Below are 70,084 nucleotides of genomic sequence, written 5' to 3'. Positions count from 1 at the left end.
GCGTAAGTTAGCCACCATATATGCTTTTGCCGCTGCAGCTCCACCTCTTTGCACCTCTTTGTCCTACAAGCTTAAATAGTCTTGATCTCGCGGGTGTGAGATTGCTGAGTCCCCGTGACTCACAGATACTTCCAAAACAGTTGCAGGTGCCGACGATGCCAGTGCAGACGATGGCGTCGATCTCAAGTGGGAGTTCGACGAGGAACGTGGTCGTTACTATGTGTCTTTTCCTGATGATCAGTAGTGGAGCCCAGTTGGGACGATCGGGGATCTAGCATTTGGGGTTGTCTTATTTTCATCTGGATTTTGACCGTAGTCAGTCTATATGATTGTATTTTGGATGATGTATGATGATATTTATGTATTGTGTGAAGTGGCGATTGTAAGCCAACTCTTTATCCCATTCTTGTTCATTACATGGGATTGTGTGAAGATGACCCTTCTTGCGACAAAACCACTATGCGGTTATGCCTCTAAGTCGTGCCTCGACACGTGGGAGATATAGCCGCATCGTGGGCGTTACAATAAGCCCTTTATGTGACGTCGCGCAAACGTCCGACTGTGGCGTGTACTCGTTTCTTACTTTAAATATAAGCCCTTTATGTGATGTTGCTCAGACGTCCGACTGCGGCATGTACTGTCTATTATTTTCTGTTAAAAGCCCTTTATGTGGTGTCGCCCCGACGCCCGACTGTGGCATTATTGTTCCGCATTTTCCGCTCGAGGAGTCTTTCAGACACTCGTTTGGCACCCGCATTAATATTCCGCATTTTCCGCTCGAGGAGTCTTTCAGACACTCGTTTGGCACCAGTACTACTATTCTGCAGTTTCCGCTCGAGGCGTCATTCTGACCCTCGCTTGGCACCCAGTATTTATTACCGTTATGTCTAATCGCACCAGTTAACTTGTTCATATGCTTCATGTTTACATTTGTTATATCTTATGTCCGAACTGTCTTGCGAGTACTTTCATAGTACTCACCTGGCTTGTTGATTTGGCCAGATGTTGACGAAGGCGATCTCTTGGATGAAGAGTTTGATAGCGCGTCCGATGCCTAGAGGAGTCCCAGTCAGTCCTGTGCGATCCCGGATATTGGTCACTTGTATTGTATACGCTTCCGCCACCCGCAATAAGTCTTCTCGAGCCTCACTCCGACGCTCGAAGAGCTGTAGTCTTCTGGAATCATATCACTCACTTCGCGGTGATATTTCCACCACCGTTATTATCGTGAGTTAGTAGTTGCCACCCCATCCGCCGTTTTGTTTTAGCGGCGCGCATGTAATAAATTGTTGGGCAGAGTCTGCTCAACCTTGTATTATATTTAGTACTCCTGGTATTTTCCTTCTGTGACCAAGATATTGTCTACCAGTGAGAAGGAATTCTTCCTCGCTGGTCCGTAAAAGGGATTGGTCTCTCAATAATTATTTTATTGAAAAACCGGTCGTGACATCGCACCACTTCACGGCGGTGGACCAGCCTCTTCTTCGGAGGAAGCGGCCCTGGTTTGTCGCGGGGAGTCTTTCCTTTCTCCGCAGCGGAAAACCTTCGGACCGGCGCCATTGGTGTCACTATTGGCGATGGAGTAAAGGGGGAGAAGCAAGCACAACGGGAAGAGATGGGCGACGGGGGCTCTGCCGCTCTCCCCATTTATGGCAGGAGAAGGACAACCAGCGCCCCCCACGATCACAGGTAATAATGGTTTTTCCTTGCATGCAGCAGGGACTCGTCAAGTCGGGCAGTTGCCGAGGCAGTGTGGGAAGCGGAGACGCCCACGTCCAATCAACTGCCACGCGTCGACCAAGGCCGCAGGTTGTTGGGGCCCGCAGCGCTCCGCACTTGCCCTTTGGCTTCGCCTCGAAGCCAAGTCCGAGCGCGCCTTGAGCCCGGGGGCTACTGTTGGCGTTCTGGGAACAGGGGTCCCCAGACTTACCTGCCTACGGCCCACGGCGTGGCTCCGCGAGCGGGCCCGTACGGCCCATCTTCACCAACAAGCATTTGAGACCCTCGCGAGGGGCCAAGCCTCGCGAGGCGGACAACACAAGACCTCCTCAGGAGCGGCCTCACCAGGCTGGCTCGCGAGGGGCGGAGAGATCAAGGCAAGGCAAACCTCACAAGGTTCCAATGACGTGAGCCATGACGATCGAGACCAGGCAGGCGCCAGCGCGCACAGTGTCCTTGTTTCCTTTTTGGTGCTAAGGAGGCAAGCACAGGCGAGGAGTACCGATGCGTCAAGCAAAGGTTTCCATATCGGTGCAACGAGGCCAAGACCAGCAGGACGGCAAGACGGAGGTCACCATGGAGCGCAAGGTGGTGTCACCACCAGAGCCTTTGGCAGGCGAAGACTGCTTTTGTCAAGATAGCTTGTACTAGTTGTCCCCTTTCAAATTGGCCGTTGTTGGCTCCCTTCCCGCTCAACATTTGGGAAGAGGACCAGGGCCTCTATAAATAGGGCTAGCCACCATAGTAGGAGGCATCTCATCTTGGACTGAATCCAGTTCATCCTCACACCCACCAAGCACAAGAGCACCTCACCTTAGGAGGCTACTCTTCCCCTTGTATTGTTCATCCTCAGCCCGAGAGCAATCCACCACACCACACTGGAGTAGGATATTACACCACAACGGTGGCCCAAACCAGTATAAATCTTGTGTCTCTTGTGTTGCGAGTTCGTCGAGCTAAGCTTAGAGATCCCGGTGAGGCTGAGGGCGTGATTCGGTAGGGGGAGATCTTCGTGCGCACCCCAGTGTTCGAACCTTGAGGGTTTTGCCGGAAGCCGAGATCCGACACCGCTGTCCCGCGAACTCACGCCGAGGGCTCCTCGCGAGAACTTGTGGTGTGGGCGGTGATGCCTCCGTGCTCCTGGATCCGATTCCCGCAGTTCTTGTCTGAAGAGATGCCACCAAGGGGGGCACTTGAGCTATGGCTGCAGCATGCCGGGTGCAACGCCCCGGTGACGGGAGCGGAGGTTGAGGTCATCTCCTCGGGAAAGATCTCCATGACCCGCGGATGGGGTGAGGTCGCCCGCGCTTGCCGCACGGAGGGCGCCCTCGCCATCCACTTCGAATACGACGGTGCTTCCACGATGTTCTTCAAGGTCTTCGACGAGTAAGGTCACCGCCTGGAGTGTTGCCCTGGAGGAGGCCGTCGGGACAGTGCAGCGGCAAGAGCCGGGCCCGCCACTGGCCTCGCCGGCAGTTCCTCTGACAGCAGCGATGGTGCTTGGGAGTCCAGCGACTCTCCCGAGCCCTACGCGACTCCGGACACGAGCCACGACAGCTACGTGCCCCCGAGCTCTCGCCGTCCCCGGAGCACGGCAGCGGCGTCCGCCCGTCGCCGCTGTTGACCTAGATGGGGTTAGCGTCGGCCTCCCGTGGCCCACTGTTGATGACTCCGGAGACGAGCCACGACATCTACGTGCCCCCGAGCTCATGCCGTCCCCGGAGCGCGGCAGCGGCGTCCGCCCGTCGCCGTTGTTGACCTAGATGGGGTTGGCGTCGGCCTCCCGTGGCCCACTATTGATGATGGCGTCGGCGGCGTCGCCCGAAGATACAACTTTTGATGGCCTTTTCCTTTTGTTCCCTGCGAGGAATCGAGATGAACCCCATGGGGGTGTGTAAAGAATTTGTAGCACCTTTTGTGTTAATATCACCCTTATTATGGAATCCTATGATTGCGTGTCTTGCGGGGGCTTGGTCCCCCCTTTCCAACCTTGCGGCAGCTTGGCGCTCTATGCTGACAGGTCCCAGTCCCCTGGCAGGCTTCAGCCATCGCTGGTATGCCAGGTCGCGATGTCGTGGTCAAGGCCAGGAGGTGAGCGGCCCGAGGTCCGGTGAGAGCTCCTGAGGCGCGATGCTCAAAAGGTCCCATTTAGCGTGCAAGCAACTCCCTGAAGGTAGGAAAGGTAGGTGGTGTTGCCGTAGCAAGGCCGCTAGGCTAGAAATTATGTGTCTCAGCGCCGGGCTCGCTCGAATGCATGACTTATCTTTAGTGCTCCTGGGTCGAGTCGTTGTGCCGCGCCCAGCTTGCGCGTTGGTGGTTGTTGTGCTATCAAGTCAGGCTCATGTTAGATCCTTCCTCCTCTCTTGCTCTCCTGAGCGCCCTGCGTTCTCGGGTCCCGACCCTCGAGCAATGCTCAGCCGCCGTTGGTATGCCAGGTCACGATGCCGTGGTCAAGGCCAGGGGGTGAGGGCTGGAGAGTCAGTAAGGGCTTATGAGGCGCAATGCTCAGGAGCCCCCCTTTCACACGCAACCGAATTGCATGAGAGAAGGAACGAGCTGACGGGGCCGCCAGTAGCCGGTGCTCTGGAGATTCCTGCGAGTCAGTCGGAGAGGAACACAGCCAGTAATCGCGTTGGTCACCCAGCCGCTGATTGTTCCGCATGGAGGTGAAGGCACTGAGGATCTGGTGAGGTGACGTGCGCGGAGCGGGCCGCGAGCCAGAGCTCAATCTCTCAGGTTTATCAGCGTTGCAGGGACGGACCCGAGCACAAGCGTCGTGCTGATATGTGGAGCTCTCGTCGCAGGGCAAACAGGAGATCGGTTAGCAACGCGGGGTGCTACGAGGTGTAGTCAGGCAAGTGATAATCGTAGGGAACTCATGCAAGAAGACAAGCTAATCCAGATAGATATAAGAACGATACATGCCACAGGGACGGACCCATGCGGCCTGGGGATGATGCAGCCCGAGGGGTGGCCCCAACAGAGTAATCTAGAGATGCAAAAAGATACACATTTCAGGGACAGGCCCGCGCGACTTGGGGATAATGCTGCCCGAGGGGCGCCCCCAACTGAATGAACTGGAAAGGGTCACCTGATGCCGTAGCTGGAGCAGTGTTGGAGTAGCTGAAGAGGCGTGCCGAAGGGTTGTTCCTCATGAGCCGCCAGGGTCCTGAGCCTCATGAGGCTCCGCAAGCCCAGGTGGCTCCTGAAGAACCGCCGCGATCTCCTCCAGGACAGCGTGATGCATGTCCTCCTGAGCCGCCAGAATGCTCCGCAGGTGGCGCTGGAAGGTGACAGCCGCGTTCGGCAAGCCAAACGGCATGCGAATGTAGCTATGAGGTGGACCCTCGCATCGTCCAACACGCGAAGGCCAGAAACGTCCCTGAGATGCGGCCCTATTGAGCCCCGGAATGTCGACGCAGACGCACAGCCCGCCGTCCTCGCCAGGATGGGGAGCTGCGCCGGTTGGTGGGCGGCGGTCGCCGCGTATGGTCCTTGCCTCTTCAAGCTCCTGGATCGCCTGGGTGATGAACTCCTGAGCACTAGGTGCTCCACGCCTCGTGCCCTCTAGAGGGAAACGTGCAGCGAAGCACGCCTCCACGTGGTGCCCGAGCACCTCCCTCGTGATGTTGGCTAGGTCTGAGGCCCTCCAGAAGAGAGCCCCCGAGCCCAGCCTGAGGAGGGTGCCGGGCGCGCCTTCCTATGCGAGGGAGGGAGGCGCCCGCAGATCCTGAGGTGGTACCGCTAGAAACGTCGCTCTCCTGAGGCCCTGGGTGGAGTAGCTGCTTCTTCTTCTTGGGGATGGCCTCAGGAGGGTGCAGGGTGCCTTCGTTGTCGGGGTCTTCAGCCACCGCAGCTTGGTAAGCGCGCTCGAGGGAGCACACTGCATCTCTTTCTTTGCAGGGGACCGTGATGATGCTGCCGCTCCCTGGCATCTTGAGGATGTTGTAGCCGTGGTGGGTCACTGCCATAAACTTGGCCAAGGCTGGATACCCAAGGATGGCGTTGTACGGCAGGCGGATGTGGGCGACATCAAAGTCGATTAGCTCGGTGCGGTAGTTGTTATGCTGGCCGGAGGTGACAGGGAGGCGGACCTGCCATATCAGGGTGGTGGAGCCGTCGGTCACTCCTGAAAAGGGCTTGGTGGGCTGCAGCTGATCGTATGGCACTTGGAGGCTGTCGAACGTCTCATCGGACAGGACGTTGAGCCCTGCGCCACCATCGATGAGGGTCTTGGTGACTTTAACGTTGCTGATGATGGGTGAGAAGAGCAAAGGGAGGGCGCCGGCAGTCGCCGCGCACTTGAGTTGGTCTCACGATCTGAAGGTGTTGGCGCACTTGGACCACCTGAGCGGGCAAGTGGCCTCGAGCCTAGGAAGGGCCGCATTCACCTCACGAGAAAACTGCTTGAAGATACGCTGAGAGGTTGGGTCTTGAGTGCCACCCAAGATGCAGGCGATGGCACGAGGCTCTTGGAAGCCCCCAACCCCCTCGTCCTGATGATCGTCGTCGTTCCTCCTTGGTGGCGGCGGCAGCGGAGGGAGGCCGGAGTTGCCCTGAGGATGGTCCTCACGAGGCTGGTCCCTCCAGGCACCCTCACGAGGCTGGTCCTGCCAGTTTCCTCACGAGGTCGGTCACGCCATTCCTGGCGGGGTCCGTGGTCGTCCCAGTGTCCCCCACTTCGTCCTCCTCCTCGGCCGTTGCCCCGGTCGTTGTGCTCGGGCGTCGACCGAAGCGTCCATCACGAATGGCCCTGAGCTCTTGGCAGTCGTTGGTGTTGTGGTTGTGTACGTTGTGGAAGACACAGAATGGACGGTTGCTCTTGGACGACTCGGGGTGGTCCCGGCCGCATTTTGTATCTGGCTCAGCCGCGAGCACGGCTACTCCCTTGCACTTCACGTCCTTGGCCTTGTCTTTCTTGTCCTCTTGGTCGGCAGCTGGTAGCTTGAGGAGGGAAAGGTGCCCTTCCTCAGCTCTTGCGCACTTGGTCGCCATGTTGAACATCTCCAGGGCCGTGCATAGCTCCTCGTGGATGGCGAGCTCCTCCTTCATCTTGACGTCACCGACGCCATCAGAGAACGCAAAGATGATGGCCCGTCCGTCACCTTGGGGATCTTGAGGCGAACGTTGTTGAAGCGCTGGATGTACTTCTGCAGAGTTTCTCCTGGCTACTGCTTGATGCGCCGCAGGTCGCCCGCGGCCGGCCGGCGGTCGTGAGTGCCCTAGAAGTTGGCGATGAAGCGCTCGCGCATCTCACCCCAGGAGGAGATCGATCCCGCAGGCAAGTTCGGGAGCCACGAGCGCGCGCCATCTTTGAGGGCCATGGGAAACTAGTTCGCCATGACTTTTTCGTCGCCGTTGGCCGCCTCGATGCTCAGCTCATAGAGCTGCAGGAACTCCGTGGGGTCGAGGGTGCCGTCGTAGCGCGAAGGCAGGTCTGGCTTGAACTTGCCAGGCCAGACGACGCTGCGCAGCTCCGGAGTGAAGGCACAGCAGCCCGCCGTGGTCACCAGAGCCCGTCGGGGAGGTAGAGCCTGATCCTGGTATCCACGCGCCGCTGCCGCAGGCGGCGCGCAGTCTTGGCACTGTGGTGCGGGGAGTGCAGGGATGTTTTCTTGCGGCCGAGGGACTTCTTGGCAGCTTCCTTCTTCATGCGTGGGCGCCCAGCATGGCGGGTCACGCCGCGGGGCCGCGCGTCTTGGTGCGAGGGCGCCGTCTTGATGCGGAGGTGGTGGAGGCGCTCCATGAGCCACGTCGCCCGCAGTTGGAGGAGGGCGAGGCAGCGAGAGAGATGGTACGAGAGAGCCCCCAGCAGCGCTGACGAGCTCGGCGATGCGGTCCAGCCAGTCCTCGTAGAGGTCGTCGACCGGGCGGTAACGCAGGAGCTCGCGCGCCATGAGTAGCGTGGCCTGCGCGTCCGTGGGCGCACGACGAGCGTGAGACGACGAGCCGGCCGGAGTCAGCGATGGGGTAGTGGTCCATCCATCTCGCCGCATGGAAGGGTGCAGCGACGAAGCCTGCTGCTCGTTTCCCGCCGGGCTGGTGGCAGCGTTGGCGGCGGGTGACAGAGAGCGGCGGGAAGGTCCACCGACGGGCGCCGTTTGAGTGACGCGTGCAGCAAGAGCGGCCCGGCGCTCAGTGCGAGCTCGGCGAGCGTCGGCCATGGACGCGGTGAAGCAGTGGAACGTGGATCGACGGAAGATAGGCTTCAGCGCACCCCTACCTGGCGCGCCAAATGTCGGATTACGGGTTCCGGCAAACCCTTGAGGTTCGAACACTGGGGTGCGCATGAAGATCTCCCTCCCTAGCTCACTCGCACGACGATCTCAAGGCCTAGCTCGCCAAACCCAAAGTACAAGAGACACAATGGTTTATACTAGTTCGGGCCACCGTTGTGGTGTAATACCCTACTCTAGTGTGGTGTGGTGGATTGCCTTGTAGGTTGAGGATGAACAAGTACAAGGTGGGAACAGCCTCCTGAGGAGAGGTGTTCTTCGCGGGAAGGGATTCCACAACGGCCAATTTTGAAGGGAGACAACTAGTACAAGCTATCCTGACAAAAGGTGGTCTTCGCCTGCCAAACGCTCTGGTGGTGACACCCCTGTGGGCTCCACGGTGACCTCCATCCTGCTGTCCTGCTGGTCTTGGTCTCGTTGAACCGATATGGAAACCTTTGCCTAATGCCTCGGGACTCCTCGCCTGCGCTTGCCCCTTCAGCACCAAAGAGGAAACTGGTACTCTGCGCCCGCTGGCGCCCGCCTGGCCTTGGTCGTCATGGCTCACGTCACACGCACCTCGCGATGTGCCCCTTGCATAGATATCTCCGCTCCTCGGGAGCCAACCTAGTGAGGCTGCCCCTGAGGAGGTCATGGTGTCGTCCGCCTCGTGAGGCTTGGCCCCTTGCGAGGGTCTTGAGCAATTGTTGATGAAGATGGGCCATACCAGGCCGCTAGTGGAGCCACACCCTGGGCCGCAGGCAGGCAAGTCTGGGGATCCCCATTCCCAGAACGCCGACAGGAACAATAAAAAATTATAGATAGGTTGGATACGTATCAGAGCTCCTGACGAGCTGGACTGTCGTGCTACGGGGTAGTCCGGACTCGTTTGATAGTGTCCGGGGGCTTGGCCACCAACGTAATAGTTGGCTTGATAAGGCCTTGTACTTCCGCTGCCAGGGCCGCAGTGTGCTCCTCGGTATGGAGGGAGCGTTCCATGTTTCCATTGACTGTTATAACACCGTGTGGTCCGGGCATCTTGAGTTTGAGAAAGGCATAGTGTGGGACCGTATTGAAGCGAGCGAACGTGGTTCGTCCGAGCAGTGCATGGTAGCCACTACGGAAGGGGACGATGTCGAAGATCAAGTCTTCGCTTCGGAAGTTGTCCGATGAACCAAAGACGACCTCCAATGTGATTGAGCCCGTACAACGGGCCTCTAAACCAGGTACTACTCCTTTAAAGGTAGTTTTGGTGGGCTTGATTCTTGACGGATCAATACCCATCTTGCGGACTGTATCCTGATAGAGCAGGTTAAGGCAGCTACCGCCGTCCATGAGGACTCGCGTAAGGTGGAACCCATCAATAATTGGGTCGAGGACCAGTGCGGCCGAACCTCCGTGATGGATACTGGTCGGATGGTCTCTGCGATCGAAAGTGATCGGATAGGCTGACCATGGGTTGAATTTTGGGGCGACTGGCTCTATCGCATAGACGTCCCTTAGCGCGCGCTTGCGCTCCCGCTTGGGGATGTGAGTAGCATATATCATATTCACCGTTTTGACTTCGGGGGGGAATTTCTTCTGTCCCCCTGTTGGTATGGTTAGCAGGCTTGTCAGGGGTGCCGTGAATCTGGCAGGGTCGACCGAGTATCTAAGCTGGATGAGCCATCTCTGTTTCTTTTGAATGACTTCTTCTGATGACCGGACTTGGAGCCACTGAATCCGGCGTTGACCGCCATCTCTTCGGTATTGTCATTGTTGCTTCGACGCTTGTGTTTATTGCGCCGGGGCCTGCCGTTGCTATTCCTGGCTTTGGAAGTGCCAGGATCGCTTGTACTGTTGCTGTTATGGGCTAGCCAGCTATCTTCGCCCGCGCAAAAGCGGGTCATGAGTGCAGTAAGGGCTGCCATGGACTTCGCCTTCTCTTGCCCGAGGTGTCGGGCGAGCCATTCGTCGTGAATGCTATGTTTAAAGGCCGCTAGGGCTTCAGCGTCCGGACAGTCGACAATCTGGTTCTTTTTTATTAGGAACCTGGTCCAGAATTTCTTGGCCGACTCTCCAGGCTGCTGGACTATGTGACTGAGGTCATCGGCGTCCGGAGGCCGGATATACGTGCCTTGGAAGTTGTCTCTAAAGGCGTCTTCCAAGTCCTCCCAACTTCTGATAGAGTTTTCTGGGAGGTTGTTTAACCAATGTCGAGCTGGTCCCTTAAGTTTTAGTGGGAGATATTTGATGGCATGTAGATCATCACCGCGAGCCATGTGAATGTGGAGAAGGAAATCTTCAATCTATACTGCGGGATCTGTTGTGCCGTCATATGATTTGATGTTCAGGGTTTTAAACCCTTCTGGGAACTGGTGCTCCATTACCTCATCGGTGAAGCATAGGGGGTGTGCGGCGCCTCTGTATCGGGCCATGTCACGGCGCAATTTGGATGAAGTCCGTATGCGGTTTTCGGCCCGGGCGTGGTTATACTTGTCGCGCTAGGTTTGATAGCCGTCTTCTCGTGCCGGGGCACGCCCCCGTGATCCGTAGATTGATCTGGTCTGACTGGCTCTATTTTCCAGGTCCTGTCGTAGGTCATAGGTGTATCCTCGAGCCGTTGTTTCTCTACCCATACGGCGAGGTGGTGCGGGCTGGTGCTCGGCTTGAGTTGTCGTTCTGTCCCGGCCACGTGGTGGTCGGTCAGGTCCGTCAACAGCATTACGCGCTGGTGGTATGGGCTCCAGTGCCTCATCATCGAATTGGGGTGGCAGTTTGCACTTCGGGTAACTCTTAGTTGGGTGTTCGAGGCCGTATTCCTCGGCTGCCAGGACATTAGTCCATCTGTCATTGAGCAGATCTTGATCAGCTTGAAGCTGATGCTGCTTCTTTTTCAGGCTTCTTGCAGTGGCTATTAGCCGGCGCTTAAAGTGCTCTTGTTCAAGGGGTTCCTCTGGCACGATGAAATCTTCGCCGCCGAGGCTTACGTCGTCCTCGGAGAGTGGTAGATAGTTGCTATCCTCCGAGTCCTTGTTCCCTTCCGGTTCGTCAGGGTCAACTTGGCTGTCCTGCCGCTCATCTTGTTCGAATGTTGGTTCGATGGGGGTTTCTTGCTCTTCGGCGTTCTCCGGAGTATATTGTCTCCGTTGCCGGTATTGCTACTTTTCTGCGACGCGATTTAGAGTGGCGCCGCTGACGTCGATGTTTTGGTGGTATCTCAGGAGGTTCATCCTCGATTGGATCCTTCTCATCATCGTCGTCGCCTTCTTTAGGTGTGTCCACCATGTACACGTCATATGAGGAAGTGGTCGTCCAACGTCCGGTGAACGGCGGGTTTTGGGCCTGCTCCTCTCCGGCATCGTCGTCCATACTGTCGATGTCTTGAGAGGCGTAATCGAGCATGTCGGTTAGATCCTCGACAGTGGCTATGAAGTGGGTGGCGGGTGGGAAGTAAAATTCCCTGCTCCCAGCCCCTAGTCCGGGTTAGGCGCAATTCAGAAGCGATTCCTCTGTGATGGCGAGGGATCGCATTAAGTCCAAAGCCTCGTTTAAGAGCGAGGTTTGGAAGGGGAAGTGGGAGTCCGTGGAGTTGGGCGGGACAGAAGTTCCCTAGCCGAGCTCACATGACGCGAACTTCGAGGGTTCGGAGCTAGTGTCCGGTGAAGATTCCGGCTTTATGGTGATAGAGGGAGCCTGCCGTAACTCCGGGCCTGCCGGCGATGCTATCCCCTTCGGTTCTCCAGTATCGAGCTCTATAGCTGCAGAGAGTCCGGCGGGCTCTAAACTCCCGTCTTTGGACCTGGTGACGTGCTCCGAATCTAAGGCCAAAGCGGTGATTGGGGCCGCGAACCCTTGGAAGATCAAGTCTCCTCGGATATCAGCGACATAGTTCAGATTTCCAAAACTAATCTGATGACCAGGGGTGTAGTTGTCGATCTGCTCTAGGTGGCCAAACGAGTTGGCCCGTAGCGCGAAGCCGCCGAATACAAAGATTTGGCCGGGGAGAAAAATCTCCTTCACAGCAGCATTGTTGTAGATGATCGATGGAGCCATCGAGCCTTTCGACGACGGCACAGTAGAACTCTCAATGAAAGCACCAATGTCGGTGTCAAAACCGGCAGATCTCGGGTAGGGGGTCCCAAACTGTGCGTCTAAGGATCGAAGGTAACAGGAGACAGGGACACGATGTTTACCCAGGTTCGGGCCCTCTTAATGGAGGTAATACCCTACTTCCTTCTTGATTGACTTTGATGAGTATAGGGGTTACAAGAGTTGATCTACCTCGAGATCGTAATGACTAAACCCTAGATGTCTAGCATGTATGGTTATGATTGCCTCTACGGACTAAACCCTCCGGTTTATATAAACATCGGAGGGGCCTAGGGTTGTACAAAGTTGGTTTACAGGGGAAGGAATCTTCATATCCGAACGCCAAGCTTGCCATCCACACAAAGGAGAGTCCCATCCGGATATGGCCTTCCGTCTTGTATCTTCGCGGCCCATCAGTCCGGCCCACGTCACATAGCTCGGATGCCCGGGGACCCCCTAATCTAGGATTCCCTCACCATGACCAGGTTTGCTAGCCAGTCCGGGTGTTTGATCTCTCTGATGAACCCGGCTTCAAGTAGTTTGGCTAGCTCCTCCCCCATAGCTTGTCGCTTGGGTTCGAAAAATTGCCGCAGCATTTGCTTGACTGGTTTGAACCCCTTTATTAAGTTGAGGCTATGTTCGGCCAGTCTGCGTGGGATTCCTGGCATATCCGCAGGAACGCTCTTAGAGCGGCGTCGATCGTTGGATCCAGCTGTGCTCCAATGGCTGATGTTTTGTTAGGATCTGTTGGGTGTACTTGAAATTTGACTATTTCGTCTGTTGGCTCGAAGGAAGTGAATTTGGGCCTCTTGTCGAGGATTAAATCGTCCTTGTCCACCGTGGAGCGTAGAGTGGTTAGCTCCTCGGCCGCGAGGGCCTCGGATAGTGCCTCAAGGGATAGGGATGCAGTTTTGTTTTCGGTGGGGAGTGCTATATCCGGATCACTAGTGATAGTGATGACCCCGTTGGGCCCTGGCATTTTGAGCTTCATGTACCCGTAATGGGGTATGGCTTGAAAGCGTGTGAATGCGTCTCGCCCCAACAGCGCGTGATATCCGTTGTTGAAAGGTGCCGCGTGGAAGAGCAACTCTTCGGACCTGTAGTTCTCCGGCGTGCCGAATACGACGTCAAGTTTAATCTTCCCCGAGCTTCGTGCTTCTTGACTGGGGATAATGCCTCGGAAGGTGGTGCCGCTTTGCTCAATGCGACTTTTGTCCATTTGCATTGTTTGGAGCGTATCTTCGTAGATGAGGTTCAGTCCGCTGCCGCCGTCCATGAGCACTTTAGTGAGCCAAAAGCCATCCACAATTGGATTTAAGACCAAGGAGGCTGGTGCTCGGACTGATCTGGCCCTTGGCTCGTCATCAGCGGTGAAATTTATCGCCATATCGTTCCAAGGATTTATTGCGGCTACCTGGTTGACTTCGGCGAGGTCGCGTAATGCCCTTTTGCGCCGGTTATTGGAAGAATAGGTCTCGATGACCGTAAAAACATTGAGATCAGCGTCCTTCGAAGAGTGCCTCTCTGGAGTGATGTTGGTGAGGTTGGCCTCGCCGCTCTTAGCCACCTACCGCAGTACCCAAGATGCCCGAAGGCTATGTGTTGGTTCGGTATTCGGCGTCGTGTGTATCTGACAGGGTTTGTCGAGCAGGTCATCAAGGACAGTTATGTGTCCCGTGAAGGGCTTGATTTTTTTGTCCATGAGATGATGATCGGGTGCCCCATAAGGGTGCATCCTTTTTGTCCGTCCGGTGGGCTGCTTAAAGGCAGGAGGTTCCCTCTGGGCTGTCTGGGCTTTCCAGGCGCTTTCCATTGCGCAGTACTTCTGTATGATGTGTGCCAAATCTGCAAAGTGCAGTATGCGGCGGCGGTTGGGGGCGTTGAGGATTCCCTCGTCCATACAGTTGCGACAAAATACTGAAACCGTGTCGTCGTTGCAGCAATCTTTAATCTTGTTTTTAACAAGGAGGAATCTGGCCCAGAAGTGATGGACCGTTTCCTCAGGTTGCTGCCGCACATACAATAGGTCGCATACGTCTGGAGGACCTGAATTGCTTGGGGAATATTGCTTGTGGGTGGTGGCGGGTTAAAATCCGAACCCTGACCCACTATTTTATCTGGAGTTTGAAGAATTTCAGAGGTCACCAACCTAGGATCCGGAGTGTCCTGGTGGCTTTTGGGCTCAACGCCCGGTTCTATGTTCGGAGGACATGAGGTCTCTTCCCGAAGATGGTTATCCGGCTCGTAGAGCTCGGAAATCCGAACATAGCTTGTTCTTAACTTAGGGGGAGAAGTATTCTCGGCTTGTTCCTCCACGACCGCTACCAGATGGGTGATCGGCGGGGATTTGATTTCCCTCTGGTCGGGTTTAAGCCCAATCCGATCGTAGTTTGTTGCAACCCCCAGGGCGGCGATGTGATCTAGTAGCTCGTTTAAGGATGAGACATCTGCTGGATCCATCTTTTCGGGGTGCTCAAGGCCGATGCAAAGACGATGTTTAGCGATTTCGGGGGCTGCCTTTGGCTTAACGGCCAAGCGGGCGCCCATGGTAAAACCGCCGAGCTGGAGGACCTGTCCCGGAGCTAGGTCCCTTCCAGAGGTGATGTTGTCGTTAATGACAAGGCGAGCCATCGATCCTGCCGTCGACGACACAGTGGAACTCTCAATGAAAGCACCAATGTCAGTGTCAAAACCGGCGAATCTCGGGTAGGGGGTCCCGAACTGTGCGTCTGAGGATCGAAGGTAACAGGAGACAAGGGGGCACGATGTTTACCTAGGTTCGGGCCCTCTTGATGGAGGTAATACCCTACTTCCTTCTTGATTGACTTTGATGAGTATAGGGGTTACAAGAGTTGATCTACCTCGAGATCGTAATGGCTAAAACCTAGATGTCTAGCCTATATGAATTCTCATAGCCTCTACGGACTAAACCCTGTGGTTTATATAGACACTAGAGGGGCCTAGGGTTGTACAGAGTCGGTTTACAGAGGAAGGAAACTACACATCCGGACGCCAATCTTGCCATCCATGCAAAGGAGAGTCCCATCCGCGCACGGGGAAAGGTCTTCTACCTTATATCTACACGACCCATCAGTCCAGCCCATGTCACATAGCCCGGACGCCCGAGGATCCCTTAATCCAGGACTCTCTCACATCTCACGTGATGATCGGACATGGTTTAGTTGATATGGATCACGTGATCATTTAGATGACTAGAGGGATGTCTATCTAAGTGGGAGTTCTTAACTAATATGATTAATTGAACTTTAATTTTTCATGAACTTAGTCCTGATAGTTTTTTGCATATCTATGTTGCTGTAGATCAATGGCCCATGCTACCGTTCCTTTGACTTTTAATGCGTTCCTAGAGAAAGCTAAGTTCAAAGATGATGGTAGCAACTACACGGACTGGGTCCGTAACTTGAGGATTATCCTCATTGCTGCATAGAAGAATTACGTCCTGGAAGCACCGCTAGGTGCAAGGACCGCTACAGGAGCAACTCCGGACGTTATGAACGTTTGGCAAGCTAAAGCTGATGACTACTCGATAGTTCAGTGTGCCATGCTTTACGGCTTAGAATCGGGACTTCAAAGACGTTTTGAACGTCATGGAGCATATGAGATGTTCCAGGAGTTGAAGTTGACATTTCAACCAAATGCCCGAATTGAGAGATATGAAGTTTTCAACAAGTTCTATAGCTGCAAGATGGAGGAGAATAGTTCTATCAGTGAACACATGCTCAGAATGTCTGGGTACCATAACCACTTGACTCAGCTGGGAGTTAATCTTCCTGATGATAGTGTCATTGACAGAGTTCTTCAATCACTGCCACCAAGCTATAAAGGCTTCGTGATGAACTATAACATGCAAGGGATGGAAAAGACAATTCCCGAGCTCTTCGCGATGCTAAAGGCTACGGAGGTAGAAATCAAGAAGGAGCATCAAGTGTTGATGGTTAACAAGACCACTAGTTTCAAGAAAAAGGGCAAAGGCAAGAAGGTAAACTTCAAGAAGAATAGCAAGCAAGTTGCTACTCCCGGGAAGAAGCCCAAGTCTGGACCTAAGTCTGAAACTGAGTGCTTCTACTGCAAAGGGACTAGTCACTGGAAGCGGAACTGCCCCAAGTATTTGGCGGATAAGAAGGATGGCAAAGTGAAAGGTATATTTGATATACATGTTATTGATGTGTACCTTGCTAATGCTCATAGTAGCGCCTGGGTATTTGATACTAGTTTTGATGCTCATATTTGCAACTCGAAACAGGGGCTACAGATTAAACGAAGATTGGCTAAGGACGAGGTGACGATGCGCGTCGGAAATGGTTCCAAGGTCGATGTGATCACCGTCGGCACACTACCTCTACATCTACCTTCAGGATTAGTTTTAGACCTGAATAATTGTTATTTGGTGCCAGCGTTGAGCATGAACATTATATCTGCATCTTGTTTGATGCGACACGGTTATTCATTTAAATTAGAAAATAATGGTTGTTCTATTTATATGAGTAATATCTTTTATGGTCATGCACCCTTGATGAGTGGTCTATTTTTTTTTTGAATCTCGATCGTAGTGATACACATATTCATAATATTGAAGCCAAAAGATGCAAAATTAATAATGATAGTGCAACTTATTTGTGGCACTGCCGTTTAGGTCATATTGGTGTAAAGCGCATGAAGAAACTCCATGCTGACGGGCTTTTGGAATCACTTGATTATGAATCACTTGATGCTTGCAAACCATGCCTCATGGGCAAGATGACTAAAACTCTGTTCTCCGAAACAATGGAGCGAGCCACTCACTTATTGGAAAATAATACATATTGATGTATGCGGTCCGGTGAGTGTTGAGGCTCGCCGCGGGTATCGTTATTTTCTGACCTTCACAGATGATTTGAGCAGATATGGGTATATCTACTTGATGAAACATAAGTCTGAAACATTTGAAAAGTTCAAAGAATTTCAGAGTGAAGTGGAAAATCATCGTAACAAGAAAATAAAGTTTCTACGATCTGATCGCGGAAGCAGATATTTGAGTTACGAGTTTGGTCTTCATTTGAACCAATGTGGAATAGTTTCAAAACTCACGCCACCTGGAACACCACAGCGTAATGGTGTGTCCAAACACCGTAACCGTACTTTATTAGATATGGTGCGACCTATGATGTCTCTTACCGATTTACCGCTATCTTTTTGGGGTTATGCTTTAGAGACAGCTGCATTCACGTTAAATAGGGCACCATCTAAATCCGTTGAGACGACACCATATGAACTGTGGTTTGGCAAGAAACCTAAGTTGTCGTTTCTTAAAGTTTGGGGGTGCGATGCTTATGTGAAAAAGCTTCAACCTGATAAGTCCGGATCCTAAGAAGGAACTTCTTCTCCTTGAACAAATCAATCAGTGGCTTGGTGTCCTAGGGACACATATAGAATGGAGGTAGCGAGCCTATCAAACCATAGCATACTTCGCACATGCATGACTGACTTGGGATGGTTCCGAAGGAAGCAAAAACAATCTTTCTCGAACTCACGGCGACAACTTGCACCAAATGCACATGAATTCAAGGAAGTCACTACTTTCACCAAACATATACTTCATGAACGGGGCATGAAGAAAATGCTTACACAAGTTTCCAACACTAGCTGGATGTTCAACACGAGTCATGGAGAAGGTAGCAGTGTTGCTGATGGGCTCAACAACAATTCATCCAGGTTTCCATGGAGATGGAATTCCATAATTATGTGAACAAGTGATAGCATTGGTCAGACCCAAAAAATATAATGGTGTATGCTCGAGGACACCACCACGAGTAAGACAACATTACGAATATCATTGGCTCTGATTTGATTTAAGGATAGCCCACACTCAAATCAAAGTTTTGGACAAGACAATAGATCCAACAATTGATCACGAGGATCAATCAATGAAGATTTCATCTTTCTTCAACACACTCACTAAAAGATATCCCTTAAAATGAACTAAACCAGGCAAGCTTTTATCTTCCAACTCTCCAAGTTGTTGTTTAGCTTAACCAACTAGCTCAGGGGTATCCAACACAGATTCTTGGAGAAGGGGTGGTTTATAAGAAAACCAACTTCATCACGAGCTCAACATAACCGTCAGGGGATAACCTAGTAACACTTCCGAGAAGATATTCGGAAAATCACGAACCACCGATATGTTACTAAGCTCGAGAACAATCTTGCTTTTCAGGGCAAGATGGTATGATCAAGGAGCGAGGGATTGTCACAACCCTAACTCATTGGTCGACGAGTGCACCCGGAAATATGGACTAGGTAGCACGATCAATCTTAGGATGATGATTCAATAACCAGCACGCTGAGAATGAGAGTATTGCCATTAACTACCAAGCAACGAGTTGCTCAGAGTATTGATTTCACACATCACGGTTCACTTGTCGGTATTCCGGTTGTGACAACACGGGACCGAGGAATTAACAATGATGGTAAGAAGTATTACTACGTCAAGAATTCATAAGAAGTGGTGCAATTCTCATGACACTCTTGAGATAAAGATGGTAATACTCCAAGGTAGAACAGAATCAAAAGCTGGTTTGGCGTTTTGATCTGCGGAATACAACTACTTTGACCCAATCCCAGAGATGGACGAGGTACTGGAGTTTGTTTCTCCTAGTCATTCTGAAATAGAACGGCTTGACAGACCACAAGAATAATAAGCATCGATAACACGGATGCACAATTACTCCTGACTATCAATTGATAGACGAGGGCCAGAAAATAACTAAAGAGAGACAACTCAAAGGGACATATGGTTTTCTGAGTTGCGGATGCATAGATTTAGTATGTCAACAAGTTCAACATATTTCTTTCGGATAATCCATGCAGAAAGGTAGGACTGGCAGATTCACAATTCAGAATGGAGGACTCATCAAGAGCACTCTTATTGTGATCTTTTGGTTCAAGAACTTCTGCCGTGAGCAGTTCATGGTATTGGAAGAACGATATACCACATACCTCGAGGACTATCGCAGAGGTTACTAATATCCTAAAGGTACGAGCAACACTATCAACACGAGGTAAGTAGAGTGAATCTCGGGTCAAGAACCCAGGAGTAGAATACCTACTACTAAATGGCATCACGAGATGCTTTCGAGAATGGTGGCCAGAATCATCACACCGGGAACACAAAACATGGCTATATTACTAGGTGACTCCCTAAGACACCTAGGGTCATAATAATAGCTCCAACATATATGTCGAGGCAATAGAGTGCCTCAACGCACCGGTAGTGTGCTTAATCTGGCCCAAAGGGACGCAAAACAGAGGGAAAGGATTTTGCAAATGCATCAGATTGTTTAGAAACCTGGGATGACTCGGACAACATGACGGCTGTAAATGCTCAAAAAGAATTGAGACATCCTGCAAAATGGTGGCATAACCACTCAACATCACAATATCAAGGTTCCGAGACCAACTATGATCACACGGAAGTAGTAGAAACTGAACTGAGGCTTCAGACCAACAATCCTACGAGTCTATGGATTAGTAACACGTGATCCTAATAGAAAGATGAGAAGCATAGTTCTTAATCCCCATAGAAGAGAAGAGGTTGACTCAGATTAGAGGGCATAAGGTAAAGGAGTAAAAAGAGCCTTACGTTCCCTTCCACAATCAATTCCCTTATATAACTAAAGCATTTCTAGACTCAACTTTGACCAGTTTGGCTTCGTAAACCTACAGGCAGTCAGGCTCTGATACCAAAGCTATCGGCACGCCGATTCCAAGTCACACCGATCTAGCCTGTAACACCTCATATCACTTTGCGGCCTCACGCACGGTACTCCCACGGGTGTCGCCTTACCATGGCCCGGGACCGTTTGCGCCTTTTGGCTCACGTATATGACAATGTCGCTAGCATCCATATGACAGAGAACCCGGGCCGACATGGCTAGTCGTGAACCCAAAGCGGCACTAACGTATGGGGACAGGCATACATGAATCAACATCGAACGTGTCGGTCAGCAGCGTGCGAATCCGGGCTGTAGCACTGGGCTAACAGGACTCCGGATGTCACCGCGTGACATTTCCCTGAAGGGACAGACACAGGAACGATATGAAACACATGCCGGCCAGTCAAGTGTCTAGAGCAGTAGTGCTGGGCTAGCAGGACTCCGGTGAACCGGGCTGTAGCGGACTACTATGGCTCAAGGAGGCACTAGACTACATTTCCCCATAAGAGAGGCTGCTAAGGATAGACAACTAGATTGTCGGATCCCACACATACCAAGCATTTCAATCATACACACAATATGCTCGATATGTGCAAATACAACATGACATCACAACAAGACTCTACGACTCAGAGTATTTATTCATTAGGCTCCGAAGAGCCAGATATTACAAACATGGGTCTCATGACCCAACATTCAGAGCATACAAGTCAAAGCACATGCGGAAGCTTAACATGTCTGAGTACAGACATCTACAAATGAAAAAGGCTGAGAAGCCTGACTATTTACTAGATCCTGCCGAGGGCACAAGATCATAGCTGAGGTATCAAGCTAAACGTCGAAGTCCACACGGGACTACTAGCGAGACTAACGTCTCTCTGCAAAACATAAAATAAGCAAACGTGAGTACAAATGTACCCAGCAAGACTTACATCAGAACTATCTACATATGCATCGGTATCAACAAAAGGGGTGGTGGAGTTTAACTGCAACAAGCCAGCTTTGACTCAGTGGCTAACCTGAACTACGACTGCAAGCAACTCTTTTGAGGTGGCGCACATGAGTCCACATATTCACCATATCAATACACCACTATGGATCCGCTCCCGTCTTCCCATGAGAACGCCATCCATAGCACTCACGCTTATCTTGCGCATTTTAGAGTATCCACTTTCACTTGTCTATGAACTGTTATAGGCAACCCAGAAGTCCTTTACCGCGGACACGGCTATTCGAATAGATGATGTTAACCCTGCAGGGGTGTACTTCGTCACACACGCTCTCGCCACTTACCACCATGTACACGTCGTGTACCTCGGCAACCTTCAAGCGGAAGCCTGGCGAGGGAGTCGGCCACGACTTGACTAACCACACAAGTCTCTCGTCCAGGTTTATCGCCTATTCGGGTTCCATCCGCAAGGAGATCCGGCCGGGGTGTCGCTCACGGCCCCAAACGATGTGTGCAGGGTTCCCGAGCCCACCATCCGGGTGCCACTCGGTACACCTGGCCACGTGTGCCTAGTCTGTCCCAAGCCCACCTGTACCGGGTGCCACTTGGTAGACTACTAACACTACCTACAAACACCAGAAACTAGTTGCAACTCCTGGACAGAGATCGAGGCGGTTAATAAGTCGAGAGAGCTTGGAGCGCCCGGAGCCCAATGTGTGGTAGTAACTGTTCATGGATCACAAACACAGAACTCAGTTCCTGAGGACGGTTTCAATGAGACAACCCACCATGTACTCCTACATGGCCTCTCACCGCTACCTTTACCAAATCGTGTTCACACACTTAGCTCTCACACAGTAGGACATGTTCACAACTTTCCAATTCATTCCCGATGAATCAGACCTGACACAACTCTAAGCAATAGCAGGCATGACAAACAAGCATGAATGAGTAGGCACATCAGGGCTCAAACAACTCCTACTCATGCTAGTGGGTTTCATCTATTTACTGTGGCAATGACAGGTCATGCAGAGGATAAAGGGGTTCAGCTACCGCAGCAAGTAACAGATGAATCGTTGTTGTCCTAATGCAGTAAAAGAGAGCAGGAGCGAGAGATTGGGATTGTATCGGAATGAACAAGGGGGTTTTGCTTGCCTGACACTTCCGAAGATAGTATAGCTCTTCATCGGTGTCATCGATCGCATCGTCGAAGCAACGTCTACTGAGAGGGGACAACACCGGCAAACAGAGAAGAAACACGATCAATGCAATGCACAATATGATGCATGCTATGACATGGCAATATGCTGTGGATTGAGCTAATGCAGCTAGCAACATATTAAATGGAGTTGGTTTGAACCTTAGGTTCAAATTCAAACTTCATATGTGGGAATTCAAATGCCATTTACATGATTTGTCCTAAACAGCAGCTGTAAGTTGTTCTAACATGCATGAAAATGCCATATTCAAATTCTCTGGATTTTTCTGATCATTTTTCATATATAATTTATTTCATTCTGAGTTACGGTTGATTTTCTATGATTTTTAGAAGTTTAGGGCATTTTCTGGAATTTCCTGATTAAAAATAAATCCAGAAAATGTAATACTGCGTCAGCATTGCGTCAGGGTGACGTCAGCATTGAGCAAAGTCAAATATGACTATGGGGCCCAGGTCAACGCTGAGGTGGCGGGGTCAAAGCATTAGCTTAATTTAAAGCAGGGAATAACCCTGTGGTTAATTATGAGGTGGGGCCCGGCTGTCTGTGACTCTTGGGTTTGATTAAGAGGTGGTTAACGCCTAATTAACCTGGCCACGTCAGCACGGCCGGGGTTAGTCCGCCGGCGACCATCCAGCGCGGCGGAGGCACGCCGGAGTTCCTCGGGACGGCGCTACAGGCGTCGGCTCGACGCACTAGAAGTACCAGAGGGATGCCCATCCTCGTGCGCATCCAGGGATCACGCGGGAAGCTGCGGAGTGGCCGGAGACGATGGCTACGGCAACCATGGTGGTGGCCGGAGCTCGGCTAGATGCAGGCGCGGGGCTGCAGGGTACAGCGAGGCCAGCTAAGGGGATCTGCGGCCTCCTGGTACATCTAGGAGCTCGCTAGGCTCGTCGGCTTGAGCGGAGCGGCACGGCAGCGCCATGCCCGGCGTCCATGGCGGACGGCGGTGCTCGGTACGGTGGCTAGCACGGCTACGGCGGGGGGGGAAGACTACGGGGAAAGAGGGAAAACGTAGTAGAGCTCACAGCGGTCTCGTAGGCGGTCTCAGTCAGCTCGGGGAGGCACTGGAATCGGTGGGGCAGCGGTGGCGCTCTCCGGCGCCCGAGGTTGAAGACGAGTGCGAAGGGGGCTTCACACGGCGTCCGGCGATGCGTGGCTGATGGAGACGATGCAGGAAGACGGCGCGGAGCTCGTGGGCATGACGGAGGGGCGAGGCGGTGACTGTGGCCGCGGTGGTGCTAGTCGGCGGCGGCAGGAGCGTTCGGTGGGGGGGGACGGCGAGGGAGAGAGCCAGGGGAAAGGGAGAAGGTCGGGAGAGAGTGAGAGAGTTCTAGGGGCGCGTGGCGACGTCCTGGCGTCGAAGTAGCAGCGGAAGCAGGAGGTGGCTCGGCGCGTGGGCGCGCGCGGCGAGCACACGCTCGGCGTCCTTCTGGCGCGGTGGAGACGACGACTGGCGTCGGCCAGCTGGGTTGGGCCGCACAGTGTTGGGCTATCTGGTGGGCTGGCAGGTGGGCTGTGCCAGGTAGGTGGCCAGGTACTTCTCTCTCTCTCTCTTTCCTAATTTAGTTCCTGTTTTCTATTGTTCTGTAGTCTTTAGGGCTTTATTAAAAATACTTAGACCGATCCAAAAATCATCAAACTGCTCAATGCCACTTTTGGAATATAACCAACAGCAAACATTTTAGTTCATGATTATTTGAGCATTAAAATATTTAATAGCATTTAAATGCCCAAATGCAAATACTATATGATTTAATTCAGAGCCCAAATATGTCATGGAAAAATGTGCAACACGTCTGGTTATTGCTTCTAGCATTTCCCAGAAATGATGAACATTTTTGAAAGCCATTTGGAGTCACTGAGAATATTTTAGTTGAACCTAGTGAATTCCTTTAATGCTAGGGTTTAGGCAATCCCCATTTCAAATTCATTTGAAACTTAAACATGATGCACACATGACTAGCTAGCCTAGAGCAAACCAGAACTAGGGATGTGACAACGATAAAGTTTTGAAGAAGTTCAAAATGGATCAGTCAAAGAAAGGGTTGTTGCCTGTGTTACAAGGTGTGAAGTTGAGTCAGACTCAATGCCCGACCACTGCAGAAGATAGAGAGAAAATGAAAGTCATTTCCTATGCCTCAGCCATAGGTTCTATCATGTATGAAATGTTGTGTACCAGACCTGATGTGTGTCTTGCTATAAGTTTAGCAGGGAGGTATCAAAATAATCCAGGAGTGGATCACTGGACAGCGGTCAAGAACATCCTGAAATACCTGAAAAGGACTAAGGATATGTTTCTCGTTTATGGAGGTGACAAAGAGCTTGTCGTAAATGGTTACGTTGATGCAAGCTTTGACACTGACCCGGATGACTCTAAGTCACAAACCGAATACGTATTTATATTGAATGGTGGAACTGTCCGTTGGTGCAGTTCCAAGCAGAGCGTCGTGGCGGGATCTACAAGTGAAGCGGAGTACATAGCTGCTTCGGAAGCAGCAAATGAAGGAGTTCATATCCGATCTAGGTGTAATACCTAGTGCATCGGGTCCAATGAAAATCTTTTGTGATAATACTGGAGCAATTGCCTTGGCGAAGGAATCCAGATTTCACAAGAGGACCAAACACATTAAGAGACGCTTCAACTCTATCCGCGATCAAGTCAAGGAGGGAGACATAGAGATTTGCAAAATACATACGGATCTGAATGTTGCAGACCCGTTGACTAAGCCTCTTCCACGAGCAAAACATGATCAACACCAAGACTCCATGGGTGTTAGAATCATTACTATGTAATCTAGATTATTGACTCTAGTGCAAGTGGGAGACTAAAGGAAATATGCCCTAGAGGCAATAATAAAGTTGTTATTTATATTTCCTTATATCATGATAAATGTTTATTATTCATGCTAGAATTGTATTAACCGGAAACTTAGTACATGTGTGAATACATAGACAAAACAGAGTGTCACTAGTATGCCTCTACTTGACTAGCTCGTTAATCAAAGATGGTTAAGTTTCCTGACCATAGACATGTGTTGTCATTTGAAGAACGGGATCACATCATTAGACAATGATGTGATGGACAAGACCCATCCGTTAGCTTAGCATAATGATCGTTAAGTTTTATTGCTATTGCTTTCTTCATGACTTATACATATTCCTCTGACTATGAGATTATGCAACTTTCGAATACCGGAGGAACACCTTGTGTGCTATCAAACGTCACATTGTAACTGGGTGATTATAAAGATGCTCTACAGGTGTCTCCGAAGGTGTTTGTTGGGTTGGCATAGATCAAGATTAGGATTTGTCACTCCGAGTATCGGAGAGGTATCTCTGTGCCCTCTCGGTAATGCACATCACTATAAGCCTTGCAAGCAATGTGACTAATGAGTTACTTGCGGGATGATGCATTACGGAACGAGTAAAGAGACTTGTCGGTAACGAGATTGAACTAGGTATGATGATACCGACGATTGAATCTCGGGCAAGTAACATATCGATGACAAAGGGAATAACATATGTTGTTATTGTGGTTTGACCGATAAAGATCTTCGTAGAATATGTAGAAACCAATATGAGCATCGAGGTTCCGCTATTGGTTATTGATCATAGATGTGTCTCGGTCATGTCTACATAGTTCTCGAACCTGTAGGGTCCGCACGCTTAACGTTCGATGACGGTTTGTATTATGAGTTATGTGTTTTGGTGACCTAATTTTGTTCGGAGTCCCGGATGAGATCACGGACATGACGAGGAGTCTCGAAATAGTCGAGAGGTAAAGATTGATATATTGGAAGGTGGTATTCGGACATCGGAATGGTTTCGAGTGGTTCGGGTATTTTACCAGAGTACCGAGGGGTTACCGGGACCCCCCGGGGGAAGTCATGGGCCTCATGGGCCACGGGAGAGAGAGGGGACAGCCCACAAGGGGTGCCCCCCCCCATGGGAGTCCGAATAGGACTAGGGGAGGGGGTGGTGCCCCCCTTTCCCTCTTTCCCTCTCCCTTTCCCAATCCTTCCTTTTCCCCTCCAATGAAGAAAGGAAAAAAGGGGCGAATCCTACTAGGAGTGGAGTCCTAGTAGGACTCCCCCCATGGCGCGCCCCTCTTGGCCGGCCGCCTCCTCCTCCCCTCCTTTATATACGGGGGCAGGGGCACCCCATAGCACATCAGTTGTTCTCTTAGCCGTGTGCGTCGTAGTGCTTAGGCGAAGCCCTGCGAAAATCACATCACCATCACCGTCACCACACCGTCGTGCTGACGGAACTCTCCCTCGACCCTCTGCTGGATCAAGAGTTCGAGGGACGTCATCGAGCTGAACGTGTGCTGAACTCGAAGGTGTCATACGTTCGGTACTAGATCGGTTGGATCGTGAAGACGTTCGACTACATCAACCGCGTTAACCTAACGCTTCCGCTTTCGGTCTACGAGGGTACATGGACACACTCTCCCCCTCTCGTTGCTATGCATCTCCTAGATAGATTTTGCGCGATCGTAGGAATTTTTTTGAAATTGCATGCTACGTTACTCAACATGTTGCGGCTCGCGAAAACAACGGTGATTGTGTGATTCTAGTACCTGAAAGATGGTTGTTTTATCCTTCTCACGATAGCATGCGACATCATTGGTAAGCACAAAGGTTGTCCTGGACCATTACTTGTCTATCTCTAAAAGTACTCGATCACTTCAAGAAGATAATATAGATCAAGGTGCCTTTTGTAGTTCTTAGCCAATTTTTTTTTCATTTGTTATTCATAAGGTTTCTGAAAATCGCATTGGTGTAAGTCGACTTTCATGGAGAAGGAAGGGAGGCGAGGTGGAGCTCCGAGGCCGAGCTGGGAACAAGCCGGCGTCGAACATGATGTGGCAGGTGGAGGCGAGGCGAGGTCTTGACAGGTGCAGGTGTGGGGTGCCTTTAGTTTTTTTATTCCCGCTGGCAGACAATGACCTCGCCAAAGGCGGGGACAACGCAACACCATAGCCGGAGTTGACACATGGAGGTGAGTCACTGGAGGAGGAGGAAGAAGAGGAGAAGCCGGAGGAGGAAGGGTGCCCGGCCGTTGGATTTCATACAAACGGCTGGAGAAAATCGACTTGCATGATTTTTTCAAGACGACTTGCATATAGTTGTGCCTTTTATTTTGGACCCTGATAATGATATGAATACATGGCAATTCCGAATATTTTTATGGCAAGTTTAGTGACACGAGGATAGCAACTTTAGTTGTCAAGCATGGCAATTTTCGTGCTTCAGTTTATTTTTGAGTTAGTGTTTCTCTTTTTCGATGGCAACTATAGTAGTAAAAATATCATTTGGGTTTATTTTTCATTTCAAGAATTATATTGTACACGTTTCATTAAGGGAGAAGGGAACGATCAAAGAATCCGAGACGATAGATTTGCAACTGTCGGTATGCATGGCAAATTAGCTGCTAGCTCTTGTTTTTCATAAGGCAACGACCAACTTCTTACACCTAAGTACACCCCAAGGTCTCACGTACACAACAAACAAGCAAAGCACGGACGGACGGACGTACAATTAATGGCCAAAAAGCATTCGCGCGTGATCTAGTCGTCCTCCTCGCCGCTGATGAACTTGCCGGTGCCGGGGTTGATGGCGGCGATGAAGAAGAAGACGACGTTGAAGAGCACGAGCGGCTCGATCTCGCTGATGGGCACCCCGGTCTCGATGTTGAGCTGCGCCAGCGCGCCCTTGCCCGTGATGATCTCCCCGATGATGGAGAAGGCGATCCCCAGCTGCGCCAGCCGCCCCACGAACAGCTCGTTCGACTTGGTGAACCCGAACAGCGGCCCTGCATCGTTTCCGTCCGTCGAGACGATCAGACAGGCCGGCGACGAGCTTGGTCGATGTATAGATCCATGGGAAATGTGTGTGTGCTACGTACCTCCCTCGCTGAGACCGAGGGCGGAGCGGAAGCCTTTGCCGGGGGCGATGACGGCCTTGTCGAGGCCGGTGGTGGGCTGCTCGTCGACGAACCTGCCGCGGTCTCCGAGCGCGCCGATGGCACCGAGGAGGGTAAAGAGGATGAAGAAGAGGAGGAGGGGCTCCGCCTCGTAGATCGGGATGCCGGTCTCAAGGTTCAGCTGGGACAGGATGCCCTTGCCGGTGATGGCCTCTCCCAAGATCGATGCCTGCAGACATCATCAATAGTAAAACAGTTATCATCGGGCTAACCAAAAGGACATCTTGACCGTTCCCTTTTCAAGAAAAGTGTGTTGTTGCTTCACTAGTTGTGCAATGTACACTGCCGTTTAAACATAATTTCGATGCATCATAGCAAATACTACTCCCTCCGTTCCTAAATACAAATCTTTGTTAGAGATTTCAATATAGATTACATATGAATGTGTATAAATATATTTTAAGTGTATATTCACTCATTTTGCTTCGTACGTAGTCTGTATTAGAATTTCTTTTTTTAGAAAAGGAGGAATATCCCCGGCCTCTGCATCTGGACGATGCATACGGCCAATTTATTAATTATTAACACAAGACCTTACAAAGTCGTACAACAGTAAGACCAAAGCCACCATCTTCGCAACCTCTGTCGCTACTTCTATCTAACTGATGAAGGGGCGCTGATGGTCTGGGCCTAATACCAAACAGACCTCGCAGCCAAACCTAACATCTAAGACCTGAGGTCCCAACCAGGACGCCTGCCGGGTATGGGCACCCACCAGTCCGCCGTGCTCCTCAACCAGGACGCCTGCCGGGTATGGGCACCCACCAGTCCGGCGTGCTCCTCAACCAGGACGCCTGCCGGGTATGAGGCCGCCACAGCCACCCGCCACATATCTATCTTCAGAGCTGTACCGTTGCATCGGCCTTGCCCGGTCTCGTTGCCGCCGACGCCACCACGACGCCAGACAGCGTCGACCTCCTGCGCGTGTCCATCACCACACATCTGACGCCAAGCCTCCGCTGCTCCATGCCGCCAAGAGCCGCCGCCAAGAATATGTAGAACGAAACACCGCTCCACCGAACGGGAGGCAGCACACCCCCACCCCTCACCTGCAGACCCTTCCATCCGATCCCAATGTCCTTGGCGTCGCCTTCAGAAAGGTTACGGTGCACGGGGTGCCGCCGACGCCCGATCCGCATCGGATCTTGGGCTTTCACCCGGACATGGGTCGGAGTGGAGAGATGGTGCCCTCAGCAGCGCCCCAAAGGAGGAAAGCGGCGCCAAAAAGCGGCGTCGCCGCTGCTGGCCAGCCAAGGCGGCCAAGGTTTCCCCCGGACACCGATCTGCTCCACCAGAACACGCCGCCGAACCGGGGACTAAAAAGACTTATCTTTAGGAAGCGGAGGGAGTAATTTAATATTGACTCTTCTGAAGTTTAATGAGATCTTCTCTCCTGGCTCTCAGTCCTATTCTAAACCCTCTTGATCAACGCCAACCTCTTCTCAGCCCCATCTAATTCTATAGAGTAGTACTAATGTTTAGACTAAATTTGCGGTACTATTTTGTTTTATGAAAATTTAGTACAAAAACTGAAAATTTTAGAAACAAGTTAAATAATTTACAAAACATATTATAGGTTATATGTATAACTTTCTTTGAACTATTTAACACTTTTGATTTGAAATATACCAGTAGTTTAAACTCTGCACTATTTATAGGTAAATCCGTATATTTATTTATTACTAGTAGTTGCGCCGTTATAGGCACTATCCTAGAAAAACCAACTTGAGCTTTTCCGTTTCTTTTCTTCCTATTAATGAAAATGATATTTTCTGATCTTTTTAAGAAAATGAATAAGCTTTTAACACCATTTCATAGCATGTAGGTAGATTCCCCCCCCCCCCCCCCCCCCCCCCCCCCCCCCCCCCCCCTCGGCCAGTTTCAGTTTGAACCTACCACAGGGACATATGTAGATGCCTTGCATCCTGTGGCAAACCCGATTGCTAGTGACTTAATTTGTTCAGCAGCTACTCTACGTACCCTTGGAACGGCCTAGTGTCTGTTTGTGTGTCTACGCTTGGAATGGTCCGCACATAAAAGACGTCCATGCATGGTTAAGTTACACTGCAGGAGTACTCACGGCGAAGCCAATCATGGCAACACGGCCGACGAAGAGCTCGTTCTCCTTGGTGAAACCGATCCCGCCGGACGTGCCGAAGATACCGTCCTCGGTCTTGGGCTTGGGGGCAACGACCTACACATATAATCATAATCAAGGCCATTCAGCGTCAGATAAACAAGCAGAGGCTAGACCTGCATTGGTGAACAATATATCAGGTAGCTAGGCTCGAACCTTCTTGGCCGGCGCGGCCTTGGTCTTCTTGCCGAACAGGGCCATGGTCCGGACGGAGAGGGACGGCATGTGCTTGTAGTACGCTGCCGCCGACGAGGAGGAGGAGAGCGCGAGCCGCGAGAAGGGCGTGGACGCCGACGACGGCCGGGCCGCCTGCAGCAGGCTCCTGCCGGAGGCCACGCCGTTGACGCCGGACATGAGCATCGACTGTGCCATGGATGCCCGCCTAGACGCTCACTCGTGATGATATCGCTTCGCGCGTCTGTGGCTGTGGCTGTGGGGGTGCTACAGCTTGGGGGACTTTGCTCTGCGGCCGCGCGGCCACATTTTATGAGATCGCACGGCACGGGGGTGGGGGTGTTCCCGGGCGTACGTGTGGCGCTGCGGGGGCGCGCGATTGGCGAGCGGGCGGGGCGAGGATAGGGTGCGCGAAGGGCAGCGGAGAGACCACGTTTCCCCGAATCCCGCCAATGGCCGAGGCGATGCACACTTGCGCAGGGCTCGCAGCTGATACGGTTCGTGCGATCGAACCACGGCCGCACGTCGTGCGTACGGCACGAGGCCACGGGCTGACGGGGCAGAGGCAGTAGGTGGTCGGTACGCTGCTGCACTCGCCTCACTGTCCCACCGGAAAGTGCTCCAGGGCCAGGCTGCAGCGGTGCCACGCGTGTGTGAGGACTGAGGACACTGGTACATTGTAATTTGTAGCGTACCGCGTTGGAGCCTAGCGAAGTGGACTGTGAGTGGCATGGCTGGCGTTTCTGGTATCGGCAGTGCCATCCGTCGCTCGGCTAGTGAACTCTTTTTGTGGAAATTAGCGAAATGAATTTCCAGCCTCCGGATCTTCGGGTGAGGTCCGACGAACTCATCTACTCCACCTCTTCGCCACAGCGGTGACATTCTCCCATTGTGGCATAACCTCAGCCACAGATTAGTGACAAAGACGATGCTGGCATTTCACCTCCGTCGTGGCAACATCGAAGGGGGCGGACAAATTGGGGGCCGCTTCGGTCCTAGGAGGATAGCCGGAGAGTGGTAGATTATGGCAATGGGGTCTTTTGCTAAAATGAAATGAAAATCCATTTCGCTGCCAAGTGGCAAACGAAAGCAAGTGAAAAAAAATAGAAAAGAAATTTAACCGGAATGTAAATGAAAATGTTATTATTAGAATATAATATAGTTACCACTGGAAAAAACTCAACAAATGGTTTCGTAGTGTAGTGGTTAGCACTCCAGACTTTGAATCTGGCGACCTGGGTTCGAATCCCGGCGAGACCTGTTCGTTTTTTTTGTCTAATAACATCTGTAATCAAATATAATTACCAGTGTCATCACACTCAACAAATGGTTTCGTAGTGTAGTGGTTAGCACTCCAGACTTTGAATCTGGCGACCTGGGTTCGAATCCCGGCGAGACCTACTTTTTTTTAATCTAACATCAGCCATTTAAATCGTAGTGTACTCAATATTTTTTTAGCTTAGATTAGTATTTTCAGTTTGCAATGTACTCAGATTAATTTTCTTTTTCAGACATTTGGTATCTACATGGTACAGTGTAATCACGCTTTTTCCCTGACATTTAGTATTTCCATGGTACAATGCACATACCTTCCATGCTATAAATACTCACAAGTGAAAGAGAGGTGTTGAAGAACACGTATCGAAAACCATAGACAAATAACATTCACAATGAAGGCTTGTCTTAGATTTGTCTATCTAGACAAAGGTACAGTAAATCTAACACAAGCTTTTTCGGACAGAGGTAATGCTTTAAAAAATCTGCACAAATGCTGGATCCAGGTTGGGTTGTCTATGTAATTCCACTAATGCTGGCAAAAGCCAGAGAATCTTTCCGCGAGGCATCTTAATACAAATTCATCATACATAAGATTACATATATAGGTTGTCACTACAGTCTAGAGGCTAACAACACTTAGAACATACCTCTGTCTTCTGATTTACATTGGTGTGACTATAACCTTACCAAAATTTACACTACACTGTCAAGAACATTCAGTCCTGATGCGTCTGCTGATTTCTCTCTCGCGCGAACGCTTTAAATAGATCAAGCCCTAAAGATACATTGAGCACATTCATTCCTGCCATACCAGAAAGAGCTAGTGGCAGCTCAATGCCTTTATCAAACTTGTGTGCGTCGGTGATCAGTTTGTATGTGATCAATATGTGGCAGATCACCCTTGCTGTCACAAAGGTAGTCCAGTTGAGTACCCATTCCAGTTTCACAAGTTTTCTGTTGAAATCCCGGAATCCAGCCATCCTCCTCAATTTCCGTACGTGCAAGAATATGGAGTGCATCTGCAGTCATAAAGTTCGTCAAACTGTCTGCCATTGCTGTCGTACCAATATTCTAACTTAAGATTAATCGCTGCAACCAAATGTACCCCTTCCCCACTGCCTGCTTACGGTGGAGCCTGAACTGAACTAGTTATTACGATAGATGGTTATGCCCTTGTTCTTAAATAGGGACATTAATTCCTCATTAATATTGTACTCATATTCAAGCAACGTGATGCAGACCTGTACAATTGGCAATCGGAAGGAAATTTAACAGGAACCATCAAGGAAGGAAAATAGACAAATGACATAAATATAACCATCAGTGGATCACACTCAGCAATGGTTTCGTAGTGTAGTGGTTAGCACTCCAGACTTTGAATCTGGCGACCTGGGTTCGAATCCCGGCGAGACCTAGTTTTTTATTTGACATATTTGTATTTCCATGGTACAATCTACTCACTTCTTTTTTGGGCTGACCATTTAGTATTGGATAAAATATCGACTCACAAATTTTTAACTGGCATTTAGTGTTTCCAGGGTACAATGTACTCTTATTTTTGCTGAGATTTAGTGTTTCCCTGGTACCCAAACCTTCCATGGTACAACTACTTACAGTCTAGAGGCTAATAACCTTCCATGGTACACAACTCACAGTCTAGAGGCTAATAATCTTCCATGGTACAACAACTCACAGTCTAGAGGCTAATAACCCTCCATGCTACAACTACTCTCAGTCTAGAGGCTAATAACCTTCCATGGTAAACTTGAACATACTACCGCTGTCCTCTGGTTTACCTTGGTCTGACTATAACAAAATTTACAGTACACTATCAAGAAAGGCACATTCAGTACCTAGAGATACTAACTTCAGATTAGTTGCTGCAACCAAATATGCCCCTTCCACACTGCTTACAGTGGAGACTCAACTGAACTAGTTAATTCGATAGAATGTACCCTTGTTTCTAAAATGGGATATCAATGTCTCATTAATATTCCATTCTGGCAATGTGATGCAGACATGTTAAAGAACTCAAAATCTTTTATTCTAGCAATGTGCGTGAACATGAAGAAGGAACTGCAATAGCCACTAGCGAGTGGTTGGAAGCCCAGCTGGGCAATCAAAACAATTAACCTTCAAGGTCATACTGAATGGACCGACCATATTACTTGTTCCAAATTGTAAGGATAAAGTGAATTGTTTTATCTACGTTCTCTTTGTATCATCATTCCAGCAACAGGTTTACTGCAGTAAAGTTTGGCTACAACTTAGTCGCTAAGACGGTATTACCTCTGTCGTGACATTGTCAAAGGGGGCAGACAAGTTGAGCGCAGTTTCGGTCCTAGACTGTGAGCGGTAAGATGATATACCTGCGGCAGGCGATGGACGCGAACGAAGACGTGCAGGGAGGAGGGGGGGGATGGTTACAACTGACCCACAGAAGTGAGATATCAGAGACCGGCCACGGCGAGGGTGGACCTGATAAGTTACAATGTTTTGGTCATGTGCTTATTTTTTAAGGTGAAATAGAACAAGTGCTGGAAAATCCACTACTGGCTAACCATGTTGAAATTAGATACATTTTGTTATCCAATGGTTGACCCAATGCATCTGCTCTCAAATATTGTGTGTTGTTAAGTGCACAATGTATATTCTTGAAGCTTAATAAAGAGAGGGAAAACACCAAAAAAACACTCAAAACACTTGGTAAACCCGAATAGCAGCTCAATGAGACAATTATTGTACCACGCGATAGAGCCTTTGGCTAAATGAATTGAAAAACTAAAATAAAATAAGACATCCATTGGATATTCCTTGCTCACTTTAGCTGCCAAGTGGCAAACGAAAACAAGTCCAAGAAAACAGATGGAAATTTAACAGGAACAATCGAGTAAAGGATAATATTTTTTGTCTGTAAGCCAGATGACAGAAATATAATAATCATCAGTGGATCAACTCAACAAATGGTTTCGTAGTGTAGTGGTTAGCACTCCAGACTTTGAATCTGGCGACCTGGGTTCAAATCCGGGCGAGACCTACTTTTTTAGCTAACAATATAGTATTTCCATGGTACAGTGTACTCACATATTTTTAGCTGGATGAAATATCGACTCACAAATTTTTAGTTGACATCTAGTGTTTCCAGGGTACAATGTACTCCTATTTCTGCTGACATTCAGTGTTTCCCAGTGTACCCAGACCTTCCATGGTACAAATACTAAGTCTAGAGGCTAATACCACTTGAACATAACTCTAGTAATTTACATTGGTGTCACTATAACCTTACCAAAATTTACAGTACACTATCAAAAAAGGCACATTCAGTACCTATACATACCAGCTTCAAATTAGTCGCTGCAACCAAATGTATCCCTTCCCCACTGCTTACGTTGAAGACTGAACTACATATTTCGATAGATGGTTATACCCTTGTTCTTAGAATTGGACATTGTCTCATTAATATTTTATTCTAGCAATGTGATGCAGACCCATACCAGAAAAAAAAATTGTGTTCTAGCAATGTGAGTCAACATGAAGAACGAACGCAATGGCCACTAGCGAGCGGTTGAAAGCCCAGCTGGGTAATCAAAACAATTAACCTTGAAGTTCATACTGAATGGACCGACTGTAATACTTGTTCCAAAATTGTAGGGATAAAGAGAATTGTCTTATCTACGTTCTCTTCCTATGGAGGCACGGTTACAACTACTGATCAAAAGAAGTGAGACAATATAGACGTGTAAGAAGGGCAAGCCTGCCACAAGCCCACAACGAGGGTGGTGCTAATAAGTAAGAATGTCTTGGTCATGTGCTCATTTTTTAAGATGCCATAGAACAAGTGGTTGAAATCAACTACTAGCTAAGCATGTTGAAGGTAGATACAAAAAATTATCCAATGGTTGTCCCAATGCATCTCCTCTCATATGATGTGTGTTGTTAAGTGCATAAATATACTTGAAGCTTAATGAAGAAGAGAAAACCACAAAACAAACACTCAAAACACGTAGTAAATCGTAATAGCAGCCCAATGAGACAAAATGATCGTACCCACTCAACTCAAAAGAAAAGGTATTCGTCAGATATTCCTTGCTCCATTTAGCTGCCAAGTGGCAAACGGAAGCAAGTCCAAAACAAATGTAAGGAAATTTAGAAGGAACAATGGAATAAAGGGAAATATTTTGTCTGTTAGCCAAATGACAGAAATATAACCATTAGTGGATCACACTCAACAAATGGTTTCGTAGTGTAGTGGTTAGCACTCCAGACTTTGAATCTGGCGACCTGGGTTCAAATCCCGGCGAGACCTACTTTTTTAGCTGATATTTTAGTATTTCCATGGTGCAATGTGCTCACTTTTTTTTAAGATGACATTTAGTCAGGAAAAATATCGACTCCCAATTTTGTAGATGACATTTAGTGTTTCCAGGGTAAAATGTACTCCTATTTTTGCTGACATTTAGTATTTCCCTGGTACAATGTACCCAGACCTTCCATCACAGTCTAGAGGCTAATAAGACTTGAAACTTATTACCACTGTCTTCTGCTTCACAGTACATTGCTGTGCCTATAACCCCAAAATTTACAGTATACTATCTAGAAAGGCACATTTAGTACATATAGTTACTAACTTAGCCAAATGTACCCATTCCCCACCACTTAAGGTGGAGACTGAACAAAACTACTTATTTCAATAGATGCTTATACCCTTGTTCTTAAAATGTGACATCAACGTCTCGTTAATATTCTATTCTAGCAAAGTGATGCAGACACATTAAAGAACTCAAAACCTTGTAACCGAGCAATGTGCGTGAACATGAAGAAGGAACTGCAATGACCACTAGCGAGCGGTTGAAAGCCCAGCTGGGCAATCAAACCAATTAACCTTCGAGGTCATACTGAATGGACCAATCACATTACTTGTTCCAAACTGTAAGGATAAAGTTAAATGTTCTCTCTACGTTCTATTCATATCATCATTCTGGCAACAGGTTTACTGTAATAAAGTTTGGGCTACAGCTTAGTTGCTAAGACGCATTAACTCCTTCGGGAGATTGTCAAAGGGGTGGACAAGTTGAGCGCAGATTCGGTCCTAGGATTATTAGAGAGCGGTAAGATGGTATGATAGCGGCCCGCGATACCTCGACGGAAGAGAAGAGATGCGCGTGGGGTGGGGTGGGTGTGGGGGGTATGGTTACAACTACTGATCCACAGAACTGAGATATCAGAGACCTGCAAGAAGGGCGACTCGACCACCAGGAGGTTGGCGTTAATAATAACAATGTTTTTGCCATGTGTTTATTTTTAAGGTACATAAACAAGTTGTGGGAAATCCACTACTGGCTAATCATGTTGAAGCTAGATAAATTTTGTTATCCAATGGTTGTCGCAATGCATTTCCTCTCATATGATGTATGCTGGAAGTGCATAATATATACTTTTGAAGCTTAATGAAGAAGAGAAAAAACACCAAACAAACACTCAAACACCTAGTAATTCTTGATAGCGGCTCAACAAGACAAAATTATCATACCCACGCAATGGAGCCTTTGGGTAAAATGAATGGAGAAGAAGTATTCTTTGGACATTCATCACTCCATTTAGCTGCCAAGTGGCAAACGGAAGCAAGTCCACAAAAATGAAAGGCAATTTAACAGGGACAATCAAGTAAGGAAAGTAGTTTGTCGCCAAATGATAGAAATATAACCAGCAGAGGATGTCACTCAACAAATGGTTTCGTAGTGTAGTGGTTAGCACTCCAGACTTTGAATCTGGCGACCTGGGTTCGAATCCCGGCGAGACCTACTTTTTTATTTGACATTATAGTAATTCTATAGTACAATGAGCTCACAATTTTATTTTATTTTGATGACATATAGTAGTCCTGAAAAATATCGAATCACAATTTTTTAGATGACATTTAGTGCTTCCAGGGTAGAATGTACCCCTTTTTGCTGATATTTAGTATTTCCTAGTACATTGTACCCAGACCTTCCACGATACAAATACTCTGTGTAGAAGCTAATAACACTTGAGCATACCTCTGTCTTCTGATTTACATTAGTGTGACTAAAACCTTGCCAAGATTTACAGTACACTATCAAGAAAGGGACATTCAGTACCTATAGTTACTAACTTGAGATTAGTCGCTGCAACCAAAGCCCAAAGATGCCCATTACCCACTGCTTACGGCTGCGGAGACTGAACTGACTTATTTCCATAGATGTGCCTTGTTTTCAAAATGGGACATCAATGTCTCACCAATAATCTATTCTTGCAATGTGATGCAGTACAAGAACTCAAAATATCGTATTCTAGCAATGGGAGTGAACATGAAGAAGAAACTGCAATAGCCACTAGCAAGTGGTTGAAAGCGCAGCTGGCCAATCAAAACAATTATCCTTCAAGGTCATACAGAATGGAGCGACCATATTACTTGTTCCAAATTAACGCACCTCAAACACCTAGTAAATCCTAATAGCAGCTCACTGAGACAAAATTATGGTAACCACACAGTGAAGCCTTTGGCTCAGATGAATTAAGAAAAAGGGTATTTGTCGGATATTCCTAGCTCTATTAGGCTCCAAAGTTGCAAATGGAAGCAAGTCCGAAAAAAGGGAAGGAAATTTAACACAAACCATCGAGTAAAGAAAAATATTGTCTGTAAGGCAAATGACAGAAATATAACCATCAGTGGATCACACCCAACAAATGGTTTCGTAGTGTAGTGGTTAGCACTCCAGACTTTGAATCTGGCGACCTGGGTTCAAATCCCGGCGAGACCTAATTTTTTGGCTGGCATTTTAGTATTTCCATGCTACAATGAACTCACCTTTTTTATGACATTTTAGTATTCGGGAAAAATATTGACTCACAATCTTTTAGCTGACATTTAGTGTTTCCAGGGTAGAATGTACTCCAATTTCTGCTGACATTCAGTATTTCCCTGGTACAATGTACCCAGACCTACCATGGTACTAATACTCACAGTCTAGAGGCTAAACACTTGAAACATACCTCTGTCTTCTGATTAACACTGGTGTGACTATAACCTTACCAAAATTTACGGCCAGAATCAAGAAAGGCACATTCAGTACCTATAGTTACTGACTTCAGATTAGTCACTGCAACCAAAGGCACCCCTTCCCCGCTGCTTACGGTAGAGACTGAACAAGAACTCAAAATATTGTATTCTAGCAATGTGAGTGAACTTGAAAAGGTACTGCAACGGCCACTGGCTAGTGGTAGAAAGCAAGCTGGCCAATCAAAACAATTATCCTTCAAGATCATACTGAATGGAGCGACCAAATTACCTGTTCCAAATTATCGTACCTAATACACCTATTAAATCCTAATACAGGTCAATGGGAAAAAAATATTCTACCCACGCAATGGAGCACATGGCTAAAATGATTTCGAAAAATAAAATAAAACAACATAATCATTGGATATTCTTTGCTCCATTTAGCTGCAAGGTGGCAAAAGCAAGCAAGTCCGAAAGAACAGAAGAAAGTTTAACAGGAACTATAAGCATCACTGGGTCACACTCAGCAAATGGTTTCGTAGTGTAGTGGTTAGCACTCCAGACTTTGAATCTGGCGACCTGGGTTCGAATCCCGGCGAGACCTACTTTTTTGGATGGCATTTCTCAACTTTTTTAATGACATTTTAGTATCCGGGAAAAATATCAACTCGCAATCGTTTAGCTGACATTTAGCATTTCCAGGTTAGAATGCACTCCTATTTTTGCTGACATTGAGTATTTCCCTAGTACAATGTACCAAGACCTTCCATGGTACAGATACTTACAGTCTAGGGGCTAAGAACACTTGGAATATACCTCGGTCTTGTGATTTAGATTGGTGTGACTATAACCTCACAAAAATTTACAGTACACCATCAAAAAAGGCACATTCAGTACCTATAGTTACTAACTTCAGCTTAGTATCTGCAACCAAACTTACCCCCTCCCCAGTGCTTACGGTGGAGACTGAACTGAACTACCCATTTCCATAGATGCGTCTACCTTAGTCTTAGAAGGGGACATCAATGCCTCATTGATATTCTATTCTAGCAATGTGATGCAGACCCATACAAGAACTCAATATATTATATTCTAGTAATGTGAGTGAACATGAAGGAACTGCAATGGCCACTAGCGAGTGGTTGGAAGCACAACTGGCAATCAAAACAATTATCCTTCAAGGTCATACTGAATAGAGCGACTATATTACTTGTTCCAAGTTACCGTACCTCAAACACCTAGTAAATCCTAATGGCAGCTCAATGAGACAAAATTATGGTACCCACGGAATGAAGCCCTTGGCTAAAATGAATTTTAAAAAGAAGTTATTTGTCGGATATTCATATTCCTAGCTCCATTAAGCTCCAAAGTTGCAAATGGAAGCAAGTATGGAAAATAGGAAGGAAATTTAACACAAGGAGTAAAGGAAAATATTGTCTGTAAGGCAAATGGCAGAAATATAACCATCAGTGAGTCACACCCAATAAATGGTTTCATAGTGTAGTGCTAAGCACTCCAGACTTTGAATCTGACGACCTAGGTCCTAATTTTTTGGCTGGCATTTTAGGATTTCCATGCTACAATAAACTCACATTTTTTATGACATTTTACTATTCGGGGAAAATATCGACTCACAATCTTTTAGCTGACATTCAGTGTTTCCAGGGTAGAATGTACTCCTATTTTTGTCGACATTCAGTATTTGCCTGGTACAATGTATAGAGACCTACCATGGTATACTAATACTCACAATCTAGAGGCTAATAACACTAGAAACATACCTCTGTCTTCTGATTTACATTGGTGTGACTATAACCTTACCAAAATAAAATAAAATAAAATAAGGTACCATTGGATATTCCTTGCTCCATTCAGCTGCAAGGTGGCAACCGCAAGCAAGTCCAAAAGAACAGAAGGAAATTTAACAGGAACCATCGAGTAAAGGAACATATTTTGTCTGTAAGCCAAATGACAGAAATATAACCATTAGTGGGTCACACTCAACAAATGGTTTCGTAGTGTAGTGGTTAGCACTCCAGACTTTGAATCTGGCGACCTGGGTTCGAATCCCGGCGAGACCTACTTTTTTAGCTTGCAATATAGTATTTGCATAGAATGTGCTCACAATTTTTTATGACATATTAGTGTTCAGGAAAAATATAGACTCCCAATCTTTTAGCTGACATTTAGTGTTTCCGGGGTAGAATGTGCCTCCTATTTTCGCTAACATTTAGTATTTCCCTAGTACAATGTACCCAGACCTTCCATGGTACAGATACTCATAGTCTAGAGGCTAAGAAATTACAGTTCTTAAAGTACATCATCAAAAAGTTAGTAACTATATGTACTTGAAACATACCTCGTTTTTCTGATTTACATTCGTGTGACTGTAACCTCGCCAAAAAATTACAGTACATCATCAAAAAAGGCACATTTAGTACCTATAGTTACTAACTTTAGATTAGTAGCTGCAACAAATGTATGAACTACCTATTTCCATAGATGTGTATACCCTTGTTCTTAAAAAGGGACATCAACGCCTCATTTACCCGCAAAAGAAACTCATTAATATTCTATTCTAGCAATGTGATGCAGACCCGTACAATAACTAAAAATCTTGTATTCTAGCAATGTGAGTGAAAATGAAGATGCAACTGCAATGGCCGCTACCGAGTGGTTGACAGCACAGCTGGCCCATCAAAACAATTATCCTTCAAGGTCATAATGAATGGACCGACCACATTACTTTTTCCAAATTATCGTACATCAAACACCTACAAAACCCTTATAGCAACCCAAAGAGACAAAAGATCGTACTCACACAATGCAGCCCTTGGCTAAAATGAATTGAAAAATAAAATAAAATAAGGCATTCATCAGATATGCGTTGCTCCATTTTGCTGCCAAGTGGCAACCGGAAGCAAGTCCAAAAAGACAGAGGTAATTTAACATGAAGCATCGCCTAAAGAGACAATATTTTGTCTGTAAGCCAAATGACACAAATATAAAAATTGGTGGATCACACTCAACAAATGGTTTCGTAGTGTAGTGGTTAGCACTCCAGACTTTGAATCTGGCGACCTGGGTTCAAATCCCGGCGAGACCTACTTTTTTAGCTGGCAATTTAGTTTTCCATGGTACAATATACTCACATTTTTTGTGGCATTTAGTATTTGAGAAAAATATTGACTCGCAATTTTTTAGCTGACATTTAGTGTTTCCAGGGTAGAATGTACTCATATTTTTGCTGATATTTAATATTTCCCTGGTACAATGTACCCAGACCATCCATGGTACAGATACTCAGACTAGAGGCTAATAACACTTGAAACATATATCTGCCTTCTGATTTACATTGGTGTGACTATAACCTCGCCAAAATTTACAGTACACTATCAAGAAAGGGGCATTACCTATACTTGTTAACTTCAGTCTTCAGATTAGACGCTGCAACCAAATGTACCACTTCCAGACTGCTTACGGTCGAGACTGAACTGAACTACTTGTTTCAATAGATGCTTATACCCTTGTTCTTAAAATGGGACATCAATGACTCATTAATATTCTGTTCTAGCAATGTGATGCAGAAACGTACAAAAACTCAAAATCTTGTATTCTAGCAATGTGCGTGGAGATGACGAAGAAACTGCAATGGCCAATAACGAGTGGTCGAAAGCCAAGATGGACAATCAAAACAATTAGCCTTCAAGGACTCAAGGTCATATTGAATACTGACCACATTACTTGTAATGTAAGGATAAAGGGGAATGCCTTCTCTATGTTCTCTATGCATCATCGTTCCGCAAACAGGTTTACTGCAACAAAGTTTGGGCTACAACTCTGTTGCGAAATTGTCGAAAGGGGCGAACAAGTTGAATGCAGATTTAATCCTAGGATAGTCAGAGAGTGGTAAGATGAGACGATGGGGATTAGGTGATGAGCTCGAAGGAAGAGGTGGGGTACAACTACAGACCATAGAAGTGAGATATCGCCATATCGGAGACATGTAAGAAGGGAGACCTGACCACGACAAGGATGATGCTAATAGTAACAATGCTTTTGCAATGTGCTTTTTTTTAAGGTGCTATAGAACAAGTTGTGGAAAATCCACCACTGGCTAATCATGTTGAAGCTTTATACATTTTGTTATCCAATTTTTGTCCCAATGCATCTCCTCTCATATGTTGTGTGTTCTTAAGTGCATAATATATCCTTGAAGCGTAACGAAGAACAAGAGAAAGAACACCAAACAAACACTAAACACCTAGTAAATCCTAATAGCAGCTCAATGAGACAAAATTATCATACCCATGCAATTGAGCCTTTGGCTAAAATGAATTGAAAAAATAAAATAACATAAGTTACTTGTCGGATATTACTTGCTACATGTAGCTGCCAAGTGGCAAATGGAAGTAAATCCAAAAAAGGGAAAGAAATTTCACAGGAACCATCAAGTAAAGGAAAATATTTTGGCTGTGAGCCAAATGGCAGAAATATAACCATCAGTGTACCACACTCAACAAATGGTTTCGTAGTGTAGTGGTTAGCACTCCAGACTTTGAATCTGGCGACCTGGGTTCGAATTCCGGCGAGACCTACTTTTTTAGCTGACATTTTAGTATTCCCATGGTACAATGTACTCGCATTTTTTCCGGGTTTTAGTATTCAGGAAATATATCTACTCGCGATTTTTCTGCTGAAATTAGTGTTTCTAGGGCTACTCCTATTTTTGCTGATTAGTATTTCCTTGGTAAAATATATGCAGACCATACAAATACTCACAAGTGAAAGAAAAGTGTAACTCCAAATGTACACCTACCCACTGATTACGGTGGAGACTGGACTGAACTAATTATTTCGATACCGTGTTCTTAAAACAAGACATGATTGCCTATTCAATTCTAGCAATGTGATGCGCCGACCCGTGCAAGAACTCAAAATATTGTATTCTAGCAATGTTAGTGAACACGAAGAAGGAACTGCAATGGCCACTATCAAGTGGTTTAAATCCCAGCTGGGCAACCAAAACAGTTAACCTTCAAGGTCATACTGAATGGACCTACCATGTCATTTGTTCCAAATTGTACTGATAAAGTGAAAGGTCTTCTCTACGTTCTCTTTGTATTATCATTGACAAAAGGTTTACTGCAATAAAGTTTGGGCTTCAACTTATTAATGTGGTCATCTACCGAGTATGGTCATGCTTGTGACAGCAGCTCGCAATCCTGAGTTGGAAAGGCAATGCTAGTGTACTGATTTACATCACAGGCCACGAAGATGGTCTGTTGGTCACAATTTAGGTGCAATGCAATTTATAAGTGCAAAGGAAAGGATTCTCTTAAGGAGTACACACTTATTCCTCAACAACTAGGTAAATAGTAACCCCATGGCAAATGATAAGACAAAAAACTATTTGAAGTGACCAAGTAAACCAAATTTGTCAACAAAATTAAATGCCAGAAAATATGAGAAAAGATATGTGTATGTACCTCGCATAGAAGAGTGAGAATTAGGTAGTTGATTGTCACATTCCGATACAGAGCTAGCGTAAAGCAAATAAGCAGAATAAGGTGATGCATCAGAATCCCAGGAATCCATCCACTGTACAGCCGGTAGCGGAGCATGTCCAATTGGTCATAAGCAAAGTAGCCACATGAAAAGCACAGAGCAGAATATGCTCCAATCCAACTGCTACCAACTAATTCTTCATGCTGAAACATGTTCTCAAGGCCCTTGGTACGCCATTGGCACAATAGAACAAAGATAACTGCAAATCGAGATAGGAGTGAGATAGAGGCGATCAACGAGCCTAAGAACTCAATAACATATGGCAGCATCGATGGAACAAACTAAAGAGATAAATATTTACCAAAAAAAAGACATAGTAAGCTTTGAAGAATATACATTACACCTACGAGCCATCCATTTAAAAGAAGGATCAACAGTTCTACATACTGCAGAAGGAATGCTTAGGCACACCTACGAGCTATCTTGAGAGAAACAACAGCACCACTAAATCCAATGGCACATATCCGACCATCTAGGACATAAAATTCCATTTCTATCATTTTTTTGCTTAGGCACTGTCAATTATGTGAGACGGATTTACTGGCAATAAGTACGTACAAAGAAGTGCTACACGAAAAGTAATGTTTGAGAAAGGTAGTGTTCTAAAAATCAGCCGCCTAGTTCACCTAGAGGGCCCCCAGGCACTAGGTGACACCCTTCCTGCTAGCCAATTTATCCCTCCTAGGCCCACCAAATTGGCGTTTAGGCACTAAGTGCTGATTTTCCACCCAACTAGCAGACAAAATGGAGATATTTGGTGCCTAACTAGTGAACTCTTCTAAACACACTTTATGCCATCACCATTCTTTTTAAGGGTTGTCAATTTTGCATGGAAAACATGAAAGTATTTGCACGCAAGGCCATTGCATGGTTGCCACATTTACTTGGAAACTGAAACCACACAACCTCTAGAAGCTGAACATGCTATAAACAGCAAGGTAGCAAGCAATATGGGCTTTTAGAAATCCTGCACAATTTCAGCCAATCAAAGCTCAAATGGAGACAGTTTTCAACAGCACAAGTAAGCAGTATCACAGTGATCAACGATACTAACACTAACAGTACATAACTCATAGCCCTTTTGTCCAGGACTGACCAAATTGCATCAAGCATCAACAGGTTCACCGGCTGGTTAATCTGCCGCGCCCTCTCTATCCCCACCAAATTCGCGTAACGCTGGAAGTCAACTAGGCACACGCTTTCTTCTACAAGGCGATTAACCCAAAGCACGTGTACGGGAAAAGCGACGGGACGAAATGCGAGGGTTCGGGGGAGGGGGGGGGGGGGGGGGGGGGGGGGCAGACCTGAGGCGGAGGTGAGGGAGGAGTGGAGCAGCGAGACTGCGGTGTTGACGAAGAGCGGGTCGCGGGAGACCGCGGCGCGGACGGCCGTGTTGGCGGCCTGGAAGAAGGCGAAGCCGGCGGCCACGGCGGCCAGCTCGCGGCGTCCCCGCGCGCCGATCTCGAACCCCACCGACACGGCCCACAGCACCAGCGTCGCCGCGAAGAAGGCGCTCGTGTCGCCCGCGCCGGCGCGGCGGGGCGGCGGCATCGGGGCTCGTGCCGTCTCCGCGTGGCGAGCCGAGAGCCGCACCCGTCCACACGCTACCCTCTTCGTCGGCCGCTTGGACCGCTCGGTGGTTGCTTTACGGGCCTGGAACCCGACATGCGGGCCCCACCACGAGGAGAGAACCGATCCTTCGAAATTTGAAACGAAAATAATTCGATCTAGGTAGAAAGAGGAAAAGAAATGCCCCGAGCGTAACGTCATCTTGCTCGGCTCGATCCCCCCCAAACCCAACCACCACCAGCCTCCGAAGCCGGCCGGCCGCCGCGAGCGGGGGGCTGATTCCCTCCCCATGGCGTCGAAGCAGATGGAGGAGATCCAGCGGAAGCTGGCGCTGCTGGCCTACCCGCGCGCCAGCGCGCCCGCGCAGTCGCTCCTCTTCGCCGGCGTCGAGCGCTACCGCCTCCTCGAGTGGCTCTTCTTCCGGTACGCCCGCCACCGCCCGCCCCCGCATTTCCGCCCCGCCCGTCCTCGGCCGTGTGTTCCGGGACGGGTTCTGGGGCTCGTAGGGTTTCCGAATTGAGGGTTTCGTTTGCTGACCTGCTGCTGCTGCTGTGGTCCGGAGGCTGCTGGGCGACAGATCACCGTTCACGCAGCAGAACTGGCAGGGGGACAGCCTCGACCGCGACGAGGAGAACAGCAGGATCCAACGTAAGGTTTCTGCTCCACCCGTTTCGCCGAAGCGAATTGGGAGTGCTTGCTCGTGCCTTGTGCTGATGGTTGGGGTTATGCAGACTTGGCGGAGATCGCGAATTTCCTGGGTATCACGCCTTCGGTCGACACTGAGGCGATTCAGGTGAGAGGAATGCAGCTCTTTGTGCTACGAGGCTTACATTTGTTGAGTATTAGATTTTGTTACACACAGATGGCAGATCTCTGGTGTGTGAGAATCGCAAACTCAGATTCAACGTGTGTCATCTTTTGTGGGATTGCAGGGCAGAGGCAGCTACGACGAGCGGGTGGAGCTCCTCCGTCTAATTGTTGACTTGGTTGAAGCTAGCTGCTATGCCGACAATCCAGAGTGGAGGTTGGTTTGCACTTTACTGTCTGTGGTATACTTTTGCTATGCTGATTATACAAAGGCATTAGTCAGATTCTGATGACGGTAGCTATTTTCAATTAAACATTTTCTAGCACTGTAAGCGGAAAGGAATATTTGATGCAAAATGTACTGTGTTGTACAGAAAATATTAGATGATGCTTTAACCTCAGTATTAGGGCACCTAAAACATAAATTTTCTGACAAATTGCTCCCTGGCAGTGTTGATGAGCAGTTGGCAAAGGACGTACAACTTGTAGATTCCATTGCAGAGAAACAGGCACAAATATTTTCAGAGGAGTGCAAGCTTTTTCCTGCAGATGTCCAAATACAATCAATTTACCCCCTGTAAGTACGCCCAATATGATGCTCTTATCATTTGTGTTATTTAGAGGGCTCGGATTTCTAGCACCCTTATAACCCCTTAAATGGTACTTATTAATCTATCTTGCCGTCTTGTGACCCCCAGTTGACTAGCAATTTAAAGAACCAGTGAACCACCACTATTTCACTGAGTTAAATTATCATTTTGCAGGCCTGATATAGCAGAACTAGAGTTGAAGCTCTCTGAGTATACCAAAAAGATGTCAAATCTGCAACAGATGGTGCAGGAGCTAGCCTCAAAGGTATATAAACTCAGCACTGGATCCTACTTCTGTATTCGTATAGTTGTGATCGTATTTTTAAAATCAATTTATACACTCCTATCTGAAATTCCCATGCATATCATGTTTGTTAGTTTGTTGACGGTATCCTGTAGTATGCTATTTGCGCTAACAGTGGTCTCTGCTGCCCAGTATGACTATAATCCGAACGAAGACTATGCCGAGACAGAGTTGAAGTTGAGGGAACATTTGCAATCGTTTCTTGAAACAGTAAAATCCTTCAATATGATATACACTAAGGTGAATATCTTATGCATCGTTATGTAATTTTCTCCCTGTATCTCCTCTTTATATTCCAGACAAACAACCTTGACATGGATATCATTTGTACTTCTGATTATCATTTTTCATGTGTTTTGAGTTGTTAGATGATATAAGTTATTTGCCCGTTGTAGGAAATTCATCCTTGGACCCACATGATGGAGGTGCCACAGTTGCATGGGTTTGGTCCAGCTGCTAACCGCTTGTTAGAGGCTTATAACACACTTTTAAAGGTACTATCTGAATATTTTTTATTCGTTTACTGGTCACTTTGTTGCTCATTTGAATTTTTTGTCTATCTCTGACGGTCTGACCTATATGTCATGATCTGGTTATTTGAACTTTTGATGGGATGAAAATAGTATCTTTATCTCTACTCTTATAAAAAACTGAGTTGGTGATGATGGTGTGCCTGCCATCCTGCAATATGGACCGTCCGATCTATATCTGACAGATAGAAAGCAAACTATGACAATTTTGCAAAAAAATACCCGCACCCCTCTCCACATTTGCAGATAAGGACTTCCCTCGTTCATCTTCGTCTCCCACGAGATAAACAGCTCGTATAAATGCATCTTGATGTTCCATGCAACGCATGGGCCTCTTGCTAGTACTTACTCCTATAAAAAGCTGAGTTGGTGATGATGGTGTGCCTGCCATCCTTCATTTACAACCGTTCGATTTACATCCAACGCATCTGAGACAAACTATGTCAGTTTTACAAAAAGGCCCCCGCACTCCACTACTCGTTTGTAGATAACCCCCTGCCTCTCACCTCATCTAGCCATCTCATGACAAAATAAGAAGAATCTGGAGAGGTTGATGCTCTTGGTGTCTTCTGCCCCCAACGCCTCTCATGCCTTCGCTTGGGCCGCATTGCCGACCACCGCCACGACCCCCTCCTCCTCGCCATCTCCTCTGCCCCCTTCCAAGTCATCCTGAGTTACATTCATAGCTGTCTAGAAAAAATAAACAAAATCGATACTCAAAAAAATATTTTTTGAAGATCATTTTTTGCAAAGCACAATAAGTGTTATTTCTTCGTGAAGTTTTGGATGCAGGTTGAACACTTGAACGCTTTTGTTTGCAAAAGATATTTTTTTATCTATTTTCCTACATTTACTATTCACCCATATGCTTGTGAGCTCTAGAGAAGAATGAATATCCGAAGAAACCTATCAATATTTGTTAAACATGAGATGACACGGATCAATGCATTTCGGTGTTGCGTGCAACGCACGGGCATCTTACTAGTAGAAGTTCATTTGTCAGTAGGCACTCAGTATGTCAAATACTGTCATAGTTTTATGACATTTCTTTCAATTTCAATGACGTTTTATCATCATATGTTATTTATTGTCCTGCAACATGAACTTAATGCACAGGACAGATGTTTGTTTTTCCCTGTCAAAAAACTCAAAAATAGCCTCCGTATAAACCTTATTGGTGTTATTTTTGAAATGCTGATGGCCGGCAATATTATCTTATCTTGTGAACTCTAGTCAACGGGAATTAAACACCCTGCTGCAATTCTAAAGCAAATCTGGGTAGTTTCAGATATCTATAAGCCTGGAAGTTTCTGTTTAGTGAGTGGTCCTTGTATTCTGTTCTATGAAATGTATCTCCAAAATGGTAGTACTCCCTCCGTCCGAAAGAGCTTGTCCCAAGATTGTTCCTCAAATGGATGTATCTAGCAACTTGCTGCTAGATACATCCATTTGAGGGACAACCTTTTTCTGACGGAGGGAGTATAAGATAACATGGTATAGCTTTATGTAGAATTACGCTGTGTCATCTATTTAAAATAATACCACCTCTTCCTTCAAACTTTTACAGCTCTTGTAGTAATTCATGTCCTTTCAAGTAGTTAGCGTGCTCTGGCTAAGTGCTGATGGCGTCAACCATACTCATACAAAACATGCTTTGACTTGAGTGTTTATTTATGATGTGCAGTTCCTTGGAAATTTGAGGAGCCTGCGAGATTCATATACAGCAATGGCAGCTGGTTCACTTTCAAATTCAAGCGAGCCTTCATCCGTCACAAAAATCATTTCAGACTGTGAATCCGCGCTCACGTTCTTAAACAACAGCCTTGCCATCCTTTCAACTTCCGTGGCACGGGAGCAGGGTGAAACGCTATGATTTTATGGCCATCTTATACCAAGATTCAACTCTGGTACACGTGTAAGCTTGTAGTGATTCAGTTGTTTGCCTTTTGGTTTCAGTTGAGGCGCGGAGTAAAGCTTGTGTTCCAATTGTCGGTGTGGTCGTGTATTTGTGTGTGGTTGTTGATTCTTTTGCAGTTGTAACTTGTGACGTTCAATGAACAATTCTTATAAATTTGATAGCATAGCACTAGTTAAATGTGTTTCTACATTCATAGCGAAACTGATTGTGATGGATTATGTCTCTGCACCTCATTGGTGCATTCTTCGACTGCCTGGCATATTATCAAACCTGATCATTGATCATTGGTGCATTCTTCGACTGCCTGGCACCTCATTGGAAGCTTGGTTGGTTGCTATCTTGTTGCCAATGACACTAACCCACCAGCTAATCAATGTCCTTACTACGCAACACTGCCGCCGCCATCTAAGCTGCGTCACCATGACACCATACTCTAACCCTGACTACATGTCAAACACGCAAAATCAGGGTTCCCACCACCACCCCGCCATTGGAGCAACCAATGGAGGGCGGGGAACCAGGCCGGGGCCTTATCTCCTAGAGAGAGGAACTACACTACTGATCTACAGTACATGTACACGGAACATGGTGTCCAGTTTTGTCTTGGACTTTTTGATTTAGAGAGAGCTCACTAGATTACTTTTTGCCATTGCATTTAAGAGCATATGTGATTTTTATGTTTTTAACCATATGCATGGAAATTGTCACCATGGTAAAGGGGGACAAAACAAATTAGGTGTCTAAAAGGCTAAGGTGGAAAATGCTAGGGAGGAAAAAAATCGAGGCTAGAAATAATATGTGTTTGTGTTTAGGGGTTCAAAGAAAGTGGCATCTAAAAAGTGAAACCCAGCAACGTTGTCACTTAATGTGTCACCATTCTTCAGCTCTAAACATCCACGTATGAGACTCATCAAAGTTGGAGGAAGTGATGGAGGGGCTAGAGGAAGAGTTGGTGACCGGAGAGAACAAATGTGGGGGAATGGCAGAGGAGATACAACAAATTAAGAGAAACAGAACCCAACGAGTATTGTTCATTTTTATAAGACCTTGAAGACATTTCAGACAATGTGCAAAACAACCCATTTTGAGTTGTCTGAAATGTTGGGGAACGTAGCAGAAATTCAAAATTTTCTACGCATCACCAAGATCAATCTATGGAGTTTACTAGCAACGAGAGGGAAGGAGTGCATCTACATACCCTTGTAGATCGCGAGCGGAAGCGTTCAAGAGAACGGGGTTGATGGAGTCGTACTCGTCGTGATCCAAATCACCGATGATCCTAGCGCCGAACGGACGGCACCTCCGCGTTCAACACACGTACGGAGCAGCGACGTCTCCTCCTTCTTGATCCAGCAAGGGGGGAGGAGAGGTTGATGGAGATCCAGCAGCACGACGGCGTGGTGGTGGAAGTAGCGGGATTCCAACAGGGCTTCGCCAAGCGCTGCGGGAGAAGGGAGGTGTGTCACGGGAGGGAGAGGGAGGCGCCAGGGCTTAGATGTTGCTGCCCTCCCTTCCCCCCACTATATATAGGGCCAAGGGAGAGGGGGGGGCGCAGCCTTGGCCCTTCCTCCAAGGAAGGGTGCGGCCAGGGAGGAGTCCTTCCTCCCCAAGGCACCTCGGAGGTGCCTTCCCCCTTTAGGACTCTCCCTTTTTTTCTTATCTCTTGGCGCATGGGCCTCTTGGGGCTGGTGCCCTTGGCCCATATAGGCCAAGGCGCACCCCCTACAGCCCATGTGGCCCCCCGGGGCTGGTGGACCCCCTTGGTGGACCCCCGGACCCCTTTCGGCACTCCCGGTACAATACCGATAAAGTGTGAAACTTTTCCGGCGACCAAAATAAGACTTCCCATATATAAATCTTTACCTCCGGACCATTCCGGGACTCCGAACAACTTTCGGGTTACCGCATACTAATATCTCTATAACCCTAGCGTCACCGAACCTTAAGTGTGTAGACCCTACGGGTTCGGGAGACATGCAGACATGACCAAGACGACTCTCCGGTCAATAACCAACAGCGGGATCTGGATACCCATGTTGGCTCCCACATGCTCCTCGATGATCTCATCGGATGAACCACGATGTCGAGGATTCAATCAATCCCGTATACAATTCCCTTTGTCTATCGGTATGTTACTTGCCCGAGATTCGATCGTCGGTATCCCGATACCTTGTTCAATCTCGTTACCGGCAAGTCTCTTTACTCGTTCCGTAACACATCATCCCGTGATCAACTCCTTGGTCACATTGTGCACATTATGATGATATCCTACCGAGTGGGCCCAGAGATACCTCTCCGTTTACACGGAGTGACAAATCCCAGTCTCGATTCGTGCCAACCCAACAGACACTTTCGGAGATACCTGTAGTGCACCTTTATAGCCACCCAGTTACGTTGTGACGTTTGGTACACCCAAAGCATTCCTACGGTATCCGGGAGTTGCACAATCTCATGGTCTAAGGAAATGATACTTGACATTAGAAAAGCTCTTAGCAAACGAACTACACGATCTTGTGCTAGGCTTAGGATTGGGTCTTGTCCATCACATCATTCTCCTAATGATGTGATCCCGTTATCAACGACATCCAATGTCCATGGTCAGGAAACCGTAACCATCTATTGATCAACGAGCTAGTCAACTAGAGGCTTACTAGGGACATGGTGTTGTCTATGTATCCACACATGTATCTGAGTTTCCAATCAATACAATTCTAGCATGGATAATAAACGATTATCATGAACAAGGAAATATAATAATAACCAATTTATTATTGCCTCTAGGGCATATTTCCAACAGTCTCCCACTTGCACTAGAGTCAATAATCTAGTCCACATCACCATGTGATTAACACTCATAGGTCACATCACCATGTGACCAACATCCAAAGAGTTTACTAGAGTCGCCAATCTAGTTCACATCACTATGTGATTAACACTCAATGAGTTCTGGTTTGATCATGTTATGCTTGTGAGAGAGGTTATTAGTCAACGGGTCTAAACCTTTCAGATCCGTGTGTGCTTTACGAATATCTATGTCATCTTGTGGATGCTACCACACGCTACTTGGAGCCATTTCAAGTATCTGCTCTACTATACGAATCCGGTTTACTACTCAGAGTCATCCGGATTAGTGTCAAAGTTCGCATCGACGTAACCCTTTACGACGAACTCCTTTTCACCTCCATAATCGAGAAAATTCCTTAGTCCACTAGATACTAAGGATAAGTTCGACCGCTGTCATGTGATCCTTTCCCGGATCACTATTGTACCCCTTGACCAACTCATGGCAAGGCACACTCCATGTGCGGTACACAGCATAGCATACTGTAGAGCCTACGTCTGAAGCATAGGGGACGACCTTCGTCCTTTCTCTCTCTTCTGTTGTGGTCAGGTCTTGAGTCTTACTCAATACTCACACCTTGTAACACAGCCAAGAACTCCTTCTTTGCTGATCTATTTTGAACTCTTTCAAAATCATGTCAAGGTGTGCGTTCTTTGAAAGTATCATCGGGCGTCTTGATCTATCTCTATAGATCTTGATGCCCAATATGTAAGCAGCTTTATCCAGGTCTTCCTTTGAAAAACTCCTTTCAAACAACCCTTTATGCTTTCCAGAAATTTTACATCATTTCGGATCAACAATATGTCATTCACATATACTTATCAGAAATGTTGTAGCGCTCCCACTCACTTTATTGTAAATACAAGTTTCTAACAAACTTTGTATAAACCCAAAAACTTTGATCACTCCATCAAAGCGTATATTCTGACTCCGAGATGCTTGCTCCAATCCATGGAAGGATCGCTGGAGCCAGCATACCTTTTAGCATCCTTAGGATCGACAAAACCTTTCTGATTGTATCACATACAACCTTTCCTTACGAAAACTGGTAAGAAAACTTGTTTTGACATCCATCTGCCAGATTTCATAAATGCAGCTAATGCTAACATGATTCCGACGGACTTAAGCATCGCTACGGATGAGAAAATCTCATCGTAGTCAACTCCTTGAACTTGTGAAAATACTCTTTGCCACAAGTCGAGCTTCGTAGACAGTAACATTGCCGTCCACGTCTGTCTTCTTCTCAAAGATCCATTTATCTCGGATTTCATGGCTTCTAACCATTTGTCAGAATCCGGGCCCACCATCGCTTCCCCATAGCTCGTAGGTTCATTGTTGTCTAGCAACATGACTTCCAAGACAGGATCACGCATTACTCTGAAGTAGTACGCATCCTCGTCGTCCTACGAGGTTTGGTAGTGACTTGATCCGAAGTTTCATGATCACTATCATAAGCTTCCACTTCAATTGGTGTAGGTGCCACAGGAACAACTTCCTGTGCCCTGCTACACACTAGTTGAAGTTATGGTTCAATAACCTCATCAAGTCTCCACCATCCTCCCACTCAGTTCTTTCGAAAGAAACTTTTCCTCGAGAAAGGACTCGTTTCTAGAAACAATCACTTTGCTTCTGGATCTGAAATAGGAGGTATACCCAACTATTTTGGGTATTCTTATGAAGATGCATTTATCCGCTTTGGGTTCGAGCTTATCAGCCTGAAACTTTTTCACATAAGCGTTGCAGCCCCAAACTTTTAAGAAACGACAACTTAGGTTTCTCTAAACGGTGTCGTCTCAACGGAATTGCGTGGTGCCCCTTTTAAAGTGAATGCGGTTATCTCTAATGCCTAACCCATAAACGACAGTGGTAATTCGATAAGAGACATCATGGTATGCGCCATATCCAATAGGGTGCAGTTATGATGTTCGGACACACCATCACACTATGGTGTTCCAGGCGGTATTAATTGTGAAACACTTTCCACAATGTCTTAATTGTGTGCCAAACTCGTAACTCAGATACTCATCTCTATGATCATATCACAGACATTTTATCCTCTTGTCACGACGATCTTCAACTTCACTCTGAAATTACTTGAACCTTTCAATAATTCAGACTTGTGTTTCATCAAGTAAATACACTCAGCATCTACTCAAATCATCTGTGAAGTAAGAACATAACGATATCCACTGCATGCCTCAGCACTCATTGGACTGCATACATCAAAATGTATTACTTCCAATAAGTTGCTCTCTTGTTCCATCTTACTGAAAACGAGGCCTTTCTGTCATCTTGCCCATGTGGTATGATTTGCATGTCTCAAGTGATTCAAAATCAAGTGAGTCCAAACGATCCATTTGCATGGAGTTTCTTCATGCATATATACCAATAGACATGGTTCGCATGTCTCAATCTTTTCAAAAACGAGTGAGTTCAAAGATCCATCTACATGGAGCTTCTTCATGCGTTCTATACCAATATGACTCAAGTGGCAGTGCCACAAGTATGTGGTACTATCATTACTATCTTATATCTTTTGGCATGAACATGTGTATCACTACGATCGAGATTCATTTTGGGTGCAAGACCATTGAAGGTATTATTCAAATAAACAGAGTAACCATTATTCTCCTTAAATGAATAATCGTATTGCGATAAACATAATCCAATCATGTTTATGCTCAATGCAAACTCCAAATAACAATTATTTGGGTTTAACACCAATCTCGATGGTAGAGGGAGCATGCGATGCTTGATCACATCAACCTTGGAAACACTTCCAACACATATCGTCATCTCACCTTTAGCTAGTCTCCGTTTATTCTGCAGCTTTTATTTCGAGTTACTAACACTTAGCAACCGAACCGGTATCTAATACCCTGGTGCTGCTAGGAGTACTAGTAAAGTACACATTCATATAATGTATATCCAATATACTTCTGTCGACCTTGCCTGCCTTCTCATCTACCAAGTATCTAGGGTAGTTCCGCTTCAGTGACCGTTCCCCTCATTACAGAAGCACTTAGTCTCGGGTTTGGGTTCAACCTTGGCTTTCTTCACTAGAGCTGCAACTGATTTGCCGTTTCATGAAGTATCCCTTGTTGCCTGTGCCCTTCTTGAAACTAGTGGTTTTACTAACCATCAACAATTGATGCTCCTACTTGATTTCTACTTTCGCGGTGTCAAACATCGCGAGTTGCTCAGGGATCATCATGTCTATCCCTGATATGTTATAGTTCATCACGAAGCTCTAGCAGCTTGGTGGCAGTGACTTTGGAGAACCATCACTATCTCATCTGGAAGACAACTCCCACTCGATTCAAGCGATTGTAGTACTCAGACAATCTGAGCACATGCTCAACGATTGAGCTTTTTCTCCCTTAGTTTGTAGGCTTAAGAAACTTGTCAGAGGTCTCATACCTCTTGACGTGGGCACTAGTCTGAAATCCCAATTTTAGTTTTCGGAACATCTCATATGTTCTGCGACGTTTCAAAAACGTCTCTGGTGCCACAATTCTAAACCGTTAGCATTACGCACTGAACTATCACGTAGTTATCAAAACGTGTATGTCAGATGTTCCGTAACATCTACAGACAACGCTGAGGTTCAGCACACCGAGCGGTGCATTAAGGAGATAAGCCTTCTGTGCAGCAGTGAGGACAATCCTCAGTTCACGGACCCAGTCCGCATAATTGCTACTACCAACTTTCAACTAAATTTTCTCTAGGAACATATCTTAAACAGTAGAACTAAAGCGCAAGCTATGACATAATTTTCAAAGCCCTTTTTTACTATGTTCATGATAATGAAGTTCATCTGATTATTGAACTCCCACTCAGATAGACATCCCTCTAGTCATCTAAGTGATACATGATCCGAGTCAAACTAGGCCGTGTCCGATCATCACGTGAGACGGACTAGTTATCATCGGCGAACATCTCCATGTTGATCACATCTACTATACGACTCATGTTCGACCTTTCGGTCTCTTGTGTTCCGAGGCCATGTCTGTACATGCTAGGCTCGTCAAGTCAACCTAAGTGTTTTGCATGTGTTCCGAGGCCATGTCTGTACATGCTAGGCTCGACAACACCCGTTGTATTCGAACGTTAGAATCTATCACACCCGATCATCACGTGGTGCTTCGAAACAACGAACCTTCGCAACGGTGCACAGTTAGGGGGAACACTTTCTTGAAATTATTATAAGGGATCATCTTACTTACTACCGTCGTTCTAAGCAAATAAGATGCATAACATGATAAACATCACATGCAATCAAATAGTGACATGATATGGCCAATATCATTTTGCTCCTTTGATCTCCATCTTCGGAGCACCATGATCATCTTTGTCACCGGCATGACACCATGATCCCCATCATCATGATCTCCATCATTGTGTCTTCATGAAGTTGTCACGCCAACGATTACTTCTACTTCTATGGCTAACGCGCTTAGCAATAAAGTAAAGTAATTTACATGGCGTTATTCAATGACACGCAGGTCATACAAAAAATAAAGACAACTCCTATGGCTCCTGCCGGTTGTCATACTCATCGACATGCAAGTCGTGATTCCTATTACAAGAATATGATCAATCTCATACATCACATATATCATTCATCACATCTTCTGGCCATATCACATCACATAGCACATGCTGCAAAAACAAGTTAGACGTCCTCTAATTGTTGTTGCAAGTTTTTACGTGGCTTGTATAGGTTTCTAGCAAGAACGTTTCTTACCTACGTAAAACCACAACGTGATATGCCAATTTCTATTTACCCTTCATAAGGACCCTTTTCATCGAATCCGTTCCGACTAAAGTGGGAGAGACAGACACCCGCTAGCCACCTTATGCAACTAGTGCATGTCAGTCGGTGGAACCTGTCTCACGTAAGCGTACGTGTAAGGTCGGTCCGGGCCGCTTCATCCCACAATGCCGCCAAAACAAGATAAGACTAGTAACGGCAAGTAAATTGACAACATCGACGCCCACAACTACTTTGTGTTCTACTCGTGCATAGAAACTACGCATAGACCTAGCTCATGATGCCACTGTTGGGGAACGTAGCAGAAATTCAAAATTTTCTACGCATCACCAAGATCAATCTATGGAGTTTACTAGCAACGAGAGGGAAGGAGTGCATCTACATACCCTTGTAGATCGCGAGCGGAAGCGTTCAAGAGAACGGGGTTGATGGAGTCGTACTCGTCGTGATCCAAATCACCGATGATCCTAGCGCCGAACGGACGGCACCTCCGCGTTCAACACACGTACGGAGCAGCGACGTCTCCTCCTTCTTGATCCAGCAAGGGGGGAGGAGAGGTTGATGGAGATCCAGCAGCACGACGGCGTGGTGGTGGAAGTAGCGGGATTCCAACAGGGCTTCGCCAAGCGCTGCGGGAGAAGGGAGGTGTGTCACGGGAGGGAGAGGGAGGCGCCAGGGCTTAGATGTTGCTGCCCTCCCTTCCCCCCACTATATATAGGGCCAAGGGAGAGGGGGGGGCGCAGCCTTGGCCCTTCCTCCAAGGAAGGGTGCGGCCAGGGAGGAGTCCTTCCTCCCCAAGGCACCTCGGAGGTGCCTTCCCCCTTTAGGACTCTCCCTTTTTTTCTTATCTCTTGGCGCATGGGCCTCTTGGGGCTGGTGCCCTTGGCCCATATAGGCCAAGGCGCACCCCCTACAGCCCATGTGGCCCCCCGGGGCTGGTGGACCCCCTTGGTGGACCCCCGGACCCCTTTCGGCACTCCCGGTACAATACCGATAAAGTGTGAAACTTTTCCGGCGACCAAAATAAGACTTCCCATATATAAATCTTTACCTCCGGACCATTCCGGGACTCCGAACAACTTTCGGGTTACCGCATACTAATATCTCTATAACCCTAGCGTCACCGAACCTTAAGTGTGTAGACCCTACGGGTTCGGGAGACATGCAGACATGACCAAGACGACTCTCCGGTCAATAACCAACAGCGGGATCTGGATACCCATGTTGGCTCCCACATGCTCCTCGATGATCTCATCGGATGAACCACGATGTCGAGGATTCAATCAATCCCGTATACAATTCCCTTTGTCTATCGGTATGTTACTTGCCCGAGATTCGATCGTCGGTATCCCGATACCTTGTTCAATCTCGTTACCGGCAAGTCTCTTTACTCGTTCCGTAACACATCATCCCGTGATCAACTCCTTGGTCACATTGTGCACATTATGATGATATCCTACCGAGTGGGCCCAGAGATACCTCTCCGTTTACACGGAGTGACAAATCCCAGTCTCGATTCGTGCCAACCCAACAGACACTTTCGGAGATACCTGTAGTGCACCTTTATAGCCACCCAGTTACGTTGTGACGTTTGGTACACCCAAAGCATTCCTACGGTATCCGGGAGTTGCACAATCTCATGGTCTAAGGAAATGATACTTGACATTAGAAAAGCTCTTAGCAAACGAACTACACGATCTTGTGCTAGGCTTAGGATTGGGTCTTGTCCATCACATCATTCTCCTAATGATGTGATCCCGTTATCAACGACATCCAATGTCCATGGTCAGGAAACCGTAACCATCTATTGATCAACGAGCTAGTCAACTAGAGGCTTACTAGGGACATGGTGTTGTCTATGTATCCACACATGTATCTGAGTTTCCAATCAATACAATTCTAGCATGGATAATAAACGATTATCATGAACAAGGAAATATAATAATAACCAATTTATTATTGCCTCTAGGGCATATTTCCAACATGAAATGACTTACAAAAGTGAACGGAGGGAGTAATATATTCCTATACATCTTTTTTATTCCGTAGCAACGCACGGGCAGATTACTAGTTTGAGAGTAAATTTTTGAAGAAATTCTCTCATGCTTCACTTATATTATTTTGAGAGATGAAAATTTCTATGCTCATGTTCTTCACTTAAATTTGTTTGAGCTTGTTATAAGCAATGGTAATATATAAAATTAGTCCCAAAGTGATAGATATCCAAGAGAGATATAATAAAAACTTTCATGAAGATCATTGGACATTATAAACTTGATTCTTTGTAATAGTTTTGAGATATGATGATAGTAATATGTGAGCCATGTTGGTGAGTAATTATGCTTTAGTAAGAATATTGGTGTTAAGTTTTGTGATTCCCTATGCAAGCACGAAAGTCAATAGTTAAGCAATGTAATTACAACCTACTTGTGGTGCATTATTCGGTGTTAGTTATGCTTAATGCTCGTTAATGATTGTTTTTTCTTGGTTGGTTGCTTCTCAATCTATTTGCTAGCCTTTCCTTGCACTAAGTGGGAATACTACTTGTGCATCCAAAATCCTTAAACCTAGTTGTTCCATATGAGTCCAACATATCTACCTATATGCGGTATTTCCGTGCCGTTCCAAGTAGATTTGTATGTGCCAACTCTAATTTTCAAAATGAATTTCCTTTTTGTGTGCCCGTACCGCTCATGAAGCGGGAGGGGGTGGCCAATATTTTTCCATGCTAGATTTGTTATTCTCAAGATGAGTGTTTATTCACTTGTCATTGCACGATAGTGTGGCGGTAATAGGGATGTCGAGTCCCGAAATGAAAAAGAAATTTACTTTGTGGTGTCAAATAATAAATTCCTTGGAAAGTGTTGGTATGGAAGGCACCCGTGGATACGGCTAGCCATGTATTGTGAAAGAATGGAGGAAAAAGGAATAAACTTTATTTTATGTTTGGGAACCTCCTATGATGTATCTAGCATGGAAAGTATTGGGAATTACTCGGTCGTTTCCGTTGAGGGGAAAAGCATGCCTCTCAAAATATTTCATCTCTCAATTTAAGCTCTGAGCTCTGGCAACTCTACAAATCTCTGCTTCCCTCTGCGAAGGGCCTATCTATTTACTTTTATGCAATTTTTACTTTTATTTGAGTCTCCATCTTCTCTTATAAAGCACCAACTAGGGAGCACTATGATCATACTTGTGCATTGGATGTAGCTAATATTCGAGTGTGTTTCATGAATGGATCAATGATTGAGCATGATGGGTTAGGGATATCTTTCTTTAGTGTTGATATTTTGAAATACATGGTTGCTTGTTGATATGCTTGAGTATTGAAGTCTTCATGTCAATTATGGACTATTACTTTGAACCATCTAAAAGTCCAAATGTCCATGCTACAAAAGAAAAGAATATGTGATGAACATGTTAGGCAGCATTTCACATCAAAAATTCTATTTTTATCATTTACCTACTCGAGGACGAGTAGGAATTAAGCTTGGGGATGCTGATACGTCTCCAACGTATCTATAATTTTACATTCATTTTATAGCAACTTTATATCATTTTCTGGGACTAACCTATTGACATAGTGCCCAATGCCAGTTGCTTTTTTTTGCTTGTCTTTTACTTCACAGAATATCCATGTCAAACATAGTCCAAACACAGTGAAACTTTTTGGAGACTTTTTTTGCCTAGAAGACAACTTGGGAGCGAAGGAAATGCACGAGGGAAGGCCCGTGGGGCCCACCACCCACTTGGGCGCCAGAGGCCCCTGACGTGCCCTGATGGGTGGTGGGGCCCACGGAGGTCCTTTCCACCGCCTCTCAACTCTATAAGTACCCAAATATTCCAAAAACCCTAGGGTAGTCAACGAAACACAATTCCACACGCCGCAAGTTCCAGAACCACGAGATCCAATCTAGAGCCCTTTCCTGGCACCTTGCCAGAGGGGAACACGATCACGAAGGGGTTCATCATCCTCATTGGTGCTCCTCTGATGATGCGTGAGTAGTTTACCACAGACCTACGGGTCCGTAGGTAGTAGCTGGATGGCTTCTTCTCTCTTTTTTATTCTCAATACAATGTTCTCCTCGATGTTCTTAGAGATCTATTTAATGTGATGACTTTTTGCGGTGTGTTTGTTGGGATCCGATGAATTGTGAGTTTATGATCAGTTCTATCTATGAATATTATTTGCGTCTTGTTTGATCTCTTATATGCATGATTATTATAGCCTCGTATTTCTTCTCCGAAACTTTGGTTTGGTTTGGTTTGGCCAACTAGATTGATTTTTCTTGCAATGCGAAGAGGTGCTTTGTGATGGGTTCGATCTTGCGGTGTTCTCACCCAGTGACAGAAGGGGTAGCGATGCACGCATGTATCATTACTATTAAGGATAAAAAGACGGGGTCTAATTCCTACATGAATAGATCTTGTCTACATCATGTCATTGTTCTTATTGTATTACTCCGTTTCTCCATGAACTTAATACACTAGATGCATGCTGGATAGTGGTCGATGTGTGGAGTAATAGTAGTAGATGCAGGCAGATGTCGGTCTACTAATCTTGGACGTGATGCCTATATACATGATCATTGCCTTGGATATCGTCATAATTATTTGCTCTTCTATCAATTGCCCAACAGTAATTTATTTACCTACCGTATGTTATTTTCTCGAGAGAAGCCACCAGTGAAATCTATGGCCCTCGGGTCTATTTTCTATCATATTGTTTTTAGATCTATTATTCCAAAAACCCAAAAATACCTTGTTGCAGTTTTTCTTTCTTTATTTTATTTTGTGTTTTCGCTAGATCTATTTATCCAATCTCATACAATTAATCTATCTCAATACCGAGGAGGGATTGACAACCCCTCTTACGCGTTGGGTTGCAAGTATTTTTATTTGTGTGCAGGTGCTGTTTACATAGTGTTGCTTGGTTCTTCTACTGGATTGATAACCTTGGTTTCACAACTGAGGAAAATACTTACCGTTGTTGTGCTGCATCATCCTCTCCTCTTCGGGAAAATACCAACGCAGATACAAGCAATCACACTGAGCCAAATTTTCGGCTTCCGTAGAAATATCTACCTCCCCACCCCCTCCCCCTTACCAAAAGCCACATTTCTCCTGTTTCCGCCTTCCTTTCCAAGTTCAAACCTTCACTCCTTGCTTGCAGGACTGCCTCCTCGCCGGCAACCCTCCTTCACGCTGCTCGGCCTCGTCGATCCAGGCAGGTAATCCACACCTGACCCCCATCCTCCTCCTTCTCCTTCTACATCCCACATGCCCCGACCACCGGCATGACACCTTCCACCCAAATCACCGACCCCTACCCCAATAAACGCCGCCCTAACCCATGGTGCACACAGTATAGTACTACTTCTTGAGCTTGTGTTGGTTTTTCCCTTCAAGAGGAAAGGGTGATGCTGCATAGTAGAGATAAGTATTTCCCTCAGCTAAGAACCAATGTAGGGTCGAAGGTCGCCCTATTGTTGGTGGAACTTTTGTTAGCGGTGCACTTCCAATGTGTTTGACAACTATTCAGGAGGAGAATGGAAGCTTAGAGGAGGAAGTTGTGTTGAGGTAAAATATGGGATGTGCCATTTTATTCATAATCCTTTGTTTGGTATAGTTAGGCGGATTTTGGTAATAACGATATGTGATTATGGGGGCTAATAGTATTCGTGGTTGTATGGATATGTTTTAGCCACAATGAAATGAAACCAATGTGATTGTAAACACACACGCGCGCACACAATTTAATAAGGATAGAAGAAGACAATGTGTTCCAATCTGTACGGTATGTTTGCATATAATTGATTATTTGCATATCATCTAGTCGAATAGGAACACCATACCATTTAGACCACTTGTGCAAGGAACAAGAGTGGGATTCATACCACGTACATATCCTATAAACAACTAACGTTTTTGTGCTAAAACCCCTAAAGACGGGGGTCAGTAAGATATATGAAAACCATGACTGTTGACCACTATGAGATCCCATCCCCTCTCCAGCCAACCAAACTTAGATTTGTTGGGAAGAAAAGTAAAAAAGGGACACTAGATTTGTGATTTCACCAAGTTTGGTATTGTTTGTTATTTATGGGATTGTGAGGATCCCTAGACGGTTTGGTGTTGTCTAGAAGCTTCCAAAGGTCGCAACACAGCCCTCGTGGATTCAGATTCTCCCCCGAACATGTACCGAGTGGCTACTACAACAACAAGGATGTGTGTGTGGGCGACATGGTTGTTGCTTTTCTCGTATTTGTTCTATTCTCCGGTGGCGCTATCCAGATCTACACCTTTTTCCTAACATGGTCATAGAAAAAATGACAGAAAAACAGAGGGATTACTCCCACTGCATGTATTTATATTGACTTCTTCGGCATATGAATTGGGAAATGCTTCATTTCAGCCTGTAGCACACGACCGTCCGCCACCTCCTCCTATTTTTGTAAAAAAGATCTGCAACATCTGAACATCATATGTGTTACAAGATTTCTTTCCGCAATAGCACCCATGTTGTAAGAAAATGAAGATGGAGAAAAAAGTATGCAAATTTTTTCTGCAACATCATCCGTGTTGCAAAATTTTCTTCCACAACAACACCCATATTGCAAAAAAAGTGAAGACAGAAATTTCTCTAATTTTTTTCTGCAACACCATCTATGTTGCAAAATTTCCTTCCGCAACAACACCCATGTTGCAAACTTTCCTTCCATAACAACACCCATGTTGCAAAATTTCCTTCCGCAACAACACCGATGCGTAGCATGCCCCATATAAATTACAGGCAAAAGAAATGAGAGCCTACTCTATGTATGTACCAAACATAACCTAATTTAGGAGTGAATCCACCGAGTTAATGGAAAGCAGAGACCCAGTTGGAAACTGAAAGTATGCTTTCCTATTAGCTCTGTGAACCAGCAGCTTGATTTCCTCTTTAAATTTCCTTCTGCGTTTGTGGAGGTTTCCCTGAATGTTCCGGAAGATGAAATCATTTCTTGCAGTCCAGAAAGCCCAGCAAGTCAAAATGAATAATTCTAGGAAGAAAGGCACCCCTATCAGATCACTGAAATGCTCGATAGTTCTCCAGCGAAATGACATTGATGCAAAATTGATGCAACCGGGAGTCCAGGACATAATATCTCCAGCAAATCGATGCAAAATGTCATTTGAAGAAAAGGTGGCCTCAGGTTTCTAGAGTGTACAGTCCACACATAGGGCAGTTGCAATCTTCAATGTGGAATTGTTTTGTCAGAAGAAGCTCTCTGGTATTCAGTCTGTTGTTGATCAGAAGCCCAAAGAAAACCTTGTGCTTACTTTGGCAACATACTAGCAATAGCAACACGAAATATCTAAACAAGCTAGCAATAGCAGGCTGCAATGTATGGGAGGGGCAGTCCAACTCAACACATAAAAAACTTAACCAGTTTGTGAAGCAAACAATGGTACTTTAGCATTATTCCAACTTCAACTCACCAGGTGTTTACTTCCATTCCATTCCATGTGTATCACAACCAATGTAAGATCGATTCAACAGACATGATACAGATCACCAAAACATGTTGTGTTACATTGCTCTCGGATCACTCCCAAATGGCCAAACGTAGATCATCTCATCCCAGCCGGTGCTGGCGAGCAGCCCGTCGGTGAGCACGCTCATGTCGATCCCGGCTACGAACTCGGTGTGGTGGCCGTACCTTTGCAGCAGGGCGTCCTCTTTCCGGTAATCCCACATGCAGACCGTCATGTCGTAGGAGCAGGACATGAGCATGCCCTGCCGGTGCGGCGAGAACTTGACGCGCTTGACGGCGTAGCCGTGCCCCGCGAGCTGGGCGAGGGGCGCCTGCGGCGAGCGGACGTCCCAGATGCGGATCGACTTGTCGACGGAGCCGGTGGCCAGGATGGACGGGTCGTACTTGTCCCAGTCGAGGGAGAGCACCTCGTGGTCGTGGGCCGGGATGACGAGGGTCGGCCCCGGCTCCCGCACGTCCCAGACGCGGGCCGTGTGGTCGCCGGACGCCGACGCGAAGACGTCCGGGTGCCGGGCCGACCACGCGGCGGCGTAGACGCAGTACTCGTGGCCGCGGAAGGTGCGCACGGAGGCGGGCCGGTCGGGGGACCAGAGCTTGAGGGTGTCGTCCCAGGAGGCGGAGAGGAAGGCGTCGCGGCGGACGGGGTTCCAGTCGATCCCGTGGACCTCCCGCGCGTGCTCCCGGAGGAGGCGGACGGGGTTCTGCGCCGGCGGCAGCGTGACGTCGAAGAGCCGGACGGAGCCGTCCCCCGACGCGGCGGCGCAGAGGGAGTCGTGGGACTCGGACCACGCGCAGTCGAAGAGCGCGTCGGAGGTGGGGAAGGAGAAGAGCGGGGTGAGGCCGGGCCCGGCGGCGGAGAGGTCGAGAACCAGGAGGTGGCCGTTGCCGACGAGGCCGAAGTGCTGCGAGGTGGCAGCGAGGAGGCGATGCTCGTGGAACGGGCTGAAGCGGACGGAGAAGCCCGGCGCCGGGGCCTTGAACGACGGCATCGCGGCGGCGGTGTGGATCCGGGACGGGCGGGGCGGGGATAGATGTGGGGTGGGGGGTGGGAGGACTGACTTGCGGAGACTCTGCCTTTGCGTTTTCTTCACGGGGTTTCCCGGATTTTTTTTATTATAAAGAAATCCTTTTTTTTTAGTTGGAACCGCAATTCCATTAAGGAAGTCACATCAGACTACTGATTTTTTGCTACTTATCAGACTAGTCTGTGGCCATCCGATTGGAAGCACACACGTCGTTGGATCTGCTAGGAAAACTCCCCCGCGTGAGTTATACTAGTTTGCATGCATGCTTTTGCATTAATTGCCATTATATTATTTCCTATAACAACTTCTTCCCCAAATCCAGGCATGGTTAATTAAAGATATTTTATCCAATCATGAATACCATTGCTTCCTAATCAGGATCGTTGCTTCCTTATTTGTTTCCAATTGTGAGGACTATTGCTTCCTAAACAGGATTGTTGCTTCACAAAATTTTCTTTGCTTCCTAAAATTTTCTTTGCTTCGTAAGAAGTTTTCAGCCGTATGAGGATTATTTTTGTTTGCTTCCTTTCCTATTTTCAATCGTGAGGATCTTTGCTTCCGAACTTTAGTTTGCTTTCCATTCTTGTTTTGGACTGTCTTTTTATTTGTTTCGATCAAATTTCTTCCATATGGTTGCACAAAAACTGTAGATTGCTTCGGTCATATTACAATTGTTCGAGAGTATTTCATGTTAGAAGTTTTGTCCGGTGTATTTTGTTATGTTTCATGCGACCAAAGAATTGTTTCCACCGACTCAATTATTTGCTTCAAACAGAATCAAATTTATTTCCATCTAATAGAAATTAATTTCCATTATAAATGTTTATTTTACTTCTTGTTCACGTCGGTTAGAATATTTGCTTCCGTTGCAATTTAATTTTTCTTCTATAGACAAAATTTAATTTCTTTTCTCAATAAAAGAAAGTTTGCTTCCAGCGAAAAATGATATGCTTCCATGCAACAAAATCCTTATACAATACAACAACAAAAAATAGCGAAATCTGATACAAGGTCCATGCCTAAGATGGATGTGAAGCAAGGGCGAAATATCACTGAATGAAAATTGTATCCGCTGTGATGGCAGCATGCAGCCGGGACGTTCAGCGATTAACTGCGACATGGCGATATCTTGGTTACTTTCATGGTGATGCAAGATGGCATACACTACGCGGGCAAGCACATCCTCAGGGAGGGCCTCAGTCGTTGTCTCCGCCACCTCCTCAACCGCCTTTAGATCGACTCTGCCAACATTGTGAAAATTATGAAACAAGGTGTTTGAGAAACCAATGGTGCATGATCGGCATCGTGTGGTGCAAAACATATGTACAATAGAAGCACACATGAAAATAAGTGGCAGTTTGATCTATCACAACATAAATGATAAGTTCTGGAACCATAGAAAAATAAATTAAGTGTGGCTTAATAAAGCAACAATTTGATCTATGAGAACATACATGGTGGAAGCATAAAAAACTGAGATGCACAAAAAAATTGCATTGCTATAGAAACATATATGAAATATAAAAGTAGGAACCATAGCTTACATGAAGCAGCGATTGAATCGGTCAAAACATACATGATAGGCAATAGAAGCTTATAAAATTCAGATGTTGAGAAAATTCAATGTTGTAGGGAACATATGCAAAAGTAGGAAACATGGCTTACATGAAGCAACGAGTTGATCTGTCACAACATACAAAGGTTGTGTTTCGGTAAAAGATGGTTTAAAAAAAGAATAAGAGAAACACAAAAGGTAGAAACAGGGAGTATGGAAGCAAACTACCTAGACCAAAGAAACATACGTAATATAGTGGCAATGCATATTACAATAGTGATACCGATGACAATAACAACAGAACTAAAACAAGAAGCATGAAGTACGGAAGCACTTTATCAAAACCAAGTAAGCATATGAAGTAAAATTTGGAAGCCCCATCAGTAGGAATTGCATGCAAATGTGTGATCTCAATATGACTCGTCTTAATTTGAAGCATAGAAGAACTGAACATGAAAAATTAACTAAGATTGTCACTGAAAATAAGCTAAAGACTGTCACCGATAGGGGTTCAGGTCAACTGCATATCAAATTCAATGAAAATTTGTTTAAACTAAGGAAGCAATCTTTCTAGACAGAAGAAGCATATGTAGTATTATTTTCAAGGCTCAATTAGTAGGAAGCATGAAAAGAGTGATGTCTCAACATAAGTCATATTAATCGGAAGCACAAAAATTAGAAGAGGAGAGTACTCAGCACATACTGTAATAGAAACCAAGTTGCATTGTAGAAACTAAAAACTATTAAAATGAGAATAATCGGAACTTAGTTGAACAAGATAAACAATATAACAAACAATACACAATACACATTGTATTTGAAACTAAGAAAGTTATTCGCTTGTATTGCGCAAATTTAAAGTTGGTAAAAATTAGGTGATTAGAGGAGGAAGGTACCCGCGAACCATGCAATCGTTGGTCCTGCAAGTCTGCAACCGAATCCAAACAGAGCTAGTGAATGAGGGGAAAAGCCGTCGAGAAGGGACACCCAATGATCCTTATGGTTGTTGATCCTCCTGCCCATCTAATGAACCTCTAGGCTGCATGATAAGGCAACCACACAGGCGGCCAACCCTGCTGGAGATGGGCAGAGGGGATGCTACAGAGCGGTGGCGCCCGAGCGATGTGGAATGGTGCCCACATTCGGTTGGGGTGTTGGAGAAGAACTGGCGCGACACTGGAGGAGAAGAACTGGGGCCGCAATGTGGATCGAGAGATCGGCGGCGACGCAGCATGGTGGATCGGGAGCCATGGAGACGAAAAATAGCTCGATTAATTAGGGAGCGACATATACGGTAGCCGCACAATTAATTAGAGAAGGTGGGGGCGTGAAACAAGGGATGTTGGAAGGAGATATGCTGGGAGCTCTCAACCGTGTGATGCAAAATGAATCAACGGTGTTGCTTTGGTCTGACGATTGGAATGTATCAGACCATAGATACAAAGTGTTTCCCTTCCATTAATGTTGTCTTTGGATGTTTGTGTGTTGAAGGGCTTCGTATTGAATTGGGTGGAATAACAATTCGACAAGGAAACCGTCTTAATGGCCATGGATACAAATTCAATTGTCTGGTTGTTCATTTAATTGGCTTATGGAATCACAGTAAGGTTTCAATATCAAATGTTGTTTATGACAAATTAAGGGATTGCATAGTAACATTAGTATGAAGATGATACTTTGTTTTACATGCCTCAAAACAACAATCTCAATTCATGAAAATAGCCATGCGTCAGTCAATCTATACACAGATGATTCATTCTAATAATACAACGTTCACCACCATCTCACACAAGCATGCATCTGTTCACCACCTCCTCCTCAAAGAGCATCAACGTTCTGAACTCTCACGGTGCATCAAATTCACCAACGTTCCCACACTGCATCAAAGTCACACAATCTAACAAATACAGTACATTTGTTCATCCACCAACGTTCAATACCTCCTCGTGGAGATAAACCTGCACATAATCAGACCCATGATTAGCAAGTGAAGGAGGAGGGGAGGAACAGAGCGAGGGAAAGTGAGGATTTGGAGACGGGAGGAACATGAGCAAGGCACCCTCGGAAGGAACCGAAGGGCGGGAATAAGATAGGTAGGCTAAATCCGGTGGGAGAGGACGACTGAGAGGCCTGGGCATGCAGCGGAAAAAGGGCGACATGAAAGGAGGTCGGGTGGTTGGGAATGTGCGGCACCATCGAAGATGAGGGTCTAGGCTACACATGGGGGCTGGGGCGGGCAGAGGAGGGGAACGAACGATAGAGCGACGGTGGAAGGAGTAAGGAAAGGGGCAAAGGCCGAGGGGCTCGATCGTGTGCCTCCTGACGGAGCTAAATCTGGCATAGGTAGGGGTCCCGAGCTGGTGGTCTTTGCTAGATGGTAACATGACAAACAGAGGGACACGATATTTACCCAGGTTTGAGCTGTCTCGAAGAGGTAAAACCCTACGTCCTACTTGTATTTTATTGACTGTGGGTGGGTACAGAGTACAGGTTGATCCGCCTCGAGATCGTATGTCTGAATGAATCTCATCTGTCGAATATGTTCTATCGATTAGCCTAGCCTCGGTTTGTATAATGCAC

General features: G+C 46.8%; 4 protein-coding genes and 11 non-coding genes across 15 annotated transcripts; 12 read left to right on the top strand and 3 right to left on the bottom strand.

Annotated features, from left to right (window-relative positions):
* Positions 1–27,288: 27,288 nt before the first annotated feature.
* Positions 27,289–30,840, bottom strand: LOC109752812 (photosystem II 22 kDa protein 1, chloroplastic). Its single transcript, XM_020311735.4, has 4 exons — positions 30,168–30,840; positions 29,955–30,068; positions 27,797–28,043; positions 27,289–27,703 (listed from the first exon to the last, which is right to left on the bottom strand). Exons 1-4 carry the CDS (start codon positions 30,381–30,383, stop codon positions 27,459–27,461), a joined length of 822 nt encoding a protein of 273 aa, XP_020167324.1. The 5' UTR covers positions 30,384–30,840; the 3' UTR covers positions 27,289–27,458.
* Positions 30,841–31,373: 533 nt separating this feature from the next.
* On the top strand, positions 31,374–31,445 carry TRNAQ-UUG (transfer RNA glutamine (anticodon UUG)). Its single transcript has one exon. It is a non-coding gene; the product is annotated as a tRNA-Gln (tRNA).
* Positions 31,446–31,513: 68 nt separating this feature from the next.
* On the top strand, positions 31,514–31,585 carry TRNAQ-UUG (transfer RNA glutamine (anticodon UUG)). The gene has a single exon. It is a non-coding gene; the product is annotated as a tRNA-Gln (tRNA).
* A 329-nt stretch (positions 31,586–31,914) lies between these two features.
* On the bottom strand, positions 31,915–45,673 carry LOC109752813 (uncharacterized). Its single transcript, XM_020311736.4, has 3 exons — positions 45,357–45,673; positions 43,974–44,251; positions 31,915–32,482 (listed from the first exon to the last, which is right to left on the bottom strand). Exons 1-3 carry the CDS (start codon positions 45,601–45,603, stop codon positions 32,180–32,182), a joined length of 828 nt encoding a protein of 275 aa, XP_020167325.1. The 5' UTR covers positions 45,604–45,673; the 3' UTR covers positions 31,915–32,179.
* Positions 32,806–32,877, top strand: TRNAQ-UUG (transfer RNA glutamine (anticodon UUG)). The gene has a single exon. It is a non-coding gene; the product is annotated as a tRNA-Gln (tRNA).
* On the top strand, positions 34,429–34,500 carry TRNAQ-UUG (transfer RNA glutamine (anticodon UUG)). The gene has a single exon. It is a non-coding gene; the product is annotated as a tRNA-Gln (tRNA).
* Positions 35,698–35,769, top strand: TRNAQ-UUG (transfer RNA glutamine (anticodon UUG)). The gene has a single exon. It is a non-coding gene; the product is annotated as a tRNA-Gln (tRNA).
* Positions 37,193–37,264, top strand: TRNAQ-UUG (transfer RNA glutamine (anticodon UUG)). The gene has a single exon. It is a non-coding gene; the product is annotated as a tRNA-Gln (tRNA).
* TRNAQ-UUG (transfer RNA glutamine (anticodon UUG)) lies at positions 38,174–38,245 on the top strand. The gene has a single exon. It is a non-coding gene; the product is annotated as a tRNA-Gln (tRNA).
* TRNAQ-UUG (transfer RNA glutamine (anticodon UUG)) lies at positions 39,017–39,088 on the top strand. The gene has a single exon. It is a non-coding gene; the product is annotated as a tRNA-Gln (tRNA).
* Positions 40,494–40,565, top strand: TRNAQ-UUG (transfer RNA glutamine (anticodon UUG)). The gene has a single exon. It is a non-coding gene; the product is annotated as a tRNA-Gln (tRNA).
* TRNAQ-UUG (transfer RNA glutamine (anticodon UUG)) lies at positions 41,519–41,590 on the top strand. The gene has a single exon. It is a non-coding gene; the product is annotated as a tRNA-Gln (tRNA).
* TRNAQ-UUG (transfer RNA glutamine (anticodon UUG)) lies at positions 43,010–43,081 on the top strand. The gene has a single exon. It is a non-coding gene; the product is annotated as a tRNA-Gln (tRNA).
* A 91-nt stretch (positions 45,674–45,764) lies between the features above and the next one.
* On the top strand, positions 45,765–49,988 carry LOC109752824 (AUGMIN subunit 7). The gene is made up of 9 exons (XM_020311754.4): positions 45,765–46,044; positions 46,184–46,269; positions 46,353–46,414; positions 46,554–46,645; positions 46,880–47,005; positions 47,193–47,283; positions 47,455–47,562; positions 47,718–47,816; positions 49,537–49,988. Exons 1-9 carry the CDS (start codon positions 45,911–45,913, stop codon positions 49,723–49,725), a joined length of 987 nt encoding a protein of 328 aa, XP_020167343.1. The 5' UTR covers positions 45,765–45,910; the 3' UTR covers positions 49,726–49,988.
* Positions 49,989–64,848: 14,860 nt separating this feature from the next.
* On the bottom strand, positions 64,849–66,007 carry LOC109752823 (peroxisome biogenesis protein 7). The gene has a single exon (XM_020311752.4). The coding sequence runs from the start codon at positions 65,911–65,913 to the stop codon at positions 64,960–64,962; it is 954 nt and encodes a 317-aa protein (XP_020167341.1). The 5' UTR covers positions 65,914–66,007; the 3' UTR covers positions 64,849–64,959.
* Between the last annotated feature and the right edge of the window lie 4,077 nt (positions 66,008–70,084).

This window comes from Aegilops tauschii, chromosome 3 (assembly GCF_002575655.3).
Source record: "Aegilops tauschii subsp. strangulata cultivar AL8/78 chromosome 3, Aet v6.0, whole genome shotgun sequence".
Lineage (NCBI taxonomy): Eukaryota > Viridiplantae > Streptophyta > Magnoliopsida > Poales > Poaceae > Aegilops > Aegilops tauschii.
The sequence above is the reverse complement of the archived record's forward strand: the minus strand, read 5'-3'. Positions and strand labels throughout refer to the sequence as shown.

Excerpts from the sequence above, each read along its gene's own strand:
- LOC109752812 (XM_020311735.4), bottom strand. The coding sequence starts at position 30,383 with ATGGCACAGTCGATGCTCATGTCCGGCGTCAACGGCGTGGCCTCCGGC. Across the intron at positions 30,069-30,167 it reads AGGCCGCGCCGGCCAAGAAG|GTCGTTGCCCCCAAGCCCAA; the intron begins GTTCGAGCCTAG and ends TTATATGTGTAG. Across the intron at positions 28,044-29,954 it reads TTGCCATGATTGGCTTCGCC|GCATCGATCTTGGGAGAGGC; the intron begins GTGAGTACTCCT and ends TGATGTCTGCAG.
- LOC109752813 (XM_020311736.4), bottom strand. The coding sequence starts at position 45,603 with ATGCCGCCGCCCCGCCGCGCCGGCGCGGGCGACACGAGCGCCTTCTTC. Across the intron at positions 44,252-45,356 it reads CTCCCTCACCTCCGCCTCAG|TTATCTTTGTTCTATTGTGC; the intron begins GTCTGCCCCCCC and ends CTCGATTTGCAG. Across the intron at positions 32,483-43,973 it reads TTCTCACTCTTCTATGCGAG|ATGCACTCCATATTCTTGCA; the intron begins GTACATACACAT and ends TTATGACTGCAG.
- LOC109752824 (XM_020311754.4), top strand. The coding sequence starts at position 45,911 with ATGGCGTCGAAGCAGATGGAGGAGATCCAGCGGAAGCTGGCGCTGCTG. Across the intron at positions 46,415-46,553 it reads TCGACACTGAGGCGATTCAG|GGCAGAGGCAGCTACGACGA; the intron begins GTGAGAGGAATG and ends GTGGGATTGCAG. Across the intron at positions 47,006-47,192 it reads ATACAATCAATTTACCCCCT|GCCTGATATAGCAGAACTAG; the intron begins GTAAGTACGCCC and ends ATCATTTTGCAG.
- LOC109752823 (XM_020311752.4), bottom strand. The coding sequence starts at position 65,913 with ATGCCGTCGTTCAAGGCCCCGGCGCCGGGCTTCTCCGTCCGCTTCAGC.